The 72,089-nt window shown below is 41.2% G+C and overlaps 2 protein-coding genes across 3 annotated transcripts in view; one reads left to right on the forward strand and one right to left on the reverse strand.

The window, feature by feature from the left end:
* The window catches only part of LOC149321798 (macrophage colony-stimulating factor 1 receptor-like), a 53,081-nt gene extending 43,598 nt beyond the window's left edge, over nucleotides 1-9,483 (forward strand). Inside the window, exons 20-21 of the mRNA XM_089528708.1 lie at nucleotides 3,103-3,208; nucleotides 5,074-9,483. Of these exons, the coding sequence (XP_089384834.1) occupies nucleotides 3,103-3,208; nucleotides 5,074-5,208 (241 nt within the window). The 3' untranslated portion in view covers nucleotides 5,209-9,483. The remainder of the gene's footprint in view (nucleotides 1-3,102; nucleotides 3,209-5,073) is intronic.
* Nucleotides 9,484-12,515: 3,032 nt separating this feature from the next.
* Nucleotides 12,516-46,353, reverse strand: LOC149321799 (HMG domain-containing protein 3-like). Of its 2 annotated transcripts, none has more exons than XM_089528722.1 (20): nucleotides 46,285-46,353; nucleotides 43,738-43,885; nucleotides 42,916-43,090; nucleotides 41,221-41,784; nucleotides 39,220-39,318; nucleotides 37,437-37,568; nucleotides 36,007-36,434; nucleotides 35,518-35,693; nucleotides 34,943-35,040; nucleotides 33,207-33,305; nucleotides 31,939-32,088; nucleotides 27,492-27,793; nucleotides 26,558-26,685; nucleotides 25,739-25,870; nucleotides 22,270-22,454; nucleotides 21,771-21,990; nucleotides 20,583-20,716; nucleotides 18,478-18,594; nucleotides 15,562-15,771; nucleotides 12,516-14,581 (listed from the first exon to the last, which is right to left on the reverse strand). In XM_089528722.1, the coding sequence occupies exons 1-20, from the start codon at nucleotides 46,310-46,312 to the stop codon at nucleotides 14,114-14,116; spliced, it is 3,993 nt and encodes a 1,330-aa protein (XP_089384848.1). In that variant the 5' UTR covers nucleotides 46,313-46,353; the 3' UTR covers nucleotides 12,516-14,113. The 2 variants fall into 2 exon arrangements, with proteins under 2 accessions (XP_089384848.1, XP_089384858.1); XM_089528732.1 differs by lacking the exon at nucleotides 46,285-46,353 and adding an exon at nucleotides 45,684-45,999.
* Nucleotides 46,354-72,089: the final 25,736 nt, after the last annotated feature.

Here is a 72,089-nt window from a genome sequence, read left to right on the forward strand (position 1 = left end):
GTAGAACCCTTGCCTCCAAATTTCTGGTTATCATGATGAAATGTGATTTATCTGAATTGGCTTTAATCCATTATTAGATAGCATGCACTGAGGAACGTCTAAAAATAAAACAGCCATATGTGTGGGGATAATCTTCTGACTACACTTAGTGCCCCCACTCAGAAGGGAGAATGCTATGGAGTAAGATGCTGCTGATACTGTAGGAAAGAGCCACATCAGCATCCCATCCTACAAAGTTGGGTCATTTATAGTACAATTGCAGGCTTGTCTAGCTGCACACTTCAAAGAATTAAATAGAGCTTACTCCAAGTTTAGTGAGTGTAATATTTAAATCCCTGAACAGCTTGGGACCTCAACACTTGGGGGAACTCCTCTCCCCATATGTGCTCAGTCATTGGGGGGATGGCTACTCCATGTCCACCAGTGAGATCAATGCTGGGACATGGAAGAGGGTCTTCTCAGCTGTGGCACCCCAACTGTGGAATACTCTCCCACCAAATGCCCTACTGGTGCCAACACTCATGCCATTTAGGTGCCAAGGTAAATTTTGGTTTTCATTAAAGCCTTTGGGCCTCATTAATTCATCCCAAATATGAATGTACATATCAGTATGTAAAGGGATGTTGTAGCGCCTCTAAGACTAACTAAAAGAAAGAAGCTGGTAGCATGAGCCAGCCTGCATCCCACTCTGGGAGAAAGGCAGCATATGAATGAAATTAATATAATATAATATAATATGTTTTTAGGTTATTATGTTATTTTAAACTGTTTAACTTCTTTTAATGCTATTTGTAAGCTGCCCTGAGATCTTTGATATAGGTTGGGGTATAAATAGTTGGACTATGACTCTAGAGACCAGGTTTTGATTCCCTTAAGGACAGCTGATCCTCAGAAAAGGAGTTGTTTTTATGGCACACCATAAGATGCCATTCTACCTCTAATACCATTCAACAGCTACATGAAACCACATCCGGAGGCATGGAGCAGGGTGCTATCCGTATGCTGATGATACCCTAATATATCTCTCCATGTCTTCAAATACAGCCTTAGCTAAAGATAGTTTGTCTCTTATGAATGAATGCCTGGGTGAATGAGGAAAAACAAACTGAAGCTGAATCCAGACAAAGAGATGCTTACTGTCAAAGGGTCCCAACCTAGGTTTGGAGGTGTATCAACCAGTCCTGGATCTGGTTGCATTCCCCCTAAAAGATTGTGTTTGCTGCTTGGGGGTGTTTCTGGATCTGCTTTTGCAAATGACAGCTGAGATAGATGTGATGGCCAGGAGTGCTTACTATCAGCTTTGGCTGTTATGGCAGCTGCACCCCTACCTAGAGCTGGAGAACCTAATGATGGTTGTGCAGGCACTGGTAATATCGAGGCTGGATTTTTACAACATGCTGTACATTGGGTTACCTCTGTACCAAGTTGGAAAACTTCATTTAGTTCAAAACACAGCAGCCAGACTGAGACATCCAAGAGTGATCATGTTGCACCAATATTAAAATCACTCCACTGGCTGCCAACTAGTTTCCAGGCAAGGTACGAAGTCTTGGTTATTACCTTTAAAGCCCTACCAGGTTACCAATGGAATTGCCTCCTCCCATATAATTCTCCTTGTACACTCAGGTTTTCTGGTGCACATTTACTCTAGTCAGCCAGGACTAGGTTAGCAACTATCAGCTAGAGACGTTTTCTTCAACCATGCCTAGACTGTGGAATGACCAGCTGGAAGAGATTTGACATCTGAATATGCTGTCTGAATTTAAAACAGCATTGAAGACCAGTCTCTTCCAGGAGGCTTATCTAGATGATTTTTAAATGATACATTTTAAATGTGGATTGTTTTAAAATGTGTATGTCTTATTTGTCCTTTTAAACTGTCGCATGCTCTCGGTCTCAGGGGGAAGGCAATGGCAATCCTCTTCTGAACAAAGAAAACCCCATGATAGGTTTTCCTTAGAGTCTTCATAAGTCAGAAATAGTTTGAAGGCATAGAACAACAAAGAATAATAACAGTATGTATCCTCCCATTGATTGCTTATCAGTCTTTAGTCTAATCGACCAGTTCCCAACCTGTGCTCTGAGGAGCCCTTGGGGCTCTGTGGGCACTTCCCAGTGCTCTGCGGCCACTCCATGAAAATGAAAGAAATAAAATCTGAATGAAATCAAAGAATGAGAAACAAAAAGTAACACTACTGCTAAACACTTTTAACTTGTAAGACATAGGGTAGGCCTCTTAGGGGCTCCGTTATAGAAACTGATTCTACAAAGGGCTCCACAAATCAAAAAGGTTGGAAACCCTTGGACTAATCCAACATAAACCTATTATTGTTACTTATTATTGTTTTCTTTCTCGGTGGCCACACATATCCCTGCCCACATGAGAAATAGCAGGGATTTTTTTGTTTGTTTGTTTGTTTGAAAAAGGGCAGTAGAGGTCAGTTTTGAATTATTTTTATAAAAAGAAGAGGGAAGGAATGACTATCCTGTGATAGCTCAGTAACTTGTGGTTACTACATCTAGGAGAAGCTTTGATTCCAAACTGCAGAGACATGGATTGCTTGCTTAATTAAAGAGAGATCACTATTCTTAATTGCTGCTGTGCAGTAGCTTGAAAACCCTTCTCAATTAATGTTGATCAAAGAAGGAATTTTGTTCCTATTTCCATATCATCAGTAACTGAAGATGAAGGATTGGCCATGTGTAAGTACAACATTTGTTGCTTTCTGGAAGTCCATCAATTTACATTCCTTATTGCACACTGCACAGAAAAGGTATAGTTTAGCTGACCTTATGCAACATCTGAGAACTATAATGAAAGGTATCAATATAAAAGCACTGAGCAGTCAAAAGCTTTTCTTAAGCCAGCCAACCTCACCACCTCCATGTTTTGTACTACACCTTCCACCATCCTTGACTATAAATCATGTTGCATGGGACTGATGGAGGCTGCTGTAGAACACACCTGGAGATTTGGGAGAATGATCCTTGTTAGAGCAGCATCAATCTCTTGGCAGGAACCATAGTGCAGGGGATATTGAGCAGGACAATGCATCTCACTGCTAAACAGCTGATACAGTCTTTTGTCCTCCCCACCTTCAGATACAACATCATGACGGCATGCTGGAACCTGGAGCCCACTCACCGGCCTACCTTCTATCAGATCTGCACTTTCCTTCAGAAGCAGCTGGAGGGCATCAAAGAACAAGTGAGATGTTTTCCATCACTAATGGAATGGCAAAAGGCAGATAGTCTACTCAGAAGTTTCATTCTCTCTCTCTCTCTCTCTCTCACACACACACACACACATACTCCTACCTTTTCACATAACTGCATTTACATTACATGTGGTGGAAACTGCACTCCTGGCAGGTGAAAGAAGAGAATGTGTTTCTTCTTATCCCTTTTTATTGTTAGGAATATTATTGTTAGTCTTCACTCAAGTTGTAATACTGACTGCACAGATTACAGTAGTTACAGCACATAATCCCCTAAAACTCAAATGACATTTAATTAAAATTTATTTAATAAATAAATCAGTTGACTATCTACTGTCTGCCAGTTAAATTCATCAGCGTACTGTATATCACTCAATATATATGTAACCTACAAAATGAAACAGAAATCAAGAGCAGCAAGCAATAACAATTTGTGCACTTGTAATTTGGGGCAAGGGCCTTTTCAGCCAAGTGCCCTAAGGCACCAGATCCCATCTCATCTCGGAACCTGAGCAGGATCAACCATGGTTAGTAGTCAGATGAGCGACCACTGATGAATACCAAGTGCTGTAGAGGATTTCAGAGAAAGGAAAGGAAGTATTGCTTGCCTAAGAAAATTGTATGAAATTCATGAGACAAGTTGACAAGGAACTTGAAAGTATGTGCAAGCACATATACACACACACTCCCAAATCCCCATTAGGAAAAGGTCTTGGTGGTTGTCTTGCAGCAGTATGTGGGGTAAGAATAAGGCACATGGCTCAGGACTAAGGACAGTGCATCGAGGGCCTAAGCAAATTGTGGAGGGCCAGATGTACTTCTAACCAATTTAGATATTTTCACACCAAGCACACAAAAATGAAGCTAAATTCTAGGGGAAAACATAGTTTTGCTTTCAGGCATGCAGACCACAGCTCACGGTATTAAAGAAGCTGGTATTTGAAGTTTAAATGTCTTAAAAGCAGAAAAAGCTGGCTGGCTAATCTAAAAATGTACAGTATTTGGTATGGAAGTCCTCCATCTGTACTAAATACCGTAATTTATTGTTAAAAGAAGTTAACTTCTAGAAATCTTTCAACAGATATTTTTATTTTTTCAGGAGTTAAAAACAAGCTGAGGGACTGGATTTATAAGTGGGATAATGAGCAGGACTTAGCTTTAGTCAAATCTTTAAATTTTCCTACTGGTACCATTTATTGAAATCAAATAATGTAAGAGCTTAATACTTAGAAACACTTACATTTGCCCCTCTGAGAATAGCATTTACAGAATTACATTTTCAAATTATGCCAACATCTGTCTTGGATGGTAGATATAACAAAATCCCAAGAAACCTAAGATTTTGCATCTATGGGAGTGGTTGAGGTAGAGGACATCTCACACTGTTTAACTTTATTGCCAGCTTTATCAAAATCCCAGGAAGAGATTCTTGGGTCAGATCTTGGCTTCCATGCAAGGGGAGAGCTCTTATATAAAAATATGCTGGTTACTTTCAGACTGATCTGTATGTAATACATAAAACAGCCTTATTTGCTAAAGCTGCGAAAAGTCTATGTGCTACCTATCTGAAAGATATTGCTATAGATTGTGAAGAGGACTCACTAATATGTTTTTATGGATATAAATGTAAAAGTAAATGTAAAAGTTATGTCTTTTTTTTTTTTACTGGATTTTATTGTGGATTTTCTCTCCTGGAGTTGTAATGGCTTTTAGTCAAATACAACAAGTGAGTGACTGACTAAATAATTTATTGCAGCATTTTCCTCAAGATCATTTGTAAAGTACTTTAGCTTCAGAGGTTAATAATAAATTCCAGAAACTAAATTTTGGCTCCCCCCCCCTCTTTACTTTACAGGATTACAAAAACCTGCCATGCAACACAGAAGAAGAAGACAGTGGGTGTGAACCTTCCAGCTTCTGTGAAGAATCCTGTGAATCGGGAGAGAGTGAGCAACCTCTTTTGAACAGCAACAACTACCAGTTCTGTTAAAAGGGATATATGGCCCTGGCCTTCTTGTTCATTGAATTTCAACTGAGATGTAGATTTTATATACCCTTATCTTTGGTGGTCTTCCATATCAAGTGATTTAAGTCACAGGTTCTGGTCTTGTCATATACTGGTAACACAATTCAGAATCATTGCCCATGATTATACCTCCCTTCCCCAAACACTAAAACCTACAGTGGCTTTATTTCTTTTTAAAGAAAGCTAGGTTAGTTCCCACAACAACCTTGGCCTTCAGGTCTTCAGAAGAGCATCAGCTTCTGTAGCCATGCTTTTAAAAGTGAAAATGGAATTATGAGTTTAAAACTTTCCTTTCTGTGTTTCACATCTCATAGGCCAGCCCTGATAGCCATATTGTCCTTACACAAACTATTATTATTATTACTATTAAGCATGATAACTGGTAAGATTGGCTAAAAGGAAAATCATCAGCCTGCCCAATTTTGCTCTGGATCAGGGGTTTTATGGAAAAGAATGTATCACGCATCCACCATAGGCATGATTAATTCTGTAGGAAGAAAAGCACTAATACTCTATAGAAAAGGAACTTCGCAATAAGAAAGAATAGCAAAATTTATCCCTGTCTTTAGGATCAGCACTGCACAATGTGCTAAGGAAATAAAAAACTAAGAATGATTTTCAGTACTTTATTAGCTAATCTGTAGGCATAAATTGTAACTGATCTGTGATTTACTTTTGAATAGATGGTTTAGGATTACCCCGTATATTCCGTTGAGCTCAATGAGAACTTAGAGTAGGGTTGCATTGGGTACAACCCACAAAGCTTCCATGAACCTGCTCCCCATACCTGAAAAAATCAGCATAATTTTTTTCCCACTCTGGGAAGTCTCCAGGTGAGCTTCCCCACTCCAACTAGATCAGAGGGCCCCAAAACCCTGGGGGAAAAAACCCAGAACACTTCTGGCCATTTCTGATTTTGATATTTTTCATGTTTTGGAGTTTTGTCTTCCTTCTCCAGTCATAGGATTGTTTTTGGCAAGTTTCTTCAAAGGGGGGTGAGGATGCCATTGCCATCCTTTGAGGCTGAGAGAGTGTGACTTGCCCAAGGTTACCCAGTAAGTCTGTGTAGATGCCTGCAGGTCAAAACGTGGCCATGAGGCTTTTAACAGTTGCCTATACATGCCAAGGGGGCCAGCATGGTATAGTGGGTTGAGCATTGGACTAGGATACTGGGAGATCTGTGTTCAAATCGCTGCTCAGTCATGGAAATTCACTGGGTAACCTTGGGCAAATCACACTCTCTCAGCCTCAGAGGATGGCAATGACAAACTCCTGAAGAACCCTGCTAAGAAAACCCTATGATAGGGTTGCCATGAGTCAGAAACAACTTGAATTTATGGCCTTAAATATTTCACTGATCTCCAGCATTCGCCCAGAGAGTAAAAAAATAGATGCAAAGTACTTAGGCTCAGGCTTTTGGAAGGAAAGGATGTGAGAAAATACCTATTCTAACTGGAACAATAGTCTTTTTAAACATGAAATAGCCCACCATCTTTTATTTCACTAGATGTATTATTTTGCCCATCTCATTCCTGGTATCCCAAATAGGCCAGAGGGGAATGTGAGAGGGCACGTTCCTTTTTTTCTGCCTTTCAGTTACATACGATAGTTGGATAAGGAAATCGGGGAAGGGCATGGCAGACGAGGGCAGGCAGGAAAGAGTCAATGAAGAGCTACTATACCCACTTTTGAGTCTTACAACTACCATTGGCTGTACCCACTGATTTTTTATGTACATTAATGGCCCTCCTTAGAAAAACACTTCCTCACTCTTATTCCAATAGGCTAGGATTCAGCGAATTGGACTGAACAAGGAAAAATAACTGTTTGACTCTGCAAAATGAGAGCCTAACATGAAACAATATTATAATGCCCATACCTGGATTTTTATACAGCACAGCACTGGACTTCTTGCTATGCCCTTTTTGCGGCCCCTGCCACGACAGATGGGAAAAGCAGTTTCTATATCACTTGTGAGTTTATCACATGTGAGGAATTTCTCTTAATTTCGAATGAAAAGAAAGTGGGGCCAGAACGCATTCACGTATAGTTACTAGTTTAGCGAAATTACGTGAATGCTCATTGCATTCGAACTGGCTCCCCATTGCCCAAAAATAGCATGCCATTGCCTGAATTTGCGTGTGGCAGTCTATCACACAATAATGTTAAAGCACATGATTGCATTCGGACTGACTTCCCATTGCCCGAATTTGTGTGTAGTGGGTTATCACGCAATGACGTCAAACCCCATGATTGCGTTCAGATTGCCATTGGATTATACTTCCAATTTCCCTTGTCTGATAAACTCCTTGGTCTTAACAGATCTTGGCTGCAGCTTTTGAACTGCCTCTCCAATTCACTGGAGACATTCCTAAAAAGATCATAACAGTGAGTCTTAATAGCCTCTTGACAAGAAGCTTTAAGGGAGGATTTAGACAGTTTCCTACAATGTTGAGTTGTTGTTGTTGACTGTGCCCTCAACTGTTAAGTCAAAAAGCAGGATTGGAAATACCAGTCAGACTTACTCTTGATTCATTATTTGTACTAAAGGATATTCTGAAATTAAGCTAGCAGTGTTCATGTGCATTAAATTTTAGGGAAAGGATGGGGAACTGTGGCCTTTCTACTGTTCTTGAATATCAGCTCCCTGCAGCCTTCACCACCATAGCCATTGCTGAAGGATAGTGACAATTGTGGGCTAAGAACATCATGGACGGCCATTTATTACCCTGCATTAGGATAATAAATTGGTTGATTCTCTTTGCATATAGAATGGAGATTCTTTTAGTTTTTCTCAGTTTTTAGTTGTGTTGTATTCCCCTTAATGAACTATAAGTTGGTAGATAATCATAAATCCCACACTACCACTGAAGGCTAAAGTGGTATGAAGTAATTCAGTGCTTTCCAGTGGTTATTGATCCACTATCTGCAAAAGAAAATGAGGCCCTGATAATCCAATCCAGAACAACCATCACACTAGACTACTGCACTGTATGTGAGGCTGACTTTGAAGTCTTCATGATAACCTGTTACCCACAATACCGCTGCTGGATGACTTGGGACTGGTTACGGACATGCCTTGCTAGTTCTTAACAGCTACACAAATTGCTGGTCCATTTCTGGCCTGGCTGTTACTTTTAAGGCTGTGTACATGGCTTGGTACCAGAAAGAAAGACTTCCATCAGAAGAACCTGCCTGACCCTTATATTCAGCAGCCTTCTGGCATCACCTCCAAAGATGGGAAGGAGGAATGTATGACATGCTATGAGATTATATGGAGAATATCTCTACTATAATACACACTTCATCTACAAACTGGTCACATGAAATCTATTATCTTTTCAGTAGCAAGAAATGCATCTTCCCTTTCCTCAGCAAGTTTCAGTGGCTGGTTTTTGATTGCTCTGCTAGATTTTATGACTCATGTGTTGCTGCTCTGTAGTTTTTAACAAAAATTCTTACTGTATTTGTTTTAATACATAAACTGCCCTGGACATTTTATGTTGAAGGATGTACTATTTTTTGGAGCTCAGAGAAGTAAAAAACCTCAGGCAAACTTTTATTAAGACTACTGATTTTTGATAAATATCTTTTCTTAAGTAATTTTATAGAAGAAAAAAAATACAGCCGAATACATGGGCAGTCTGATATCGACTTTCTAACATGTTTTTTACACAAGTTACTGGTTTTGAAATTCAAGCACAAGTTACTGGTTTTGAAATTCAAGCACTGTAGCAATTGTGAATCTGTGCTGCCCACAGAAGCAAGCTACTCTGAGAAAATTTTAATGTATATATTTGCAACCTTATTTTTTTTTCTACAGTGTACTTTCAAAATAAAATAAACTAGAACCAAGCAGCTTAAAAATATAAGGACCGTAATGCTTTTCACAATGTTTTACAAGTAAGTGATTTTATATGGATTTTATGTAAACTTTAATACCTGTATTGAGCAGCCACCTTTGATTGAAGTTTCATGTAACTGAAAACTCAGGAATTTTAACCACCAACTGACTATCCAATTTGATGACTAAAAATGCATTTGCACTGACATATAGGCAGGCAGCATATCTTGGGCTGGGTAAGAAACTACCTAGCTAGATTTGTAGCTATCACCACTCAAGTTAATGTTAGGTCATGTTTAAATAGTTATAACTGCTTTGCGCTGAACATCCCAAGTGTAAAAATGATTTAGTTTGCATTTAGCTTTCTTGAAAAATAAATCAATTTGATTAGGCAATGGAACTTGTATTGTATTTGTAAACTCTCCACTTTTTCTTTTGGATCTGTCCATTATTGTTTTCCCTAAGAAAAAAAATATTATTTCTTGTATTAGGAAATGTTAATAAAGCTTTATAGCAGATCTAATCAGCCCTAACAACACCATGCTTTAGAGATTATCATAGTTGCTTAAGAACTGTGAGAACACAGACTTGTTAGCACATGCAAAACTCCAAGAACTACCCAATCCTACATGTTCCACTAGCTCCAGACTGGGCTCAGGGCTCTAAATGCAACCATGAAAGCATAATTCAGTTTTGTATTCTGCTTTCCTGATATCAGTCCTATCTTGCAACAGCAGCTCTTAAAACCTGGAAGTCTGGATAATCAACAGTTATTCTTGGATAAAATGGGGCTCCACTCTATCTGCCTGGAGTTATGTACCACATTTGTCCTGCATCATCATCACCACCACCACCAATTTGACCAAAGACTGAACAAGACTACAGATTACTGCAACAGATGCCTTTCAAGGGGGGGGGGGGAGGGGGGTTGGTTGATCAGAATACTGTTCCTCTGATGTAGGGTGGGAGGCTCACTATGTAACAAATTTCAGTTAAGAAAATCTAACTGGACAAATGGGTTGGTGCCACAGGATTACAGAGATCATGAGACAAACTCAACAACAGAAGCCTGCATTGTGCAAAGGGAGTGACAGCAGAGGAGAAATTTCTTGTATTTTCCAGCTTCTCTTCTAAAACTGGATTTACATAGGATCTTTGGACCTCATGGCGAGTGAGTGAGTGAGATCAGAAAAATCCACTCGGATATTTAAGCTGAGATATTTCATTAAACAGGTGGATCATAGGTCTCCATGCTAGTAAAATGTGGGCTGGACAATGCAACTGTTAGATGGATTTATAATTGGTTAAACCCAAAGGGTGCTCAGCAATGACTCCTCTTCATCTTGGGGAGAAGTGACCAGTGAGCTGCAACAGGGTTCTGCCCTGTGCCCAGTGCTGTTCAACATCATTATCAATGACTTGGATGAAGGAATAGGGGGCATTCCATTTGCAGATGACACCAAATTAGGAGTAGCAGCTAATACAGCAGAGGAGAGTATCAAAGTCCAAAATTATCTTAATAGATTAGAAAGCTGGGGGAAAACTAACAAAATGAATTTCAACACAGAGATATGTAAGGTATGACACCTAGGGAGAAAAAAAAAATCAAAAATAGGATGGGGTACATCTGACTTGACAGGGATCTAGGAGTCCTAGTAGACCACAAGTTGAATATGAGTCAACAGTATGATGCAACAGCTAAAAAAGCCAATGCAATTCTAGGTTGTGTCAACAGAAGTATAGTGTCTAGATTGAGGCAAGTAATAGTTCCACTCTGTTCTGCTTTGGTCAGATCTCACCTAGAACACTGTCTAGTTCTGGGCACCACAATTCAAAAAGGATATTGACAAGCTGGAGTATGTCCAGAGGAGGGCAACCAAAATGGTGGCCTGAAAAGCATGCCTTGTGAGGAGAGACTTAGGGAGCTGGGTATGTTTAACCTGCAGAAGAGATGGTTAAGAAGTTATACAATAGTCATGTTTAAATACTTGAAAGGATGTCATATTGAGGATGGAACAAGCTTGTTTTCTGTTGTTCCAGAGAACAGGACCCGGAGCGATGGATGCAATCTATAGAAGAAGAGATTCCACTTAAACATTAAGAGGATCTTCCTGATAGTAAGGGCTGTTTGACAGTGGAACACACTCCCTCAGAGGGTGGTGGACTTTCCTTTGGAGAGTCCTTTTTAAACACAGGCTGGTAACAAAAAAGGCATGGTGCTGGAGAGGAGTTTGTATTGTTTTAAAGGAGGGTTCTGGGAGTGGCAATTCTTTTTCCCCCAACTGTGGGGAAGCAGAGGTCCACAGGGCCCTATGTGGTCCATACTTTCTCTATAGCATTTGAAACTAAAATGTCCAACAAGAACTTCAGATGAGATCTATAATGACTGCACAGCAGTAGAAAGCGAGAGAACTCTTTTTGCCTAATAAAGTATCCAAACATTCTTGTTTTCACAGACATTTAAATTAATGTTAAAATAAATTAATTAAGGAGCCCTGGTGGTGCAGTGGTTAAATGCCTGTACTGCAGCCATTCACTCAAAACCACAAGGTTGCGAGTTCAAGACCAGCAAAAGGGCCCAAGCTCGACTCAGGCTTGCATCCTTCCGATGTGGTGGAAATATTCCTTGTTGAAATAAAAAACTATAGAAAGATGGAGTCACCTTTGTCAGCCAGAGAGATGGTTTTTGAAATAAAGGCTTGGAGTTTAGAAAAACTAGAGCAAAGGAATAATGAGTGCGTCTTGACCTGGATGGAAGCTGGCACCAGTAAAAAGACATAACATAAACTACTGCGATAAGGACATTCAGAAGCAAGGTTAGGAGGAAAGCCACTGAATTCCTACAGGAGGGGGTAAGGAGTGATGATGCAGTTTTAATGTATGCATGTATTTCTGTTCTGATTGTAAGAATTCTGTATGTTTAAATTGTAATTAGCCAATCAGGTGTATTGAAGAAGCTTCTTTGTCTTGAATAATATAAAAAGAGCCATTTTGTCTTGTTCGGGGTCTCAGCTTTTGGAACTTGAATTCCACTGAGTTCATTGTTTTCCTTTGTCGACAATTGGAAATAAACTTATGGATTTTCAATTACTAGGTCCTCTTGCCAATCCTATTGCTCTGCCAATCCTAGAAATTTAAGTTTCCTGAAATTTCTGTTACACCGAGGTCGCTAAAATGAGTACCCAGACTGTTGGGGGCAAATTAGCTTACTTGCTAATTAGCTTACTTGCTGTTCACCGCTATGATCTTTGGAATAGCGGTATATAAATAAAACAAATTATAATTAAATTAATGTTAGGATTGCACCAACCTACAGGAACACCCCAGCACATATCCTGGAAACCACAATTTTTAGTAATCAAAGAAAGAAGTATTTTCCACTGGTTTAAAAAATCTTGAATGCTAGCAAACAAGGAAAACTCAAAGGTTGAATATTTTCACTCTCCAACACTGGAAGAGAAAATTTATTAAAGTTTATCACTGAATGAAAAAGTGTGATTCATAAATTAGCTTTTAACAGCAAATCATAATCTTTGCTCAGAAGTTTTGTATGGTTCCTTTTTTTGACAGCACACTACACACCAGAATCCTTCACAGAAGGAAGTTTATCAAATCCACACCACAAATCTGAATAAAAATACAGAGGAAACTCTTCCCTATATTCCTTAACCACCTCTTTTTAGATGTAGCAGAAATAATTGTTCAGATTTATGGATGGCCAAAAGCAAGTGGAAATCAGGAGACAATGCAAGCAGTTTACACTTCAGGGGTCAATACATTACACAGGAGGAATAATGCTGATTTCATCAGGAAAAATATTAAGGAAGTATGACAAAATGAAACTCCCCCAAGTCAGTTATGTAATGCTGCACTTGGGGAACATGTAGTGGTTTGCACAGGCCCTGACAGGGAAGTATTACAGAGTCTCTCAAACAAATTTTATGATGTAAGTAATCAGAAAAGCTTCTCCTTTTGGACTGTGTTCACTGGCTCCAATTACTGCAAAATTATGTCTGTAGACAAAGGAATAGACAATAATCTATTATGTCCATGGATAGGATATAAACTAAAGTGCCTGAAATTCTTCTCCTGATCAAGAGTCTAGATCAGTGGTGGCGAATTTATGGCACGCGTGCTAGAGGTGGCGCTCAGAGCCCTCTCTATGGGCACATGTGCCGTCACCCCAGCATAGAGTTTGTTAGAGTTTGTTATTGGAAAGTCGGAGGGACGCGGCACTTCGCGATAAATAAGTGGGTTTGGGGTTGCAATTTGGGCACTCTGTCTCTAAAAGGTTCGCCATCACTGGTCTAGATGTTTAATTCAAAGTGTACAAATCCCTGAAGAATCTTTGTAACAATTATGCTAGCCTGGGCATTTATAGCTTTCTAGTCCAACCATTACCTTAATACAGACAGCCATTAAGAACAGCTTTCTCTGGTTTTCAACCACTAAATAAAGGTATAGTGTCTCTTCAGGTTGAGGCAGAATGAGGCATAAGAACAGACATGCTCTCACCCCTTCAATACTGATGGGACATGAAGGTCAGCCTGAAAGTTCTTTTCTGAATAGAAGAGTAGCAGCTGGGGTCCAAATATTCTTTGGTCTATTATGGCTTCCCCTTCTGGATAAAATTTTGGGAGATTCATAAAAGTCTTACACTCTAATTTTCTCTTATGCTCCTTTTTCTACTTAGGAATTCAAAACCACAAAATGCACACACTTCCAAAAGATGGTCTTCTATTAATCCATTTGCTTTCTCTGTCCAGCCATTTGAGGTAACCAAAAACTCTCTTCTCCCTCAGAACACACCATCTTGGCTAGGCTGGGAACCTCCCAGCTCCTTGGGAGGAGAAACCCATCCTTTTATAGTAAGCTATCTGCAAATCAAAAACTCAATCTAGACTTCAGTAGAGTGGTCAATTTAAGCTGTCAAAGCTGCTCAGGATCAGAGCAGCAAACTGTCGGGAGCATCTGCAGCCTAGCTTGTGCATATCTCTGGGTACAAGATAGCTACAACACAGCATATTATGCCACACCATTTTCTCCTTGGTTCTCTTCATCTTCATCCATTTCTGTCTTGATTTGGGCAACACCAAGACGGTACAGTGTATCCCGGATGACAACTTCCCCAGGCTGGCAGCTCTGAACAATCTCATGAATCTGCCTATTCACAATCTCACGACTGGAGAGGAAATCCATCAGGCGATTATAGAGATAATAGTGGGTTGCACTGTCAAAGGTAATAGGTCTCTGGCGGACATTGCTTGTCTTGCTGTCACTGATGGCTGTAATGATAGCACTGTAGTGTTCTAGTTCCCGGCACAAGGAAAGGGAACGGTGGCGACCTGTTGGGTCACTCTGACTGATCTCCTCTATTCCAGTGTGAACAATGCGGCGAGAGGCTGATTTGGTAACTGGATGCTGAATAGCATGCTCAGTGCTGGTCATGTCCACATGGTAGTGCCTGTCAAGAAGTTCTGGGCAGGACACATACTGTGGAAGGAAAAATGGAAGAAAAAAAATGACTTCCATATCAGAAGATCTTTTGCATTCTTATCAATTTGCACAGTTCTGAGACCTCATCAATATGGATCATGTACTCCCTGTCTAAATGAAAACAAATTACCTTTGCAAACACAGACCAGACAATGACATTTCTCAAAGTATGTTGCTTACTGCAATACTTGGAGCATAACAAATGAGAATAGGTACTAACAAGAAGCAGAACAAGACTGCAAAGGTAACTCAGTAATACTAGTTCAAAAAGCAAAAATACCTCACTATCTTAAAAATAACAATATGTGTTTACTCACGTACATATACGTTACTACTAAGCTACTTTACTACCAGTAATACTCCTTACTATCTTTCAACAAACAGTGAACACCATTTTGACAAGCCTTTGACGAGTGATTGTACAAGGCCCATCATCCCTAACTATGAGCTGCATTTTATATTTGTTATTTTGGTGCTGTTTATACACACACAGAGAGAGATTATGCTTTTAATTGTTGTTTGTAATAGCTAGATTACTTCAGTCTTTGTATTTTGGGAATTTTTTCCTGTGGGTTTTGTTGTTTGTTTGTTTTTTTATCTATTGTAAACTGGCTTGGGTCTGAAAGACGAGGGTAAAGCAGTATATTAATAAATAGAAGTGGTAGTAGTGGTGGTGCTGGTGATGGTAGCAGAAGTTGTTCTACAGAGCATGCAGTTCTAAAGTAAACTGCTCAAAACTGGAAGTTGTCAAAGCTACAGTAAGCAAAATAAATATCTGAAAGATATAGCGGAGATTAGAAAATGAGTTGTGCTTCAGGTAAACAGAAAAACAATCTTGTGGCAATTGAGAAGGGGCTCTCTGCCCTTATACCCTTCTCTTAATTGTTTCTTGAGAAGGAGGAGGAGGAGAAGAAGAGAATCCAACACTGATTTTCTCACTAGCTTTAAAAACGATGCAGCAGTGCAAGGCAACTAACCCTTAAAGGCTCTGTTGGATCAGAGAAGCAACCCTGGTTCTTCCCCCACATCTGAGCAGTCAAGTCAGGATAGCAGATATCTGCACACAGTGCCACGGAAGTGGCAGAGTCTACCACATAGACTGGTGGCCAGTGGCGTGAGGAAGCTAGGAGGTCCACATGGTCCCGGGAGCTTTCTGCTCGGACAATGTATTTTGAGCCACACACAACCTGCAAAGATAAAAGTTGCAACAGGTTTAGTGCAACATAATGGAAGAACAAGCACCCAGAACTCAGAACAAACTCAGAGTAAAACTTCCATCTTAAGTTTCTCCAACACCATTTGGACAACTTCAGTTTCTTCAAAAATGGCATACAGTAAATGCTACTTTGCATCCCTGTTTTAAGGGAATAGGAGGGATATAAAGATAACAACAAAACAGTAACTAAACAAATAATAATTTCCAGATATTCTCTACAGTCATCATCAATAAAAGATTGTGGGCTATTCCAGCCAAAGAATCAAGTAAACTTCTCAGACCCATCATTCTCATTTACTCATTTACCTCAAAAGCCAGGAAATACCACTTTCCACGTAATATACTGTTAGAATAAATAGTAATGTATATCAGTAGTAATAGTAATGTATATCAATTTAATGTAAACTTCACATTCCCTGACTAAATGGGAACAGGACTGAAGGACAAGAACCAAGGGAAGAGTCAATTGATGAAAAAAACATCAAGGTAATCAAAGTCAAAGGGAAAAAACTGCAGACTTCCAAATGTTTCTGCCTACAAATCCCATCAGCCCTAGCTAGCACAACCAATGGAGAGGGATTATAGGCATGGAAGACTAAAAACAGTTGCCCACCTGGTTTAAGCAAATAGATGCGATAAGCACCTATGAAAGGAAAAGGAAAATGCTACCCATGCATTTAAACTAGCAGCTCTTAACCTAGCTCTATGAACCTTGTACAGGATCTATGGAGAGGTACCCATGAACAACATTTTAAGGTAAATCTTTAATCTTTTCAAGTGTTCATTGCATTTTTCCCCATTCCTGATTAGAATGTAAAGGAAATTCATTTCCAAAGCAATATGCAAATTATATATTATATATTGCATAAATTATATGCAAAATGATGTGCATATATTTTTATGAGTATGCAGGGAGAAGGGTGTGCACAGTTTTCACCAAGATTATTAAAGGGGCCCACAACCACAAAAAAGTTAAAAACCACTGATTGAATGTATGAATCAAAATTGACATGCACTCAATGGCACAGCAAAAGCACTGATTCCTAGGAACTATATCATAGGACAATAGTCCTGCAGATCCTTGGTTTGTGTGTGTGTTATCCTTCCACCTCTGTTCTACTGCTAAAGCCTCAACCAGAAACCTCACTGAAATCCCAATTTGCAAAGGGAGATAAAAACTATAAATTTATAGTTTTCCACTGGTGAGAACCATCACTGCCCACAGACCTTGATACTAGAACAGTCAGATGATGAAAAGCTTAGGCTTGGCTTTCAGATCAAATTCACTGTAAGCTCAATTCTGGTTTTAGTGAGGTTACAGGCTAAAGTGTAGGTGTAGACCCTAGATCAATTTAAAAACTCCCTTTTTAGTTTTTAAATCCTAGACTAAGTTTTAGGAACGTACGAATATAGTGAGTGAAAACTTTGCATTTGTACAAGGCCAGGAACTGCCTCTTTCCTCTCCCTACCTGGTAATTTATTGCCCACTCCCAGAGGATTCAACTGTTTACCAGAAATCAGTGAAAGAATGTGGGCAGGATAATCAACATTCCCCTTTTCTGCCCTTACAATCCTGCCTTTCCAAGTGAACAAGCCCAATAAACCAAAATGTTTTGCAGGTAGATGGCTGGTTGGGTTGTGCGGGCTTTCCAGTGAAGTGCACAGAATGACTGTCTGTCTGCTACACAGAAGTCATGACTGTGTGTTCAGTGCAATCAGTTTCTGACTCTCAGAGAACAGATATAGTCCCTTGAGACCTAGGTGTCTGAAGAAGCTGGAAGATGCAGAGAGACTTATGGACAAGGCCTTAAGGGACATGAAAACCAGGCTGCACGTCCAAAGCAATCTGATGATACAAGCCAGATAATGACCATGCCCCTCTGAGGTAAAGATAAACCCTTCAAGGAATATTTCTTTGGGGCAATGAATATCCTTTCATTCTGAAGATATTAAAGAGAAAAAATCTAAAAAGTCTTAAATGTCTGTGTTCTAGAATAGTTTGTAAGGAAATGTGCCAGAATGGAAGCAACCTTGGACTTCATATTTACTGCTATCCAGGACTTAGTGTGAAATAGCATCACAGTGCTATCAAAATGAAAATGTTTCCCTCTGGATATAAATGAACAGCTGCCAAAGAAGTCCAACAGAGTCTATTTGCTGAGGAGCAACAGGTGGGAGTACACTATTGCCCTCTTGTCAAGCTTGGAAGCTTCCCAAGGTAGATATGTTTGGCTACTGTAGGTAAAAAGCATACTGGATTATGACTTTGGTTTGACATAATAGGGGGTTATATTCTGTGCTATGCTATGCTATGCTATAAAGACAGTGATGATTTAATATGGACCAATAGGATCATTTTCATCTGCAGGGCAGTCATCTACTCTAGATTGGGATGGGTAAAGTGCTGCCTTGGGGCATGATGCAGGTATCCAAGGCTGCTTCTGCAGACCTCAACCCCTCCATACTCCCTGGATTGCAGCAAATTCATCTTTTAAACAGGTTGCAGCCCACCCACCCATCCCTGCTCTAAAGCCAAAAGTGTCCTTCCCACCATTTTCAGGTGGAGGACCTGCAGCCTATGCAGGTCCCAAGGACAGAAAACAGGGCCCCAGACCTACTGCAGTTGCCCACTCCTGCTCTCAAGAAACATCCTAGGGTCATTTTTCATTGACCTCACCTGGTGTGGACACACTTTGTAGATTTTTCCTCCTGTGAAATGTGCTGGGGGTTGCTTAATCTGTGTCCCATTCTGGACAAAATCATAGAGAGCCAGAAGAGAGAGGCAGAGCTGCTCCTAGGAAACATACCAAACAAAGAAGAAACCACAGCATGTCAACAAAATTAAAATACCTTACTTACTTGTAAAGAACTGCATTTCCTAGAAAATCACAGGATGGACACTCATAACTTAAAATGTGTCACAGTTGTAATTTGCCTACTACCCAAACTTCCAATTTTATTTTTGACAAGTAGGCAACCTGGACAAACTCTCATTGCTGAATGGATTTTTCTTAAACAGACTTTCACTCAGTTTTTATCCTGCATTTGTTTGCTGTTTCAGAATGCATGTCTCACATATTATGGAAGTTTAAAAAAAAAACTATGGTAAAACAATAGTTTTTCCTCCTCAGAAACCTCAAGTATATTTTTTAAAAAAGTGAATTAAGATTAGAAATTGTTGGAACAAACTGAAATACTCTTTTTTGTACTGAAGATCAAGGTGGAACCTCATCTAGAAGGGAAATCAGGTTGGCCAGATCCTTTTGAGTTTCCAACAGGCAGCTGAAACTATTACATTCAGCCCTCGCCATAGGAAGACTTGCCTTCCGCGGCTTTGAGCTTACGTGGAAGGCAAGCCCTGGCAGAAATAATGGGGCATGTACCCATGCCGTGCGCCCTGCGTGCCCCTGCAAGCATGTGCCCCATTACTTTCTATGGGGCTTGAGCATACACGCTTTTCCCATACCTGGGGGTGGGGGGGGCGGAACAGATCCCCCAAAAATGGGGAGGGCGGACTGTATTTGATCAAATCTTCAGCTTTCAAATTTGTTGTACAGTCAGCCCTCCAGATCCATGGATTTTTTATCCATGGATTCAAGATCCATGGCTTGAAAATGTTTTTAAAATATACAAACCTTGATTTTGCCATTTTATATAAGGGACACCATTTTACTACGGCATTGTATTTAATGGGACATGAGCATCTACATTCTGGTATCCACAAGGGGCTCTGGAATAAAACCCTAGCTCATACCAAGGGCCCAATGTACTCTATAATTTTTTGTGGGTTTTTTGAGCTATGAGGCTGTGTTCTAGAATTGTTTATTCCTGACGTTTCATCAGCAGCTGTGGCTGGCATCTTCAGAGAATGCTGGCATGGAATAAAGTGGGGAATATATACTGCTGGATAAGAAGTGATTTACATGTTAATCTGTGTATTGTTCTGTTGTTGAATGGCAAGGCCTCAGTGTGTCTATTTAATTAATGATCCATTGTCTGCTGGGAAACCCCCCTCACCCTGGGTAGTTTTCATCTGCATTTACTGGGTCTTGATTTTGGTGTTTTTCAGGACTGGCAGCCCAACTTTGTTTACTTTAAGGGTTTCTTCTTTCCTGTTGAAGTTGTCCAGTTCTTTATGGATTTCAATAGCTTCCTTGTGCATTCTGACCTGATAATTGTTAGCATGGTTCCGAATTTCAGTGTTTTCAAAAAGCATTTTATGCCCAGGATGGTTTATAACATGTTCTGTTACTGCTGATTTTTCTGGCTGACCCAAGTCTGCAGTGTCTCTCATGTTCCTTGATTTGAACATCACATTTCTGGTCCCTATGTAGACTTTTAAGCAGCTACACAGTATGCGGTAAACTCCTGTGGCCGTGAGAGGGTCTTTCCTGTCCTTCACTGAGTGCAGCATTTGCAGGATTTTCTTGGTCGGTTTGTAGACCCTTTAGAGGTTCTGTTTCCTCACCAGTTTCCACTGTTTGACAGTTCAACACACTCCCTCAGAGTGTAGTGGAGTCTCCTTCCTTGGAGGTCTTTAAGCAGAGGCTAGATGGCCATCTATTGGGGATGCTTTGATTGGATTTCCTGTATGGAAGGGGGTTGGACTGGATGGCCCGTGTGATCTCTTCCAACTCTATGATTCTATGATTCTCTCCTAAATAGAATGAACTGATGGAGAGTGAAGTGAAAGCATACAGTAAATGAACAGCAAGAGGTCAAGCAAGCGCTACTTACATCATAAGCCAGGACTTGCAATGTGCTTACAGAAATGCTCATTACCTTGGACTCTCCTGCCTCCCAAGGAATGCTACACTGGGTCAAGAAATTCTGTAGTTCTTCCTCACTGTAAGAACCAATCTGTTCCATTTTACAGATTTCATCCTGAATCAGCCTCACTAGAACACTAGCATTACCTAAAGAGAAAGAGTCAGTTGTTAGTAGCTGCATATAGCACGGAAATATTGAAATCATTTCCACAACTGAGAGGAATGGTCCTGGGGGGAGGGGTGTGTGGTTGATTTTTGTTGCTTACAATTAATTTTAAATAATGTTACTTTTTTGATATTCAATGGTGTTTTAAAATAATATGATTAAGTATGTTTTCATTTTTTTATTAATCAAGATTTTAGCTTTTCTTCTTTTAGTCTTTTTAAAAATATATATTTATATTATGCAAATAATACACACACAGACAGAAAGTCCATAATATCAAATAAACAAATTTTCTTTTCCCCTTCTTTTAGTCTTTTTGTAAGCCAACTTGGATCACATGCTGGAAAGGCAGAATACTTGAATAAATGAAAACTAACAGAGAAACAAAAACCCAATAACCTGCAGCTATTAAATTAAGCCACCTTGGATCTCGTTTAGGGAGAAAAATGGGATGTAAGTGAAAAAACTAAATAAATAAAATAATAAATTTTATCCATCTCCAGCAGAAGTTGACAGTATGAGGTTCAGAGCATAAGAACATCAACTAAAACAACAGCAGGAATTGTGTGGCTCTCAAGACACTGGTGGACTACAAATCCCAAAATTCTGTGCCACTGACTAGGATTACTGGAGCTGCAGTGTAGCAGCACTTGGAGAACCATATAATCCCCAACTGTTTCCTGAAATGACAACCCTAAACTGGTGCTTCATAAACCTTTAATATTAAACCTTTAAATATTCCTGATCCATAAACTGTCCAAGGAGAGTTTACTCTTCTCAGCCCTAGAATATCCCTTGCAGAGGGAGCAGTGGTGAGCATGCATGAGTGGGCAACACACAACATAATGAACATCTAAACTTACTGCTTTCATAAATGTTCATGTATAGCTGGGAACATCTTATTCAACCCTCAAGATTCCACAACACAATGCAAAATTTTCTGCCTTTTCAATATTCCTAGTATCCCTTTTGAACCTAGCTAAGCTACTAACCAACTAGACAAACAAGATCACAATTGCCAGAAAGAGAAACTACCTGGAACTGTATGTGCTTCGAGGTTTTTCTCTCTTTCCGTGTTGACAACCACACTGCCCCTCATCAGTGGTGGGAAGAAAGGAGCTATGATAGAGGCATCAAACTTTGTGATAGGGATGCTGGAAGGGAATGCCACCTGCTCAACCACTTCTGTCTCCATGGTGGACCAAAAATCTTCCACATTAACCTCACTTGATGCCAAGAATTCTGGCCAGGTAAACTACCATTGGAAAAAGATGGAAAGGGAAGTGTCAAGCACTTTTCAAACAATTACACATTCTGTTCCATCCTACAGGCTGCAAATGATTATTCTCATTGCTTTTAGGAAAAGGGTATCATTCCTTATCTAAAATTCCAAAATCCACAGATGCTCAAGTGTGCGCCACCATTAGGGACAACCTCCATTGTCCCCCAGTGGTGGCACGTTTATTATGGGAATGAACCCAGTATACAATAGCCCTGCCGGCAAAATGCAGCTGGATGGCATATGATAGTCTACCTCAATGTTTTTCAATGATAGAACATTTTCCACATTTCTCTGAGCTATTTCAACTTTTGGCGCAATGCCACAGATTCCACATATCATATCATTGTAGTCTCGGACAGTGAGGCACTCGAAGGCCCAATAGCCATTACACAGCAGCTCCTCAAGCTGACTCAACTCCTCTAGGCTCAGGTTTCTCTCTACAAAAAGAAAAAGAGAAAGGTGCTTACAGTTTAACCCTTGTAGGCTATACCAGCACAGAATCCATCACAATCAAATACCTCACACAGCCAAAGCCATCTGAAATGCACTGATCACATTAGTTAAAGATTGAGACTAGATGATAGAAAATTCAGGATAAATAAAATGTTGTCTTTGCTTCAAGACATAATTCTGAAATATGTTTTCCAGAATTAGAACCATATGTCTCTGTGTCTCAGTTAAAATCTGTAGAGTCTAATCTTAGGTTTCTTTGAGCCTTCCACCTCCCAAGTTACAGTTTGCAGCCATTAAGCAAAGACTTTCAGTCCTAATCTTCTAGCTGTTCGCCTTATATCAACAAGTCACCCTATGTACTAACTCACTCGTATGGCTGAACTAAAATAAAATGTATGCTTGCAAATCTAGGTGCAAATTGGAGGATCCACATTATCCACTTGGTTTGAGTTCCAACTTTGGAAGAAAGTGGGATATAAATAAATATAATAAGAAGAAGTTGTTGTTCAACCAAATATTCAGGTAACTGTTAAAATAGTTTTATTTTCCTTGCACTACCACACTGACGTATAATATCTGTCTGTCTGAAATAGTTCCACAACTGTGAAAACTAGACACTTGGAATTTGGCAAACTTACTAAAGGAACCCTGAGGGTGTGCATTTTAGTACTAAGGTGTTTTGGTTTTTTTTAAGGATTAATTTCAAATAATTAAAAGCTGTCTGTGGCCTGGAGTAGCGTATTGAGTCAGCCACTAGGTGGTAGACATCTCACAAGAGAGTTCCTGAAGAGGAGGAAGCCCTGGAATTTGGTCCAAATACTACAGATTCTCAACTGTATATATCCTACTACTATGTAACCTTGGCTTTTCTTCACCTGAAGCACACACATGTATACACGTGAGAGACAGAAGCATGCAGATGTACATTTTAAAAATTGAATTACAACTGTCTGCCTGGAATTGGAGAATTAAAACACGCCAACACTTAACAAAGAGAAACTCCTGGTGCCTGTTAAAAACAAGGGAGATACCTCTTTGCTCCTAGTTTATTTTCATCTGGTCCAGGAGGACAGGACTTTGACTGACTCCCACTACAAAGGCTGCACAGAAACCATAACTTCTGAGAGCTTCTTCAGGGATTGTGGCTAAAGCAAGATTTAGCTCTAAAACTTAGGGTGAATTGTTTGTTAGTACAGTAATGCCTCCATTTTTGCAGGCTCTTATTCTGGAAAGAATATATATATTCATCATTTCCTACTAGCCATTGAAAGCCTCATTTTCCATTAATATGCCCAGCACCTTTTTAAAGCGTTCTGGAACACACACATACCTGCAAAAATGGTAATTCGCACATATTCAAGCCCAATTGGTTTGAATGGCTGTGTGCTCCCATGCACCATTTTAACCCTCCCTGCTTGCCGGTCCCCAAAGGACCAAGACTGTGGACTCAAGAGTCCACAAAAATGGAGGGAGGACTGTAGACTGTTTAATTGTAGTGTGTGCTAATTAATTTGGTATATTAATTCCTGTACTTTTTAAATTCTGAATTATGATGAGTGTGAGACTAGGACTCTGGGAACCCAGGGTTCAAATTCCTTCTTGGCCATGGAAACCAACTGAATGACTTTGGACAGATCTGAGCCTCAGAGGAAGGCAATGGCAAACCCCCTCTGAACAAATCTTGCCCCCCACAACAAAAAATGAAAAGGGGTGGGGGGAGATAGAGTTGCATTAGGGCATGGCTTGGGGTATGGTTTGCAAACAGTGGGGCAGGACCCTCGGGGGGGGGGGCATGAGAATTGCTCAAGGGAGACTTGGAAGCCCTGGTTCCTCCTCCTCCACTCACCAAAGTTTATCTGCCCTAGAGAGGAAGAGGAAGACAAGGAGGGTACCTGGTGTCCCTGACTGAGGGAGGAGGCGGTGGCAAACTATTTCCTTATAAACTGTTAAAATATAAATATACATGAGGAAATGAAAATATGAACACTAAACAAACAAAAATATGTTATTCATATACTATGTCAACGGTGCGGCACCCACATACAGTTATAAAGAGGGTCACAAGGGTAAAAAGTTTGAGCTTTAGGGTCACAATAAATTGAAAACAAATTAAAGATACAAAAGTCCCAAAATTACCTGGAAATGTTGTCATTTTACATTAGGTAACTTTTTTGTTATTATTGTAAGCAACTTTGGTTAGACTATTTACAAAGGAAAAGAAACTTATGAAGGTATTAATAATGATGCCGAGCACAGGCAAGTTATTTTAGATGCCTCAAGCAGAAACCCCAATGTTGTGGAATCTCCATTGCTTAGAAGCTATATCTGTTGACTAGCTGATGTCTTGCAGCTATTGAAGGAACAGAAGCTCCATAAGGTGAAAAGGTAAGAAAGAAAAAGGGTCATGGCAATGCACAAAATACTTTCAGCTGCAAACAATGCACTCCAGCACTACAAGAAAGGGTCCAGGGAAGCCAAAACTTATGTTTCCTGGCTATATAGCAACTTTAAAGAGGTATTCCCGAATGGAAAATTAGCAGCACATTTGTATGCTGATAAATATATTTATGAACCAGTTCACAATTTGCATAATGAGCAAGTTATCTATATAATAAATACATTTGATTGCCTGAATTTTGGAAACTAAAATATAGTAACCCAGAACTGGGAGGAATAGATAGTAATCATTTTCCCGGTGAAGGGAAGATTTAGGAGACAGAAAGCCAGTTCTGAAGTTGGGGGGGGGGGGGGACCAGCAAGAAGAGTTGGGGAGGACAAAGATAAATCGCATTGGGGTGAGGAGAATAAACTGATTTCAAACCCAAGGAAAGCTAGTAAAGACTGAATAAGCATGAGGGTGGAAAGAGAGAAAGATCAGCACAAAAGAAAAATAATTGGTGATGAAAGTAATAAATGAAAGCTGGGAACTGTTTTGATACAGTTACAGCTGCTGGATAAATATCTAAATAATGAGAAAACTTGCTTCCATTGAACAACATGCATGGATGTTACATTCTTAACAGAGTTGGTTGGAAAAAGCAGTTTCATTAAATCCATTAATAGCATAATTCTCCTTTTTTAGAGCTGGGGAACACCCATATCCCAGGTTCTAAATCCCTCATTATTAACTATGCTAACTAGGCCTGATGGTAAATTGCAGTGCAATACTGTCTGAAGAACCTCTAGTTACCCACCAGTTTTTCAGGAACAAACCTTGCCTGTGTGAAAACGCACAGTAAAGGAGAAAAAAAAAGGCTAATATCAATACCAGTTTGTTTCTGCACAGATTCCAAGATGTTGTTGATGGCCACTTTAGGATCTTCACCAAGTTTAATATGATTTCTTATAGTGAAGAGAAGATCGAGACTCACCAAAAGCTTGTTACCCACATTAAACAAACCTGTAGTTGAAAAACAAAACAGTTCTTACACAGATTTTGAAAAAAGTATTCACGAGCAGAGTTCAAAATGGAAGTCTCTAGACTTTTATTGACATACAGATACATACAGAGGTAATAAAACAAATCAGATTAGAGCAAAAGCAGATAGATTTAACATGTACACCTCGGTTTTTCATTTCTCTCCCATTTGAAGGCTAAACCTACTGGTGCCTGTTAAAAACAAGGGAGAGATACCTCTTTGCTCCTAGTTTATTTCCATCTGGTCCAGGAGGACAGGACTTTGACTGACTCCCACTACAAAGGCTGCACAGAAACCATAACTTCTGAGAGCTTCTTCAGGGATTGTGGCTAAAGCAAGATCTAGCTCTGAAACCTAGGGTGAATTGTTTGTTAGTACAGTCGTGCCTCCATTTTCGCGGGCTCTAATTCTTGAAAGCATATATATTCATCATTTCCTACGAGCCATTGAAAGCTTCATTTTTCATTAATATGCCCAGCACCTTTTTAAAGCATTCCAGAACACACACACACACACACGGAAATTCACACATATTCAAGCCCAATTGGTTTGAATGGCTGTGTGCTACCATGTACCATTTTAACCCTCCCTGCTTGCCGGTCCCCAAAGGACCGAGACTGAGGAAGGCTAAACCTCCTAAAACCTAGTTCATTAATAGACTCTCTTACCAGTGTAGATATCAGTGAAGCTATGGAGAGCCAAGCACTGCACATTCACACACACCTTGAGCTGAGCAGTGACCACCTGCAACCGATTTGCTGTCAACAACCAGCACTCCTGAGGGCCTGCAAGAGAACTATAACAGTGGAGGGGGGAGAAGTTACTTATTGGCCACTTATTTAGGAAATGCAAGGAACATTATACATTCATCAGGCAGAACAAGGATCAAAGAAGGTTTGAAAGTAGCCACTACTGAAAACCCATGCACAGCAAAGAATACTAATTCTCTCAAGTTTTCCTGAGCAAGCCTCTAAATAAGACATCTTGATAATGTATTTGAAGGACAGAGAAGGACATAAATCTAAACTGATGCAATCAGATACTAATGCAATCTTCCACATCTCTCTCAAGAATAAGTATCAGAATAAGTATGCTTTATACCTTTAGTATACTTGATTACCTGTACTGAATATTTTGTTTTATTCTGTATTCACTGTTTGTGTGTGTGTTTTATTGTAGTTTGTATTGTATAACAAAGAAGTATTAATAGACCCATCTTCTTGAGATTCTGAGCATCTTCTTGAGATTCTATAATTGACATCTATGGTACTAGTGGATAAAACAGCATAGGAACACAGCAGCTCCTATCTGCTTCTGGTAGTTTCACTGACCAACAGTGAGCTACAAATAACTTAAATAAATATGCCATAATTATTTGTTTGCTAGAATTCTAGAAGCATGGACGGGTCTTGATAGCAAAGATAAATTGTAACCAAAGAAATATTAATAACACAAGGCATGGAGAGCACGTGGTCCTTCAGATGCTTTTGAGCTACAATGCCCATCAGCTTTGAAAGCTGTAGCCCAACAACTTCCAGAGGGCCACAAATTGCTCACTTTCTCAATAATGCCTTACAGCAATCGATATAATCTTTAACTTACTTTGGTCCTCCTTTGAATAAGGGACTGTTACAGAGAAGGCACTGGGATGAAGGAAATTCATAGTAGTTTGACCAAGAGGTTTGCTCAATGGTGACTGTCTCCTCATTCATGTTGGACAGGATAAGCCTGGAGCTATTGAGTTCATTAATCAGAGCAAAAACATCAGACATCTCTGATTCATTCTCTGGGATCTGTATAACTTTGCGCAGAAGTTGCAGAGTGGATTGACGTTGGATCTCTTTTTGAGACTGGATTAGTGGTTCACTGGTGTTCAATACAAGTGCAGGGCTAGAGGTGACCTCCTGCAAAGAAAGTTATCATGTTACCAGTCAAAACAACTGTGAGTTTAAATCTAAATCAGAATTTACTGTTTGAAATGTAAATTAGCTGATGTCTTATTGATGATCAAAGTAGTGTTTAGGCAGGACTATTCAAATGAGCCCTGGTTCGTACAGTCAAGGCAGGGGCAAGAGAAAACCACACTGGAGCAACAAATCACATACACCATGAAAGTCTTCTGATCACACCTTTGGGTAAAATGATCTGGCAAACAGGTGCCCCTGGTAACTCAATTGGAGGAGTAAAGGGATATATGCTCCTATTTCACTAGGCATCTGCCACACTGCACTAACGAAATGTATTAAATGTGAATGAAGTGCTGACCAAATCTTAACAGACCTATTTCAGCTGGTAACCAGTTCCATGGAATTACATAATCACTATGTAATCACTATGTAAACTGTTTCAATAGAAATGCTAACAAACCAGCCAGGGACTACAGAATTCAGAATCCCCATGATGACTACATGTCCACATGTCTCTATACTCCAAAGATATGAGAAGTGCAGAGACAATGAAAAATGTTCCTTCAGCCAGCCAAAGAGATAGGCACCTACAAAACTCAAATGTAGAAAAACCAACACACAGAGGTCTCATTCTGGGTTATATGTGTAGATCTGCTTCAGACTATTCACAGCTTCCTGCTAAAACTGCAGTGTGCCCCTCAGGGAAGGGGAAACTAAGGAGAGAGGAACTACAGTAATACAGCTGCCTGTTCTATTCCTTAAAGTATCATTGTAGCCAGGTGGAGGCAAGCACTGGGAGGGTTGATGGAGAGAAGCCAGGAGCTGGAGGGCGGGAGGACCCAGGAGTGTTGTGGGAAGGAGAAGCACCGCCCAGGGGAGGGGAATAAAAGCGGAGCGACAGGTGGACGAGAGGAGGGGCCGGGTTCACGGAAGACTGGGATGTGCTGAGGCGGTCGGGAAAGGGTGAGGAGAGGTACAGAGGAGCCCAGGACGGGTAGGCTACCTGGTGACTCTGCAACGGCGTCACTCTTTGTTAAGGGCAGGAGCCTGCATGGAGGTGGTTTTATCCAACCCCAAGAAAGAAGGGGACTTTAGATATCCTCACAAGGGGGAGTGGAGACGCCAGGAGTCAGGGCCTTTATCTGGCGAGTGGTGGGACCCGAGGTGCGAGCAGTGGGAGCAAGGCCCAAGGCCAGAGGGGAAGGAAAAAAACAAAGTGGAACCCTCCAAGAAGTGCTGCGGAGGCGGGCGTGGAGGAACGGGGGACCCGGAAGTCTGAAGGGAACCGCACGTAAGTAACTCCACCAGAAGACTGAGTTTGTTTCTGTTACTACGCGTTGCTTCTTTGTTTCAGTAAAGTTTGCAGCATTACTAAGGCCTTGGCATTTCTTTTGTTCGCTCCCCGGCTACAAGAGCCCACGTGTGAGATACGATGTCTCAGGGAACACATGCCCCACCCACAATCATCAGAGCCAATATGGTACAGTGGTTTGAGTGTTGTACTACAACTCTGGGAGACCAGAGTTTGATTCCCGGCTTGGCCATGGAAACCCACTGGGTGACCTGGGGCAAGTCCCACTCTCTCAGCTTCAGGAAGGGAATGGCAAACCCCTCTGAACAAATCATGCCAAGGAAACCCCATGATAGATTCGCCTTGGGGTTACCGTAAGTCGGAAACATCTTGAAGGCACACAACAATAACAAATCATCAGAGTAACGCAAGACTCTGTCCCAGAGAAGCAGCAACAGCCCCATTTCAGTAGCAACTGAATCCAGCCCAGAGAAGTGTGCTAACCATTCTAAATGTCACCGAACAACTGATACAATCACAAGTGTCGAGGAAGTAAAAAGCAAAACACTCCTCAGGACAACAAAATAAAACATGCCAATTTACTTGAACAAAACAAGCTGCCCTCTTAATGTCCCAAAGCACATTCCTGTCTCAGCTGAGAGGCGTAATTTGCATTCCTATCTCAGTTGAAAGATGTAATTTAACAAATACAAAACAAAAAAAATCACTGACAGGTTCATGTCCCTGGTTTCCTGCTAGGTCTCTGAAAGTTCAAGGGAAAACCAGTTCTTCTCTTCAGCAGAGAAAGAGAGATTTGGAAGGGAGGGGAGCAAGAAACAAATCCTGGCCCCTCAACATTTCAGATCTTGACGGAAGGACAGCAGAGTTCCCAGACTATACCTCTACCTTGGGGCTATGAAGGGACAGGCTTCATATGAAAGGAAAGAATAGGGGAATTTGAGGACAGAATAGGGGAATTTCAGTAAAGAATAAATAAAGAGATAGTAATATTATTAATCTAAATGAATTTAAGTCTCCAGGACGAGATGAACTACATCCAAGGGTATTAAAAGAATTAGCAAATGTAATATCGGAGCCATAGGCAATAATCTTTGAAAATTCCTGGAGAACAGGAGAAGTCCCAGCAGACTAGAGGAGGGCAAACATTGTCCCCATCTTCAAAAAGGGAAAAAAAGAGGATCCCAACAATTATTGTCTAGTTAGTCTGACATCAATATCAGGAAAGATTCTTGAGCAGATCATTAAACAGAGAGTCTGTCAACATCTAGATGGCAATGCCATAATCACAAAAAGTCAACATGGGTTTCAGTGAAACAAGTCATGCCAGACAAATCTGATCTCTTTCTTTGATAAAATTACCAGCTTGGTAGATGAAGGGAATGCTGCGGATATAGTATATCTTGATTTCAGTGGGCCCTCCTTATACGTGGATTTGCCATGCGCAGATTTGAGCATCCGTGGACGGCAAAGCCATATATCAGTGATGGCGAATGTTTTAGAGACTGAGTGCCCGAACTGCAACCCCAAACCCAATTATTTATCGCAAAGTGCCACGTCCCTGTGGCTTTCTAGTAACAAACTCTGGAGAACTTTGTGCTAGGGTGACGGCGTGTGTGCCCACAGAGAGGGCTCTGAGTGCCACCTCTGGCACTCATGCCACAGTTCGCCACCACTGCCATATATTGTCCTCAATGATGGTGCGCATATATGCGCGCCACCATTGGGGACAAAAGTCCCTCCCCTCCTCTCCTCTCTTCCTCTTCTCCTCCCTTCTTCTTTCCCTTGCTTCTTCCTTCCTTCCCTGCCTCACTCCTTTGTTTCTTCCCTCCCGAGTCCCTGCTTATCTCCTGTTGCCGCCACTGCAAGAAAGGCCAGGTGGCGGTGTTGGAGGCCTTGAAGGACTCTGGCACTGCTGCTCCACCCCCTCCTCACTGACACTGAGGAAGGGACAGGTGGCGGTGCTGGAGGCCTCCAACACCGCCACCTGGCCTTTCCCATGGCGGCGATAGCAGGAGGTAAGCTTTGAATTGGGAGGGAGGGAAGGAACGAGGGAGGGAGGGAGGGAGGCAGGGAAGGAAGGAAAAGAAGAAGGGAGGAGAGGAGGGGGGTGAGAGACTTTTGTCCCCAATGGCGTCATTGGGGATAATGGGACTTGAACATACGCAGATTTTGGTATGCGCGGGGGTGGTGGTGGTCCAGAACTGATCCCCCACATATACCAAGGGCCTACCGTATACAGAATTATGTCTTGTATAAAATTCATTGTATGAACTTTATTTTCAATAAATAAAAAAAATTTTTTTAAAGGAATACATCTGCAAGAAGGGAGGCACTGGGGATGGAGCATATGATTCCAGGATGCACTCCCAAATGATTCACCATGTTGAAGCAGCATAAGGGCAAAGTTATAGTGGACAACACTAGTCAGCTGTGAGTGCCACATCTTAAACTTTCTGGACATCACTATGTTTCAATAAATTAATATGTTAGAATGCACTCACTATATAACAGGCCACTGATGTCCCTCTGATGGTAACAGGACCCAAGTAAGGACTTACCCTCCAAGCAATGGTAGGCCCACATGGCAGAAAACAATCTGTCAAATAATCAGGCCCCAAGTCATATGATCCCAAATTATGTAACACTATCATATGTAAAATATATAACATGGAGGAGAACTAGCCACTGTATGCAGCCCATACACATATACCCTCCTAGTTTTCTACCTTTGCTTTACCTCCAAATTCTATATATTCAAAACCACAATAGGAAATAGAATGCAAATATGTCAATCTTGATTACAAGGAATTTTTTTAAAGTCTCAGCTCACCAGGGATTTTGCTGTTTTCTCAGCTCTGTCTTTGGCAAGATTGTAGCCACAACTGGGACATATCCTTGGTTTGTGCCGATTAGTGTATATGTAACTGCAAGAAGGGTTCTTACATTTCCCTCTGCCACGCGATGTTGCCAATCCTAAATCCTACACAGAAAGAGAGACCAATCAATTATCCACTGTTTTTTTAAAAAACATGTAGCACCTAAACATGTTGACCTAACAAGCCACATTATCATCTGTTCTCCCAATATATAGGAGGATCAGGAAGCTAAAACCATGACATTTGTTGCCATGTTGGCTACTTGCTAAAATGCTTCCAGATTAACCCTAAATACCACAAGCAATTAATCAGAAGACACTTATGAAAACCCAACAGGAGTACTGGATGCTGGCTTTAATGAAGGGCAAAATGGAGAAATGGAAGCACTCAAATTCCATTAGGAAGCCAAGGAAAACCAAGTTCATAAGGGATTAGTGTCAAATCAAATAACACCTGTTCATTTTCCATTTCACTGCATTACTATCAGCCACCAGCAGGCAAGAAATGAAACCCACACATGCCCCGTGGCTAGAAGCTGTGCTGTTTCTGAGTAAATCAAGTTGTAAGAGCTTAGCAGAGAAAACTATGTCAAGACATAATCCAAGAAGAAAGAGAAAGCAGAAGCTGACCTAGAAACTAAGTCATAGGAGGTTGTGCGAATCAAAGCATGGGTAATGACACAGTGATGCAGTTAAGGTCAGTGACCCAGAGGAGTTTCCAGGTCATGCCAGTTAACCAGTTTATACAGTCTGCCCTTCTTATACATGGATTTTTTATACACGGATTCAAGCATCCACGGTTTTAAAATGTTCAAAAAAGTATAAATTTCAAATATCAAACCTTGATTTTCCATTTTTTATAAAGGACACAATTTTGCTATGTCATTATATTTCATGGGACTTGAGCATCCATGGATTTTGTTATCCACGGGGGATCTTGGAACCAAACCCCAGCGTATAACAAGGGTCCACTGTATAGCCTGAATAAGCCTTAGTTCTTTGACACTTCTAAAACAAAGAGCATGTAAAATTTCATAAAGTGCTTGAACATTAAACCTGACATGCCATAGTTCATGCACAACTATTTATTAAACAAAAAAGGGCTCCATGCCTTCCAGGAGCATATGAAAGTCTGTGCTTATGCTCCTTTATAAGTAATCACAAAAAACCAAGACAACTCATGTATTGTATTTTTGGGAGTTATCTAATGACCGAAGACTTACCAAGGTTACAGTGCAGCTATACTTATAAGAAGGAAATATATCTGGTTTGACCTCCACCACTTTGACGTGAGATGTTGAACTGTTTGTGTTGCCATGGAGCTTTAGATTGATAGTAAGGAAGCAAGAGAGAAACACTGTCAGATGCACTGTAAGAACTTTTACCAGCCTACCGTCTTTCCCTGAAAGGCATTAGATTCTCTTTCCATATGTGTCACTGGGCCTCTGGTCTCTTTGCAACATCTCACTGTTTATTAATAATTAATAATAATAAACTTGATGTAACTTCATAATAAATAATAAAAATATGCATATTAATATTCCATGTTAATATAGATGGCAACAGCTTACTGTTCATTAACATTCCATGATAATATAGATAGAACAGCACATTGTCTAAACACCACTTCACATTGTGAATCAGCTTGTAAATCAACAAATGGAGTAGCAAGCTCAGGGCTTGCAGCTAGAAGGATACATTAATTCTGGGAGTACTGGTCCTGTGAATAGTAATACTGTATGTTCCCAAAACCAATTAGTGTTGGCATTTATAAATATTTATATTTATTATTAGATTATATTATATTAAACTAAGCCTAGAGCCCGAACAGACAGGTCAAAATAAAGCTGCTTCAGGCCACTTTGGAAGTGTGCTGTTTAAATGAAGCATGTGTCCTAAGAGGGTGGAAGCCACACCAAAGCCATGTTCCAGTCCTAAGGAGTGGAGTGCAGCTTTGGCACAGCCTCTGGCTTCTTAAGATGTGTGTGTCAATTAAAAAGCATATGTCCAAAGTGACCCGAAGCAGCTTTATTTTGGCCTGTCTGTTCGGGCCCCTAATCTTTCTTCTTATTCCTGAGCGCTCTGTGAACTAACACCTGCCAAGTGCATATTTGAATTGGAATAAGCCCTCCTCACTTGAACCACAAAGCAAATATGGATGGATTATCTGCATGGAGTCTATTCACTTATAAAATCTGCATATGGATCTCTGTGTTCACACTATGAATGGGTGAAATGTAGTATACAAGTCCAAGCTTTGTTCCTCTACTTCAATCAATGTAGAAGCTAAAACAAAGTGTGACTTGGTCTTAAGAGACACAGATGTTCACTAGTCACAGAACAGACTAGAGGCACACAAGATTAGTCTCAGAGAAAGTTTGACATAATGGACAGGTGACATAAATGTAAGATTCAGACTAGAAATGGGGAAAGACAAAGGACTGAAGTCACTGGATGACCTTGAAAGACAGTATAAAATGGAGGGAGAGGTAGAATCATAGTTGGAAGAGACCACAAGGACCAACCAGTCCAACCCCCTGCCATACAGGAACTCTCAATCAAAGCATCCCAGACAGATGGCCATCCAGCCTCTGTTTAAAGACCTCTAAGGAATGTGTTCCACTGTCAAACAGCCCTTACTGTCAGGAAGTTCTTCCTAATGTTTAGGTGCAAGCCCCATATACTCCCATAAATGGATAAAAACCTACAATTTATTAATTGTAAAATTAAAAGTATAACATGGTGTTACATAGACAAAGAAGAGAATGTGACAAACATTTTCAACTTCTTGACTCTGAGGTCCTTTATGAATACCACAGATCTGACATCAGTAGGCTTAGAGAATTATACATGCAGTGTAAGCCACACTAAAAAGGTTCCTATCAATTCCACAGCATGACTACAAGGCAATCCCCCCCCCCCGAAAAGGAACAATCATTATACAAAATCCACAGATTACCTTGTGCTCTTCAGTGCTGGAGGGCTGAAGGGGAGTCTGACCCAGTTGCTTCAAAGTATTAGGCTTCAGTCCTGAGATCCTTACACAGGAATTTTGCTCTTGAATAACAGACACAGAGAAGGTTTAAAATTTTAACAATACATGTATTTATAGTAAATGACCTAGCAAATACAATGTAGGACATATTGTATCAAGACCTTTTATTGTACCAAGATATTTTCAATCTCAAGAGATCAAGTCCAATTATAGACCCACTTTTCTTAAAAGGGCAGGAGAAATTGATAGTTTTGGAAACAAGACTGGGTAACAGTGTCCTTCAAATGCTACCAGACTACAACAAATAGCATCCCTCACTACAGACTAGAGCTCATGGAACTAAAAGATATATCTGCACATATTTGCTTAAAGCTGACATGGATAAGAAGGCAAGCTCCAGGCCTTGCTTTTATCAAGTTTCCCAAAATGGCAGTAAGAGTCACACAGGGTCAACGTAATTCTTAATTAAACAAGTTAGGGCCTACCATTTAGAAAATACAATTTTCCCCAACAAACATGAACTGGAAGGCTTATTTTACCATTGTTTGTATATAGCTGCCTGCTAGAGGGCTGCTCTGTACTGATTTCTCTTGCTACGCTGGCAGGAGCAGGCAGAATTGCCCTCATGGGTCTTGCAGCAGCCAGCAAGGATGGCTTGGATCTTGATTTGATCTTCTGCTCCTGCCCTTTGGATGCAGTACCAAAAGCATCAACCCTGAAAAGAAAAGAAGTGCAGCTGATCATCCCTTAGTCCAATGACTGTAACAACATGCTGCAGGGGCAAGTTGCCACCCTGAAATCCTACTATGCTGTTTGTCAATATGAAACAATGAAAAATAGCCTGCTTTGACTTGCACACATAGATACAAACCTGTTAAGAACTTCACTGAAATGCACAGAATGCAAAAACAATCTGAGAATTCACAGTTTGGGAGTCTATTCCATTTTGATCCAAGTTATAATTTGCACTGCAAGATGCTTCCAGTTCTATTTCAAAGCTATCAGTTGCTCACACATAAGTGACTTACCCCACTGGATGTTTCATGGTAGAAGCTGGATTTGGAAGGCAATTGGCACTATCCATTGCTTCAGTGGGTGGTTGCATTTCCAAGGCCCCATCCTCCCTCTGTTCTAAGGGAGGGTCCACTTGTGCAACGCCCTCCTGAAGCTGAGTAACTGCAGCAGCACGTCTTTGCTCTTCTGGCTGCACATTGTTTGCAAGGATGTGTGCCTCAGAGATGATCACTTCTTCCCACTCAGCCTCCTGGACCTGCCCCACAGCAGGGATTGCGTTCAGAAGCTGAGTGACTGCTTCAGAGCTTTCCAGTGTAGATTTAGAGGCACTGTCTTGAACCACAGTCTGTCCCAAGGCTAAGGGCTGCTGATCTCTCTTGGGCCCCAGTGTTTTTACAGGCATACCTGAGCTTGGTTCAGATTTGCCTTTTGGCTGTTTCTCCTGAAGGGAGAGGGGAACAACCAAAAACCTGGACGTCAATACCACATATGCTTCATGTTCAAGCTTGGCTGACAGATCTCAAGAGTGAAATGAATAAATAGATGAGTAATATCTGAGGAGCAAAAGCTAACACAGCAAATCAAGTTACTGCTCCCTCATAATGCCATCTTATATTTAGCACCATTTCCCATGTTCCTTTTCACTACTAACAATCTGAAAACACATACAGAGAAGCAGCCAGATGAACAATCTGTCAGAAGTGTGAATTATTACATATCAGTCTGAGGTTACAAGAAATATAAGTCCCAATTTGATTTGAAACTAGTACTTTGAGTTTAGTTTGTCTTATGGATTTAGAGTATTTTGAAAGCCAGTCTATTAGACCAAAAGGCAGGACAAAACATAAAATAATAAAAATAACTTGCAACACTTAAAGATAACAGAAAGGCCAATCTCAGCTGACTGCAGTGATAAAATAATGGTTCCTTTCTTTTAAATAGTTCGTTGTTACATGAAGATAGCAAACATACAGTGGCCCTTTCCTATCCACAGGGCTTTGGTTCCACCCCAAACCTCACGCAAGGGAAAAAACATGGGAGCTCAAGGCCATATTAGTCAATGGGCAGCATCATGCAGACATTCAACTCAGTGCACCTGCAGGTGCATGCTGCCACTGGCTAATATGGGATGGAGCAATTTGCGGGAGTTCCAGGCCACTGCTGTGGACTCACTATATGTTCAATTTTTTAGTACAGCAGACAGCTGATCAGAAAGGAACCTCACCTTTTTTAGGTGAGGAACCTTTTGTGTTCTGATTTTTTCTGTTTGGCGACTTTAAAGACAGTGTTCACCCTTCTGCCTTCTTTGCTAAGCACAAAGGTTCACGGTTTCTACCAACACCACATACTGTTGTTTGTTGGCAAGCAAACACAAACACAAACACACACACACACACACACATATATATATAGAGAGAGAGTTTTAAAATCATTTTTAACATACTTTTGGGATCCATTTTCCTCCCAAAAAGTTGCCACATATGGGGCACTTGGGTGGCTTGTGTCTGGTCACATAAGTAAATGTACAACCAGGGTTGGAGCAATTTCCATGCCCTCGGCGGGTGTAGGTAGTTGTCTGAAAGAAAGGGAATTCATTATTTTACAGACTAACATCAGAGCAGGGCATTTCCATCCTGTCATTAAGTCGATGACTGCCCTATGTCTAAGAATTTTCCTTATCCACAAAAGTTACAGGATTCCATATTTGAGCTTTGCCACATAAAGAAAGAAATTGTGAGCTGGCAAGATATTTAGCTATAAAAAGGAGTAAGACATTGGTTACTAATTCATGGAGAAAGAAAATCTGGAATAGACAATATATTTGTTCAGTACATGAAACAGTCAATCAAACAGGTATAAAATCAAGGTAATGCTAAGGACAAGGGAAGAGGAAACTGCAATCAGTAATACAGAGTCATGTTCACTATTTCATTTGTAACTCAGTTTCACATAAGTCAAAATAGGCAGGTTTTCGGCCAGCTTCAAGGCAGGGCATTTAGATGACACATGCCTTGAAGCCAGACAGAAAGTATACCCAAACTGCACTATGGGGAAAAAGCTGGACTAAAAAGAAGCTACACGGGTGCAGCTAAGTGTCCTGTTTCTACATCACATGTGGTGTTGGGGAGCTTCCCAGTACTAGCCACAGCACCGCAAGGGAAGAAGCACATGCCAATAGTGTTCCTGGGTGAGCACTGGAGTCAGAGTAGCACTGGCTCAGCCTGTACTATCCTGTCCCTTCTGCTCAGCAATTAAATGGTCAGATAAAAAGCAAAACCATGAGTTAGCCTTGCTAGACAACTTGAAAACATAAGCAAAAAAGTTGCCAACAGAGAACCAAAGAACAGCAAGACAAAATCACTTGTTCAACGATATGAGTAAACTAATTACTGTCCCTTTTTATTTGTAAAAAAATTAGAAATACACAAATTTTATTGTGCAGATATAGTGCAAGAGCTTTAGTTAACTATCATTAGCACCACCCACTTACAAATATATGAAACAGAAGTACCAACTAATTCATAAACTACAAATATTTGCTTATTTCATGAAATAGGATAGACTGCTTCATAAATGCTTTATTCATAAATGCTTCTTCCTAGAAAACAAACAGGAGAAAGAATTACAATGCAATCCTTCCACCTTCCTTTTAGATTGCCCCTTAGTGTCAAGAGATGGCACTATGTTGGCTGAGCTCACCTAGTATCACCTAAGGCCTGCCAGGTCACCACAGTCACAGGGTAACAGGAGTTTATGACAGCTGGTAATTTTACCCAGCTATGCCCAGCTGTTACAGAATATTTGCCTGGATGTATAGCCAAAGGCACTTTTGACTGAACGCAACACGAGTAGGCCACTAGCAGTGGGACAGGCATTTTGATACCCAGCTGCTATAAAATAACCACACCTCTCAAGGTCTTCTTCTGAAAGTTGGCCTAACATTTCCATGCAGACATTTACACTTGTAATAATGAGTGACTCTGTTCTGGAGCATATACGTCACATACACCCAGACGTTCCAAGTTCAAAACTGTAGCATCTTAGGGGCTTTACGTAATAGGGCTGAGAAAGCCTGAAAACCCTGGAGAACAGGTGCAAATCAAGACAAATAATTAATCTAGTAGACCAGTAGTCTGTTTGGCATTAGTCAGCTTCTTAGTATATCGTACACATAATTAATATAATACTTTTCCAAAAAGGATGGCATCAGCATTTTCTCTACTGACCAGTTTGATTGATGATGGATTTTCCAAAATAGAATGTGCTGGCAAAGGAAGCATAATGAACTGTGTAGTGGGAGTTGAAGAATTACTTTCTTCTCTGTCCTATAAAAAGAAAAGAAACAAACATAATAAGGTTGCTAGAAATTGCTATGTTCCAGTCATTCCCACTTCTCTCCCCAAACCCTGATACACACACAAACATAACCATCTATAAAATTCACAATACACATTACTCAAAGAAAACAAGGCAGCAGTAGTCAACAGATGCAGCCATTTTTGTCAACAAGAAAGCTATAAGGCAGGAGACATTTTGTTTCATTGGATCCAATACAATGATGAATTAGGAGAACAAGACACCAAGCCTATAAATAAATACCACTGTAACATTTCCTCATATTTATTTGCCATTAAGCACATGTAGGAACAAACCCTAAGGCTGGCTTCCTGTTAGTGGCATATGCACATGTTCAGTTTCCCTTATCCCTGTACATGTTGTTTTTTTTCTGGATGCTGTTAGTATTCCCCTTTGCCTTCTACAGAGACCAAAGGTCCCTTGACTTAGGATACTTACCTCTGAAGCCACCCTGCATGGCTATTCCATCCCTCATGGGGACAAGGCAGGGTCAGAGAAACATCTTGCTATATCCCCAGAGCCAGATTTAATATCTACATGAAACCGCTGGGAGAGATCACCCGGAGACATGGGGCGCGGGGTTATCAGTACGCTGATGACACCCAGATCATTTTCTCTATGTCTCCGACTGATGCAGTGACTGAGGATGGCGTCTCTCCTCTCGTGGCCTGTCTGGAGTCAGTAATGGGCTGGATGAGGGAAAACCGACTCAAGCTGAATCCAGAGAAAACGGAGGTACTCGTGATAGGTTCCCCTGGTCCAGGAACGACGGTGGTTCCACCTGTCCTGAACGGGGTCACGCTCTCTGTGAAGGACTCCGTGCGCAGTCTGGGGGTGCTTCTTGACTCGTCCCTTCACCTGACTGCTCAGGTGAATGCGACGGTCAAGAGCACCTGTTATCAGCTTCGGCTGATTCGCCAGCTGCGCCCATACCTGGCCCAGAGGGACCTTGAAACTGTGGTACATGCCCTGGTAACCTCGAGACTGGATTTCTGCAATGGACTCTACATGGGACAGCCCTTATACCAAACCCGGAAGCTTCAAATGGTGCAGAACATGGCAGCTAGGCTGGTCACTGGCACGTCCAGGGCCAGCCATATAACACCGGTTTTAAAAAACCTCCATTGGCTGCCCATTCGCTTCCGGGCGCAATATAAGGTGTTGGTGATGACCTATAAAGTCCTAAATGGCTTGGGCCCAGGATACCTAAAGGACCGCCTCTCCCCGTACATTCCGCCTCGCACCCTCAGAACATCTGGGCAGCAACTCCTTAGGATTCCCGGGGCGAGGTTATCCTCCACCTCTAGGAGGTCTTTTTCCATCACCGCCCCGGCCCTTTGGAATACGCTGCCCATAGAGCTCCGCTCAGTTACCTCCCTGGCCCAATTCAAACGGGATTTGAAGACCTACCTGTTCCAAATAGCATTCCCCGATTAAGTCCCTATAGGCCCCCCGCCGCACAGACCGCACAGGCAATGGTTTGGCTAACCCGGGGGCTTTTGTTTTTGTTTTTTTGTTTTGTTTTTATCTGTAGTGTGATTTATGTAATTTTTGATATGGTTTTAGCTTGTATATTGTGTATTTTTAACTGCTGTAAACCGCCCTGATCTTACGGAAGGGCGGTATACAAATAAAATGTTTATTATTTATTATTATTATTACAGTGTTGTACCCTCCAGAGAATCCTGGACGATTTTAGCACTGAAGTAATCATTTTGTGTATGGCTATGGTGACATAGCCAGATGTTTCTCTGAACCCTCCCACTTCTCATGACACAAAGGCTGTATGGTGTGGGAAGAGGGTATAAGGCTCAGCATAGCATAGGTCTGTATGGCAGTAAGCATAAAATCAAAAGTAAAAGCTTACTTACTCTTCTGGTCACCACTGTTACCACGGAGATACCATCTGAAGTCTGAGGTTGTGTCATAGCAATGGCCCCACTGGATGTATCCATACTGTTAACCACAGTCTCTTCAATAACCACACTAGCTCCTTCATAGGGGTAGCCATCACTTACTTCCAAAGGGGTCTCATCCAGAAGGATATCTCCAGCTATCTTATGTGAAGCTGGTCTGACATAATGAGACAAGATCTCTGATGCAACAACTTCTTCTATTGAGTCTGATTGAACAAATGAGACTGGGTCCTCTGAAAGACCTTCAATGGCAATGCATTGCTCAGAAACACCAATGTGGCCAGAGTCCACAGAGATTATATTCTGCACAGTACCATGGGAAACACTTGTCACATTAGTAGCAGTCGTTAGTCCTTCCGATGTTGTTTGGCCTTGGGTCATGCAGAGTTCCAAATGCTGCTTGCTCCTCTCCTCTTGGAGACTGTCTTTAGGAATAATGATATAATCTGAACGAGGGAGGATTTTACGAAAACCAGGAATGTCTGGAACCACAGCAGTCAGGGAAGATAACTTTGAGTTCTATGGAAAAGGATAGATGGGACAAGAAGGACGTAAGTCTAGCTGTTATTTGGACACATTCTTGGTATATCAACTTTTAAAGGCAAAATGTTATTAATAACTTCTCCTTTTTTGGCAAAGCTTTCAGACCTCTCCTGCCTTCAACTCCACTTGCTCTTTCTTAGTGAGCCTGAGGAATCACTTCCCTCCAAGTCCAGGACTGTACACCTTTTGTAACACTTACAACTTGAACATGCAACTGTGTGCTCTTTCATGCAGTGAACACAACATGCAAAATCCAGGATACAAAATGGACACCTTTCAAGTTATTATCATAGTGTGTTACAAGTCAAAGTAGACTTTACCTTTATGCCTATACCTATAAAACAGAGAGGCAGAAAGCATGTTAATCCAAAAGTGTTTGGACAGATATTTTAAGACACTGTCTGCCATTAAATTTAGTGCCAAAATGAACAGAAGTATCTCATGAACACCAGACCACTGGAAAGAAAGGAATATAATGCTACTCTTTATTGACTTCTAAAGTATTCAAAAACTTACACATTTTGCAAGTATAAGTATTATGAGCCGATTATAATAATGATATCCTTTATTTGTGGATTTTAGATTTTTTTTCATCCCTATGGATCAACACAGCTTCTTTCTTTTTTATAATTCCTATAAACACATTTTATAGCAGAAGGCTTTGCAATGAGGCATATATATTTTTCAACAGGCTTTACAATGAGGTATACATATTTCCTACATTTAAAAGCTGTAGATGGCAAGGTGCAAAGTTTAAAGCAGTCATTTGGTCTATTTACCCTATTATCCATTTGTTGATTAGTGATAAACCCCTGACCCTGATGCAGTGAACTGGACCTGAAGAAACAGTTGAAGGTTCTAGTATTTCCATCAGATTTTTCCATCTTCAATCAGATGACCACAACCCAAAAGTAAAAATTCAAAGAAACAAAGCTATTTCTTCTTTGAAGGAAACTCATCCTACTGTTTTTCAAAGCTCCTCCTTACCCCCATTTTAAAAACAGTAGGGGATAAGCAACAGAGTTAAGCATTATGTGATTTCCTTTGGATTTTTAATATGGACAAAAAAAATATTTACATGCTTGCAAATGTCAGAATTTTTTTTACCGGGTCTAGACCTTCTTTCTCTAACTTTGCCTTCTCCAAATAGTAGCTTTTCTCAGCCACACTGAGCAACCTCCAGCTCTCACTGATTTTCTTGTTAATTTCAGATTGAGGAAGATGTGGGAGCTCTTGCTGAACTTTCAGGTATATGTCATAATAATATAGCAGGTATGCAGATCTGCAGAAGAAAGAACAAAGCAAACATCATTTTCTCATTTAAACTGGCAGTGCCAGTTTAGGTCCACTAGAATATGTTCAGTGGTACTCAGTAGGCACAGGATTGCAGCTAACTAAATTATGGAAACAAAGTTTTCTATTGGGCTTCTGACAAACAATATTCTGAATATTAGAAGGGTGTTTGTGTGCTGTGGCTTAAAAAAAGTCCTGCAGTGTTTTGCCAACTCAGCCTGATTATGATAACTCTGTGATGACTGCCAAAAACCTTTAACAAATAATTTCTATTCTATTCACAGCACTACAAACTTGTTGTGGAAAAGTGGGAGGAACTGGAAGGCTGCAAGACAGAAGGGCTGTAGGCATCTCTTTTGGACCTGAATTGCAGGGGAATTAAGGGTTATGAACAGGGATTTCTGCAACAGCTTGGCTGAATCCCAAAATTCTGTAACATTGACAGTTAAAGCTGTGACAAACTGCATTATTTCTGCAGTGCATATGCAGCCTTGGTTAGTATTTGCTTCTTCACTTAACACAACTGACTTTACAGGAATATGAACTATAGGTAAAAGAAAACATATTAAGGAACAGCCATCTCAAAAGGGAAACTGTTCAGTTTGCAAAACTATTAAGGAGAGAGAAATCACATACCTGGGTTTTTTAGTTTTCTCCCCTTGATCTCCAGGACTTCTGTATTTCTTCTTCTTTTTAGAAGGGACTGGAGATGCATAGCTGTATGCATTTTCTATTTCCTCCATTACTACGGTTACTTCAGTGCCATCATATAGTGCCTCCATTGCTAGATAGAAAACCCAAGCAGTTATACTCTCCTCTAAACATTATGAATCTGAAATCACACATATTGGTGCATATCAAATACACCTCCATATTACATCATACTGTTTCAAAAGACAATATAGAAATTAAATGCAAATCTTAAAATAGGAGCGCTGGTGGCGCAGTGGTGAAATGCCTGTACTACAGCCACTCACTCAAAACCACAAGGTTGCGAGTTCAAGACCAGCAAAAGGGCTCAAGCTTGACTCAGGCTTGACTCAGGCTTGCATCCTTTTGAGGTCACTAAAATGAGTACCCAGACTGTTGGGGGCAAATTAACTTACAGTTGTAAACTGCTTAGACACTGCTTAGGCAGTATGAAGCGGTATATAAATGAAACTTGTTTGTTTGTTTTTAAGTTGTCTTATCCTGAAGGGACTGTATCTAAATGTTTCCTGCATCTGGATTAAAATAAGAAACTGTAAAAGTGGATGCCCAGTTCTAGGTAGCTTAAACTGATGGTCTGAGGCTTTCTGTAAAAGATGCCCAGGATTACTTGACACATAATTTCCTATGCTGATATGTCTTATGTGCCAAAATCTACATTAAACTATGAGTATTATCAGCTTTATAAACTGCACGTATGCCAAATACACACGTATTCTGATTGGCTTCTGTACAGGGGATATCAGAAGGGCATGGAAGCCTCAAGAGGCTGCAGCTCTGCCACAGGGACACAGCCGTGAGTTATGAGCAAAACAAATCATCCAGTGGCATACATCTGTGTAGAAAATATACTCAGATGTTTATCACAAAAACTACAATTGCTCATTCCTTAACAGCAAAACATGAACCCTCAACGTGAAAGCTACGCTTATCGGTCTGTAGCACCCCACAATTCTGATGGCCAAGCAGATTATTCCATAATTCTGTTTCCTTGACAGTTTCAATTTTACTCCCACTTGAAAAAAGGACACTTGTTCATAATGATAACTTCAGTGTATAAATAAATGGCAATATTTTCTGTGTCTGTGTGTGCTGGTGCATGCACTCTTGCCTGGGTGCATATGACAGCAAAAAAAATTTAGCTACAAGGTTAACTGACTTACCTTAGAATTATTAAAACAGCAAACACTCCCCCCCCAAAAAAAAGAGGGGGATCAAATGTTGAAGCAGCTTAAAGTAACCTATGGGGTAATTTAACCCCCCTCCTTTTTAAAGCAGCCTTCATGAGCTTTTTAAGGATCATCTTTCTTACACTTACAGCATCCCAAAATGTTCATATTGATGGCTTTGATGTAACATTTGATCCCCCCCCCTTCCCCCTTTTCTCTGGCCCTTTGCGGTTAGTGTTGTTGCATTGTTTTTAATACTGTTTTTAAACTGATTTTATTGGAATGTTTTTATATGCTGTTGTCCGCCGCTTTGATCAGGTTTTGGAAAAGCGGGATACAAATAAACTATATTATTATTAAAACTATATTAAATGAATTTCAATGTCTAGGAAAACTTGTGTGTTGGTGAATGCAAACTTACCTGTGTGCGTATGACAACAAGCAAAAAATGTTAGTTGCAAGTGTCAATCTAAAGGATGTGTTCACACCAAATCAAGAGGGACTGACTTACCTGAGAGTTAATAGGGCTGCACCCCAAAGGAAGAGGGGGATCCAAGTATGAAGCAGCTTAGAGTGAAATAACAAACAAACCTTCTCCCCTTTCTTCATAAAGGCTCCAGGGCCTTTTTAACTATCATCTTTCTTACACTTACAACCTGCCCCCAAATGGATGTGCTCACATTAAATCAAGGGGGACTGGCTTACCTGAGAGTTTGCAGGGCCCTACAAACATCACAAAAAGAGGGGGGTCCAAAGCACTGAAGCAGCTCAAGGGGCAGACTTAGAACCAAAAGAAAGACCCCAACCCACCTCCCCCCTTCTTTCTTCCAACAGGGGCTTCTCAAGAACCATCTGACACTTACACCCCAAAATGGATGCGGATTATTTAGAAATGTGGTCTTACTGCAATTTGTATGTTATTGTTGTTCCTGTTCTTATAATCTGCCTTGATTCCTTCGGGAAAAGGCGGAATATAAATAAGTTCTAGGATTGTTGTTTTTGTCGGTCACACTTAGCCTAAAAACACAGGCACCAAAGAAGAAGAAGGGGGTGTAAGTGGTGGAGGCGCGGAAGGGGGCAGGTTAGAAAACAATCTCGCCCCCTCCCCTCCCTCCCTCCCTTCCTTCCTTCCTTCCTTCCCTGGAGACCCACCCCGAAATCCTCCTCTCCCGGACCTGGGCAGACGCCTCCAGAGGCTTTAAGGGGGAAGAGCTGGGGGCTGCACCAACCTCCCGCCCCCCAACAAGGGCAGCCTCTCTGCAGCCGCCCCTGCTCCAGCCTTGGCTCCTGCGAGCCGGGGACTCACTTGCGGACGCGGGGCCAGCCGCTCGCATCTTTCCTCCGCGGGCGCCGCATCCCGAGGACCAGGGCCTCTCAAGGCGGCCGGAACGATCGTGCCTCGCCTCCTGTATCCGGGGCTGCGCCTTAAAACCGGGCACCAAGGCGGAAGTGCTCCCTCGGCCGAAGTCCTTCCTAGAGGTCACGAACGTTCGGACGGCGAGTCTGAAAACCAACCATAGAGTTGAGCGAACGGCGGGAGGGAGGAGACCAGGGCTGTCTAGGAGGGAGGTTTGACCATAGAGTTGGAAATGATTCCCAAACGCTGTTCTTCCAGGGGGTTTTGGACTTCATCTCCCAGAGGCCTCATCCGCCTTGGACTGTGGTTTGGGATTCTGGGAGTCGAAGTACAAAACACTTGAAAGGCCAGCGTTTGGGAGCCGGATGGTTGGCTCTTGGGGATTAGGAGGAGGTTCTGAATGGATTTTAAGTGTGGAGAGGCGGCGTGGCCTAGTGCTTTGAGTCTTGGGCTGCGATTCTGGAGATCAGGGTCCGAGTCCCAGCTCGGCTATAGTTTATTGTATTTCATTTTTGTCCCGCCTTTCTCCCAATTGAGACCCAAGGCGGCTCACAACACATATATAGATTTAAAAACACATGAAAACAACAGTTTAAAAACAGTTTAAATAGTCCAATTAAAACAGTAAAACATTTTAAAACATACAAAATTTAAAACCTGCAATCTTAACTTTGGGTGACCTTGGGCATTAAGTCACACTCTCTCAGCCTCCTCAGGGGAAGGCAATGGCAATCCTCCTCTGAACAAATCTTGCCAAGAAACCCCCATGATAGGTTCTCCTTAGGGTCACCATAATAAGTTGGAAACCACTTGAAGGCAGGCAACAACAACACTGGTCCCAGCAAGGGCAGGGTGACCAGAGGCCCTCCTTTTCCAGGACATGTCTTACGCTGAAACATAAAATGTCCTCCATTTTGAGCATGACTAAGAAGTATGGGTTTATGTTTATATGAGTGTTTTAGCTTTTATTTGGTCATGTTCCACATTTTTCTTAGATGTCCTGCATTTTGTGCTCCCTCCTTGTCCTCCTTTGTGATCATGACTTCTGGCCATTGCAAAGGGACCTTAACCCATGGCCAGCCACCAGAGCAGAAAGCGAGGAGAGAGTTTAGAAAGCAGTGGATGGCAAGGGCTCTTTTCTTTGCCTGCCTGCAACAGAACCTACAGAAATGGGGAGGAAGGAAGGGGGATTCCTGGAGGGAGTCCAAGCAGAGACATTTTGGCCCCTTTACCCATTCCCCTTTCTCTCCTTCCTCCCATGCTGTGGAGGACAGTCCTCCCTCCAAAGGGCTCCAGAGGACAGGCCTCCATTTGGAGGTGGCCTCTACTTGAAGGACTATCCAGTCCAAGTCTGATTTCATGAGAAGGAACCCAGAGAAGGTTGATCAAGATGGTCTGGAAACCAAGCCCTATGAGGAGTGATGCCGACAGGTTAAGATTTTAAGGAATTGTTATAAGGACAGGCTGGGATGTTGTACCATTTCCAAAAAACCTTGGAACAGCTTTATCTTTTTAAAATGTTTTATTCTTTTAATAACTACATTCGTCCCTTCCCTTAAGTGGGGGATCCGTTCCGGCCTCCCCCCCCCCCCCGCATAAGGGAAAGAAGCGGATGCTCAAGCCTCATTCAAGTGAATGGGTCTCATGTTCATGGTGGCGTACAGCATGCGCGCCACGGCCGTTCATGCCTTTGCCTTTTCCGGCGTGCAGCGCTGCTCCTTTTGGCACGGCTTCCAGCTTATGACGCAGGCGTACTATCTGTTTTAATAATGTAACAATTTAATTCCTTTTTAAGGTACTTTTTTCTATGTTTTTAATTGTACTGTTTTTTATTGTTGTGAAGCCACTCTGAGTCCCAGTTCTAGGAAAAGAACAGGATACAAGTAAATATAGTAATAATAATAGGGCACTGGATATGTTTAGCCTGAATAAGAGAAAGTATCCAATGAGATATCAATAAAGCCAGCCACAATTAAATGACAGAGGGTGTGATGTGAAGCGTATATGACAGTGTTAAATGTGGGATGGGTTACTTAGCTTGCTGAAATCCCATAGCAGATTATCTGTGTGTGCAATAATTGGTGACAAGCTGTTAGTTTTGTGTCAATCATGAATGGGTTGTTTCTAACCCATTCAGTTCTGAACAACACTTGTGGCAGTTCTGTTGTCTGATCCAGAGTAGTTCATATCCATTTAATTCAAAGTCTAAACTAATTGAATTCATCAAATTGACCTGTATATTAGGGGGAAAAGCTGAAAGCAAAAATGTCTCCATCATCTTGAAAGGTGCACCCTCCTGAAGGCTGTTCACAGTCTAAGTCCACATATTGTTGATTACATATGAAATAGTGGGTTTTTAACTAACATGTGTTGTCATTTTTAACTCTCCTGCAGGCATGCACCAGTAGCAGGGAATAATGAACACAGCGGTACGTACATTTTTGTTCTTCTTTAGTGACAGATCTGAAAGGCAGTGGGAACATAATACTATTTTAAGATTTCCATTACTACCCCACACCTCAGAGCAAAGAGAGTAGTGACAACTGCCTTCAATGACATAAAATATTTGTTAAATTATAATTTCAAAGTTTTATATCAAATGCTATAGCTCACGTGAGGGTAGTTTAATCATAGGCACACTGCCTCTTTTGCAGAGTTTTATGTGGGGTAAAAAAATTATTATCTTACATTTGTACATCCCTTGCTACCCCTTCCATTTTTTTCTCTACAAAAAAATCCCTTCAGGAGGAAAATCTATTAAGGTTATGCAATGACTTTGTTGATAGCATGAGGACCCATCTGTAGGAAGACCCTCAGTTTTCTTTCCTCTTTGGACAATGATGTCACCCATTTCCCAATATGTATGCATTCACAGAATCATCAAATTGTAGGGTTAAAATGCATACCAAGGACACCTAGACCAACCCCAATTGATAACAGAATACACAGCTAAAGTATCTCATGAGAGGTGGTCATCCAACCTCTTTTTATAAGTGTGCAGTGCAGGACTGTCCTCCACTTTCTAATGAAATCTGAAGTTTTAAAAGAGCATTTATTTTATTTATTGCATTTTTATGCTGCTTTTCACCTAAGACCCAAGGTGGCTCACAAACAATAAAACAGACTTGGATAAAATGTAATAATAAAATTAACACAAATAAAATATCAGTATTTTAAAATCATATATTGAACAATGTAAAATCATTCAGAAATGACACAAATTAAAACTAGAGTACCACACGCACACAGAGGTTTGCTGCCAACACTTAATCATTAAACACCTGTTTAAACAAAGAGGTTTTTGTCTGCCAGTGAAAGGAATGCAGGGAGGGGGATGAGCCTAGCCTCCCATGGAAGGTAATTCCACAGGATAGGAACAGTCAGTGAGAAGGCTGTCAGTGGCTGCTCCTACGCTTTGTAGTCAAGAATGTAAGAATGTAATAAGGTACTTCCTAATGTTTTGTGGGAATTTTGCTTCTTTTAATCCTCTGAAGCAGTAGAAAACAAGCTATCTCATTCCCTTCAGTTATTTAAAGAAGGCTGTCGTATCACCTATCTGACTTTTCTTCCCCAAATTAAACATGTGCATGACATTCTTGCAAACAAGCTTATAAAATGTGGGCTAGACAAGGCAACTGTTACGTGGATTTGTAATTGGTTGACTGGCCGAAGCCAAAGGGTGCTCAACAATGGCTCCTTTTCATCCTGGAGAGAAGTGACCAGTGGGGTCCCACAGGGCTCTGTCCTGGGCCCAGTACTGTTCAACATCTTTATCAATGACTTGGATGAAAAAATTGGGGGAATACTTATCAAATTTGCTGATGACACCAAATTAGGAGGAATAGCTAATACTCCAGAGGACAGGATCAAAATTCAAAATGACCTGAATAGACTAGAGAACTGGGCCACAGCTAACAAAATGAAATTCAACACGGAGAAATGTAAGGTACTGCACTTGGGGCGGAAAAATGAAATGCACAGATATAGGATGGGGGATACCTGGCTGAATGAAACATGTGAAAGGGATCTAGGAGTCCAAGTAGACCACAAGTTGAACATGAGTCAACAGTGCGATGCGGCAGCTAACAAAGCCAATGCAATTTTAGGCTGCATCAATAGAAGTATAGTGTCTAGATCAAGGGAAGTAATAGTGCCACTCTATTCTACTCTGGTCAGGCCCCACCTGGAATATTGTGTTCAGTTCTGGGTGCCACAATTCAAAAAGGACATTGAGAAACTGGAGCATGTCCAAAGGAGCGCGACTAAAATGGTGAAGGGTCTGGAAACCATGTCCTATGAGGAATGCCTTAGGGAGCTGGGTATGTTTAGCCTGGAGAAAAGAAGGTTAAGAGGTGATATGATAGCCCTGTTTAAATATTTGAAGGGATGTCATATTGAGGAGGGAGCAAGCTTGTTTTCTGCTGCTCCAGAGACTAGGACCCGGAGCAATGGATGCAAGCTGCAGGAAAAGAGATTCCACCTCAACATTAGGAGGAACTTCCTGACAGTAGGGGCTCTTCGACAGTGGAACACACTCCCTCAAAGTGTAGTGGAGTCTCCCTCCTTGGAGGTCTTCAAACGGAGGTTGGATAGCCATCTGTCAGGGATGCTTTGATTTGGATTTCCTGCATGGCAGGGGGTTGGACTGGATGGCCCTTGCGGTCTCTTCCAACTCTATGATTCTGTGTCCCCCAACAGTTCTTCTTGATTTCCAGTCCTTTTATCATAGAATTAGAGAACTGAAAGGGACTCTAAGGGCCATCCAGTCCAAGCAGAAAAAAACAATCAAAACACCCCTGAGAGATGGCCATCCAGCCTCTGTTGGGAGTGTTTTGATTGTATCTTAGGTACCATCCTCCGAACCTTTCCATCTTGTCTATATTCTTCTTAAACAGTGGTGTCCAGAACTGGACATAGTACTCCAGGTGATATCTGATCAAAGCAGAAAAATGTACTGTTTTAGTGTTCTGTTTTGCCAATCATTGCTGATATAGAAGGTACACAAAAGTATACAACCTGGCTCTTGGTGTTCTTTAGCCCTGACATTCCACAGTTTCACCTAGATGGAAACAAATCTGTGTACCTGCCTTATCTCCCACTATATGTTGAATCCAGGAAATTCCCATTTTGTATACAGCACTGCTCCTTGCCTTCATGTGCCACATCACTTCCAAATATCTCCCCATGCACTTGAATGTTTTGAAGGAAAGATCAATCATGGGTCCTACCTTTTACTTGGTACTTACTTCTGTATAGAATCAACCTCAGTAAATAAGGGGGAGGGATTGATAGAACTGACCCTTAATCTCTGGATCAGGCAGTGCCATTCACATTCAGTGATACTGCAGATGTAGAGGATTTAGTTTAGGTTGTTTCACTATCTGATCTCAAAGATCTGCTAAAAGAGTAGTCTGCCAGGAAAATTTCTGTGGTGGCTAAGAACTGCCAGCAGAAGAGCCCTTACCGCACACTAAAGGGGGTTGGAGAATGTAGGAGCTGAGTTACACCTTCTGAACTTTCTGCAAGCAAAGGACAGAGGAGCTGTTAGACCAGGATGGCAAGTATAGTCCTAAGTAACTTCCAACATTCCTAGCAAGATAGGGTTGGATTTATTACAATTTTAGCTGTCCTAATACTGGCTCACATGGTTCTTGGCAAAATGGCAAAAATAACTTGCTCAGCACATTATGCTGGAAAGCACAGAAGATTGTTCCTCACATATTCCCATCAACAAACTACAGAACAAGAGAGACATGCAGCAGACTGTTGCTGCCCATAACCTTCTCTTCTGGTTCCAGCTTTGTTCTCTTCCACAAAAGTCCATTCCCCACCATCAACACTTGACCGACTGGGTTCAGTCTTCATTCAGCAGAACAGCGTATTTTTTGACCTATATTTAATCCTTGCTCAGACTTTGGGATCTACCTAAGTAACGCTGAAAGCCCACCCCATTTAGTTCTACTTCTGTCACAATAGTCATTTCCTAAGTTTGCTTTCAGCAAGAGCAATAATTCTGTGTTTGAAAAAATACACCTTGAGATTTTTTCATTTATTATGTTTGGCATGACAGGAAACAAATCATATACTGTAATTCAGTCTGATAATTATATAGGGGGGTCTCTGGATTCACAAGTTCCAGATCTACAAATTCAACTGACCATGGATCGTCATGGCCCATATTATTTAATGTCAGTGATGGGAACACAGACATGCTAAAGCGTACATGTTCATGTCACTGCCATTTAATAAGATGGGTTGTGATCATCTGTGTTTTTTCATGTTAAACGGGGTCCCAACATTGAATCCACACAGATCCGAAGGGCCCATAGTACTGCGAAAAGGGACAGCACAATAGAATTTTGTTCCTTTTGAATTAGAACCCATTGATTACTAATTATATTTCTTAGATATGCCCATATACTGTATATATAGGGTTGCCATACATCAGGACCTCCAAACCGGGACAAATGTAGGACACTTTTTTTTCTTTTTTTTTAGCAGATCCAAGCCTCTCCCTCCCAGATTCACTTTCCTTCCCCCCAACCCCTTCAGGGGAGAGGAAATCCCCAGAAAGGAGAAGCCTGGGCAGCGGAGGACAAGCCTAGACCGAGGACGCAGGCTCCTCAGAGGGGCTTGTGTGCTCGGCCCAGGCCTGTCCTCCGAAGCCACTCTCCTCTTCCCGGACCTCCTCTTTCCTCCAAAGGGCTCTTTGGAGCTCTTTGAAGGGAAGGGAAGGGAGGCAGGAGAGGAGAGACCTGGGCACTAGCCCGGTCCTGCTCTTCCCAGACCTCCCCTTTCCTCCAAAGGGCTCTTTTGGGAGCCCTTTGAAGGGAAGGGAAGGGAGCAGGGAAGGCGAGGACTCGACGGCTGTGGAGGACAGCCCCAGGCCTCTCCTTGGCAGCTTCATTTTCCTCAAGCCAAAGGGAGAAGCCTGACCCAAGCAGGGAAGGTAAGTAGGGAACTAGGGAGGGAGGGAGGGAGGGAGGAGGCAAGGTGAGGGACTTTTGTCCCCAATCCGATGTCCCATGCTTCTTCACCGAGCCTCTACTGTACACAGAAAGTGCACTTTGGGGGGGGGGGGACTTTTGAAAATGGGCACCCTCCTCCTCCTCCTCCTGTTTCCCCCCCCCCTCCTCCTCGCCATGCACTAAGAAAGGGCGCTTTTCCCTCCCCCTGGCTGGCCCAGAGTCTCACTCCTCCTCCTCCTCTTCCTCCAAGGGTCCACCTCCTCCTTGAGGTAGAGTGGGGCTGGAAACAGCTCCCCCCCCCCCCCCAGCTGCTGTGCCATTGGCCAGCCAGCCTCAAGGGGACAAGTGTTCCCTTTAGGCGCAATGGCTGCCGGCCGGGCCCAAGCCCAGGATTTAGAGTGAACCGGACCGTGACCATGCCAAACCGCAAAAAACGTTACAAGCACGGGCACAGCCAGGTTATGGCATCCCTATGTATATACAAATGTGCTTTCATGCACAGTCACACTGTATGTATGCATGTATGTGTGTAAATATGTACTGTATAAGGAAAACATAATACTGGTGCAGGACCATAGACATTATGTTATGGCTCCCGTTCAGAATTTTAACATGAGCATATACTTTGGTCTTAAATTCAATGAGCTGTTGAGCTGGACCAAAATGTTTTAGTATAAATTGTTGTCGTTTGTAAAGTGGCTTTAACTCTTGCTTTTATAGTTGTTTTAACTGTTGCTATGTTTAAATTCTTTTATCTCATACAAATTAAGCTTTTACTCTGGAAACTTTTTTAAAAATTAGGTTATGCACCATCCCAAGATCCTGTGATAAAGGGAGAAACAGGAGTGTTTTAATAATAACTCCATCACACTTCAGAATATCCATTTCTCTCTCCTTAATATTCAATCCAGTTCAAAGAAAAATCTTACATGCTTCCTTCCATGCATATGTCTCCAACCTTGTATTTAAGGCAAGTATTAAAGTCGCTGGGTCATATTACATTATGAATTTGAATGATGAATTATGAAGATTAATTATGAATTTTCCTAGCCAGCCTGACTGATGTACGCTTCTTTTCAGTGAGCCGTGATATAATTAGTTCCAAATTCTAATTTCCTTGAATACAGTTTTGTAATTTCCTTTTCTACTGTTTTCAGAAATTATGTTGTTCTTTTCTTTGTCGCAGTGTATAAGGGCCTTTATAATTGTAATCAATGTTTCACTGAAAACACCGAAGATAAATGTCTGAATAGAAAGCCTGATAGGAAGGTATTGCTATTTTTAAAATGGCACTAGCTTAACAGGTTAAAAAAATAATGAGATGGTTATTATTTCCTGTCAGATTTTGTTGTGTTTAGAAAGGATTAACAAAGGCAAACATGATAATCCATCAGGAATGCTAACATTTTCAACATTTTCATTAAAAACATGACATATTGCAGACAAAGAATATCTAAAAGCATTTTGTGCTAGATGTTTAGGTAAAAAAACAAACGTTAGCATACATTTAGATACAAATCTTGTGTTTATAGTGTGGTGTATTTTAAAGTACTCGTTTGGAATCCTGTTAACCTTATATGACTTTCTTTGTGTTTTTTGGATGCTTACTTGTCTCCTTTAAACAGTAACAAAGATTCAAGCCAACTAAATGCTTTTATTCTTAAAGCAACAGGGATTAAGAAGTTTCTTCCTTTCAGAATGGACAGGAGGCCTTTATACTGTACATGTATTCATTCAGACCACTATTTATATTGTAAAAGTATTCATTCAAATCTTTATACAGTCACATCCTGTACTCAGGCTGCAAAGACTAACATTCCAATCATTTACTTGGAAATACTACTCATTTCCACAAGGAAGGAAATGTATTTATAACCAAGGTCCATTAACTCTAAAAAAAGCAATGCAATTTGTAACATTAAAATTAATGGAAGCTATGCCCCCACTTTAATACCCCATTACCCTAATATAGCTTTGCCTTCATAAGGTCATATCAATTTACTCTTAAGACTTTATCAGGACTCTTAATCAAAATTGCAGGGCAGCCACCCTATGCAAAAAAGTAAAATCAAATGGTTTAACAGTTTTTAACAGACCATCATCAACCAAACTAATTTTGTTAGGGGCACAGTTGCCCCTGTGTTTTTGCGGGGATCCATTCCGGATCACCACCACGCAGCGAAAACGAAAATAGCCAATATTCAAGCCTCATTGGCTTGAATGGTGGTGCACACCTGGGGGCACCTGCAGGTTTATGTTGCAGGCACTCCCCATTTTGTCCTTCTCCATTTGCCACCCGCAAACAGGCAAGGGACGCAGATTCCAAGTACGTGAAAATGGAAGGACAACTGTACTGCTATCCTCTGCATGAGATATTTATTGAGAAGTCCCCTTGTATGAATAGTAACCTACTGCATCCACACTGCAGAAATAATCCAGTTTCACACCATTTTAACTGGGATTTGTAGTTTGTTGTAGTGCCAGAGGTCACAGACAAAGAAGGCTAAGTGTCTCACAAAACTACAAATCCCAGAATCCCATAGCACTGAGCCATGGCAATTAAAGTACAGTGGTGCCTCGGGTTACGAAATTAATTCGTTCCGCTGTCAATTTCGTAACCCGAAAGGCTTTCGCAAGCCGAATTCCCATAGGCGCTAATGGGGAAAAGCCGCGATTCCGTGTGAAATCGCGCAGAAAAGCACCAAAAGTTTTTTCGTAACCCGAAAAAACTTTCTTAACCCGGAACAATAATTTCCTATGGGTTTTTTTCGTATCCTGAAAATTTCGTAACCTGGGTATTTCGTATCCCGAGGTACCACTGTAGTGTCAAACTGGATACGACTGCAGCGCAGATGCAGCCAAAGCAAGTTTGTTCATTGGGTATAGTGGAAATGAGGTACAATTTTTGGCCCCAAAGGGCCAAATTAATCAGGACTGGCATCTCAGGAGTGGGCAGGGCTGCTTCCCAAATTGGGTGGTTGGTGGCATGTACATACACACACTGTTTAGAGAAATGGTCCTCAGGACTGATTGCCTCTGAACAGGTGGACATAGCATTAATTTTACATTAATTTAATTGTTGCTGTTGTGTATCTCCAAGCTATTTTTGACTTATTGAGATCATAAGGCAAACCTATCATGGGGTTTTCTTGTCAGGTTTCAGAGGCTTGTTATTGTGAGATACAGATTTTCTAAGTACCAAATCAAATTAATCAGGACAAAACAAGTGAAGCAGCAATTTCCAATTTATTAATTACAATCTTGCAAGAAGGGGTGTCTCAGGCAAGTAGGCACACCCTCTGAGGTTTTATACAGTATTTATATGACATTTTCAGTTACAATATTTCTATCTCATTTTTTTATTGGCTAGATCTAAATGTGATCAATTTTAAGACCACCTTTTCATGTATGTAAAAACTCCACTCATAACACATCTCATCATACATCTCATGATCATTTAAATTAGTCATTATAGATTCATAGGTGTGTTCTAATATTCATAACCCCCATTAGGCATGCACAAAAGGGGATATCTCTTGACTTTTAGTAACCCAACCAAAAAAATAGTGTTCTTGACATTTAATGAGGATGGAGCTCTCTTATCAGTTGGCTCCAAAAACTGTTTTGCCTCCTTCTTTGTAAAGTTGTCCTAGACTTCCAGGTGCAGTCTTTGATGCGTCTTTTGTCTAGTTTAATTGCTATTTTAATGCAAGTCTACTTCATTATTTATTTATTTAAACAGAACACTTAGCCATTTTGATAATTTTAACAGAGACAAAAAATACTATTTAAAATAACTAAGTCCAGCATATTTTATAAGTGTATTTTATTTATTATCAAAGATATAACCCCCTTTATTCTTATAAAACAATATATTTAATAAATGACAGTGTTATAAAAAGCTTATCTAAAAACTCTTTCTTTTACTAACTTATATATTTTTATAAAATTCCCTTTCAGTTAAAGGACCTCAGCTGACCTTCTCTCAATCCTTTTAGAATAGATATATTGATTATAATAGTATACATGTATATATGTGGTTCCATATTATCTATATATATAATCTAATTATACCATACGATTATATAGTCTTACCTGATTTCTACTCTATTCATGTGTTTCTAACTCTTATTAAATCTTATGTGTTTGATTCAAATCCATTTCTCTCAGTTATGGCATCCTCTGAAGGTGGGAGAGTGTCATTTGCCCAAGGTCTCCCAGTGTTTTTTTTTTTTTTTTTTTTTTTGGGGGGGGGGGGTATTTTTAATGCTCAAGCAGGGAGTCTAATCCTGATCTCCAGTGTCATAGTCCATCAAAGCAGTACACCACACTGGCTCTCAAAGTCAGTTAAGAGTGTGTGTGTGTGTGTGTGTTTTCTCAGAAGAGCTGGATGAGTGGATAAAGGGCAGATTGCTGCCTGAATGACAAAGTAATTCTAAAAGAGGGCATTTATTCCCACATTAATGTCAGGCCAGGCTCATTCTCTCTTCTCTCCCAGTCTTCCTCACAGGCATAATCATTGTCATGTTTCAGTCATTCTAGCATTCAGGGCTGAGTTATGTCACTTTACCTTTTAATAGTAATACTATTCATACAGTAGTTAGCATAACTGCATGCTGTGTAATTGATTACAGTGCAGAAATCAATTTTAAATATCTGCAGTTCCAAAATGTGATGTCAGTCATAGGACTTTATCACACGGACAAAAATGACAGGAGCATAGTGGGATTCTCCCGTCAATGGACCTCATCACATGGGGAAATTGGACAAAATCGGGGGTTTAAACAGCGATTATCCCATGCAAAATGTGATAATCGCTATTAAGATTTTCACATGATATTACCATTAAACAGGCAACAAACAGGCAATAAACAGTGACAAATCATTCACAGGGAAATCCTGAAAATAGTTTGTTGCTGTTTATTGCCTGTTTAATAGCGATGTATATAAAAATCTTAACTGCGATATCACATTTTGCACAGGATCATAGCTGTTTAAACCCTCAATTTCGCCCGATTTCCTCCATGTGATAAGATCCATAATCATGCAATAGAGTAAAGATTTTCACATGGTGCTGTGTGGTATCGCAATTATACTGCGATTATTGCGTGAATAAAAAGGAATTCCAGTGCCGCTTTTTATTTAAGAATTTTCCCGCGAATAAAAAGCAGCTCTAATATTCCTCTTTATTCACACAATAATCTCAAGATAATTGACAGTAGAACTGGGCAGAATAGTGACTGCATGTTTTGCCTCATATGTTGGCTTCTGCAAGAGCTAGAGCTTTTAAAAATTAAATAAATAATGTTTTCCCTCCTCTCCTCAAGGTGGGGTACAGCATATTAAGATACTATCACAATTAAAAAGAAAACACATAAAACCAACAGTTAAATACTATACTATACTGTAAAATCATTAAAGTACACTCATATGAATACATTATTTAAAATATACAAATTAAAAAGTCATGTTTTAAAATTGACTAGGTCCAGTGATACCAGGGAACAGATACGATCATAACAAAGGATAGCAAAGGAAGGGAGCAAAATTGCTTATTTTGTCCTTTAGAAGTCACTGTATTTTTTTCTCTCCTGCATATAAATTCTGAAACCTTGAAATCCTTAATATAATTGTTATTAAAACAATTTTAATGGTAGATGCACAGTTGGATGTACTGTTGCAAATTAAAATGGCAAAACGTTTTAGCAGGAAGCAAACAGACATAACTTCTTACATTTTTCAAAGGCACTTAAGGAATATCTGTATTGACATCTAACATAACCTTTAAGAATTGTAACCATTTCATTTATTCTTGCATGTTGTCTATCCAAGTTATGATAAATTTTGAAAATAAAACAACAGCCTATTATCTTGAAATTTCTTTCCCTTGGGTACTCAATATGGCCAGGAGTAGACGAGAACAAACATATTTCACAATAAGTCAACATAATTAGCTTTGAGGAGATTAAGTAACACATTGCTCAAATCTGCTTCTGCATTTAGATAAGAGACAACTTATTGCTTCTTTGATGTGCCGAGTGTCTCTTCTGCTCTTCTGTTTTTGCCAGTTAGGAATATCTGTGGAAAATAAAGAAAGGCTGTACAAAGGATTTCACACAAAAAACAGATAGGTTAAACAGACTTAGACACTTCACAGAGAAACATGAGACGCATTTATGTGCAATAATGGATAACAAATGCAATCTGATTACCTTTTCATATAGTTACGAGAAATGAATTATTACGTATGTTACTTCCATGTTTTCTCCTACCAGGTAAATCACAGCTTCACCAGAGAATCATGAGAACATGCAGGAAAGGATTACGAAAACCTTCCTGCAGTGCTGTGGTCCCACCTGGATTGCCCACATAGCAGAGCCAACCCAAGACGTTTGAATCAATTTCAGGCACTGACACGTCTTAAGATGGCACTTCACTCCCATGGTAAAAAGAAGCAGTGTTTGTGGTTACAAGAGAGAGGAGGAAAAAAACAGTCATAGACCCCATAAGAAAAAATGTTGCCCACTGACCAGGGATCTTGTGTTTGTTGTTGTTGTTCTGTGTCTTCAAGTCAGTTCTGATTTATGGCAAACCTATCACAGGGTTTTCTTTGTTTAGAGGGGAGGTTTGCCTTTGCCTTCCGCTGAGACTGTAAGTTTCCATGGTGGAGCAGGGATTCAAATTCTGGTCTCCAAGACACAGTCTAACACTCAAATCACTCCACCACACTGGCTCTCAATCTTGCATTGCACTTCTGTTATTCCCATTCCAACCTCCCATGATGTTCACCATGAATCTGGTACTAGCTTAGATGATAGACAGGAAGACTGGGAGGTGCAGAAGCTTCATGCTGATAAAAGTCTGATGACATTTGTGAATACTGTACCCAGGGGCAGGGGCAGGGGCGGGTCGTGATGGTGGAGGTGGTCTGTGAAAGGCTGAGTAGTCAGCCTTGAAAATACTTACAAAACTTATATAGCAAAACGTCCCCTTCCTCCTGCCTAAACTATGTTTTAAATGGCATAGCACACCTTCTTTTCCTCCACAAACTGTACAGTCTGTCTTCTTGAAATGTGTTAATGAGTTAGAGACCCATAGTGGCAATTTCTCATCTGCGTAAATCTTTTTCTCAGTGTGGGGTACAGAAACAAGCCTCACTGAACTCGGTAATAGGACAGAGATCAGTGCCTTGTGAAATTGAACTGTCCTTTGAAAGAATGGCAAGTTTTCACTGGAAATAATGTGCTTTGGCACAGCGGTATGTCTGGAGATCCTGTATCATGCTTAAGAAATACCTTGCCATGAATGTAACAGTTTTCTGTAAAACAAACCAGATGTTTCTAGTGTCATAGATATTAATATTATTATTGAACAGAATCATTACTACTAGGCTAGCAGTGGGAGTATGGCAAAATCACTGCAACACTTTTACAGGGAATTAAGAATTACAGTCAGCCCTCAATATCCACAGATTCTGCATTGACTGATTCAACCATCCTGAAAATGTTCTTTTAAAAATAATTCAAAAAATAATACTTGACTTTGCCATTTTATGTAAGGGACACCATGTTACCATGCCACTGTATATAATGGGACTTGAATATCCACAAATGTTGGTACCCACGGGGGGGGGGGGGGTCAGTTACCAAACCCCAGCGGATACCAAGGGCCCAATGTGCACAAGAACCCTGATGTAGACACGTGAGACTCCAACTGCCACTCACTTAGGCTAATGCAGATGTTATATTTGAAATGGAGGTGTTATTGTCAGCCAACACCCTTTGGATAACATCCAGGTCGCCATATGGCCTCCAGTGTCAGTTCTAGCATTATTAGATGCATGTGCACTAAGATCACTTAACTGCCAAGAAAACTCTGCCCCACTGCAGAGGTGAAGCTGTGTGCACAACATATTTTTGTGTCCCCCTTGGGCATGGAAAATAATATCCCTTCTCTATGCCAATACAATATAGGTGTATCATAATATTGTTGAGTTAGGAGGAATCAAATGGTTCATCACCTCATTCAGCACTTGTCACAGACAAAACACCTTTGCCAGTTAGCCATCTAATGTCCATTCAAAAAATTTACAATGCAGGAGAGTCCACCACATTCTGAGACAGTCTGTTGGACACCCCTTACCATCATAAAGCTTTCCTTAATACTTACATGGAATCTTTCTTCTCAGGCCTTCATTTCCAATGTCTTTATCATCTTAGTTGTCCTTCTATGGACATATTGATATCCTTCTTAAATTTTGGTATCCAGAACTGGGCACCACATTCTAATCAAAACAAAATAAAGTGATGCTGTTACTTCCATTGAGCTGAACAGTATAGTTCTGTTGATGATTTGTCTTGGTTTTTCTGAACAGAAGCTCTAAGATTACATTTGCAACTTCCTCTAACATATTTGGGTTCAGTTCATCTGGTCATTGATATTTGGTTCAGTTCATCTGGTCATTTAAAGTTGCGAAGTGATTCTGTAGTACTTATTTGCTTATTTTGGACTGAACCCCCCTCCCAAAACATTGTTTATTCTGTTCCATGCTATCTTATTCTGTTCTGTTAATTCAGTTTTCACAAGATGGAATAGTTTCAGAGAAGACAGGCAGAGTTAAGCATGATGGTTCATTTCACCTAATGAATCTTGCCAGTCTTTCTGTTACTGCTTGGATCCCCACATCAGGAAGACAGCACATCTCTTGAAATCCTCTCATGATGACATGTCTCTGCCTCTGTCTCATTGCTCTTTAGCAGTGCATCACCTACCACCACCAACTCCTTCCCACCCCAACCCCAAGATGTGACAGGAATATTTCCATCTACTAAAGCCCCCCAGGCTCTGATGTGTTCTCTGAGTCCATGGACTTTATAACACCAGGCTGCTAAGATGCCACAGTTGTGTTAGTGTAGGAAATACAAACTTACTGGCTTGGGGACAGTCATTTTCACACAACTCTTCAAAAAGTGTCATGATGTTGCTATAGTCCCAGGCTCTGTCTTCTGCATGTCGACCTTCATAACCCTGCCATTCTACCCTGTGTCCTTCTCTGCATGTCTTTTGGTCTACCCTTTTAACTGTTTTTATTTCCAATTGCTTACTCACACCAATTGGTTAAGTAAAAAACAGAAAAACAACTTGCTTTGGAATAGCGGGGGAGAGGAGCATAATCATGCCAACTTGCACATGACTGCCTGCATATCAGAACTGCAACGGGAGGAATGTGAATCAATTGTGTAAAAGCAGTGTGGCTGGGAGTGTATGATGGACAGGTCTTGTCCATCAATGAAAAGAAGTATGCCAAGAATTGATGGAAGATGAAGCGGCTGCAGGACAGATCATCATGTGATAAGGTGTGGCCTACTATTCTGTGGTAATTCCATTTTAGCAGCCTTGTGTGATAAAGTCCTGTGACTGCTCATTCTGTGCCCCAGAATCACTATTTAAGGGAAAACCTGGAATCAATTTTGTAACTCACATAGAGCATAATTTCTGATAGTCCTCTTCCTGTGCACTAAATTCTGCCTGCATTTGGTAATTTTCCTCATCCCCAAAAGCATTTCCAGAATGTCTACTTTAATCTCTCCCAAAACTCTTTATTTTCCCAAAGTCAATGTATGGGTAGGAAGGTCTCAAGCTGCTTTACCTACTGTCCCAACAAAGCATTCATCACATGTCCCTTCCAGTTTTCATTTTCAGCTTGTTTTTAGTTGAAAACCACCATAAAGGGAAGTGGGGAGAGGATTCCAAAAGTGGAGAAACTAAACTCTGCATTGACAGGGTTCTTTAGGGTCATATCTGGGCAAAAGATTGTCTGAAAAATCAACTATTTAAAAAAAAATTGGGAAGGTGGTGCCAGAGGCTTCAGGAGATGTAAGCAACAACAAATGCAGCAGACCTGGGGTGCAAATGAGGCAGGGCCTGGTACCTGAGAAAATCATATGCCTTTCATATTTCATCACTTCCATTCTGAAAAATAAAAAAAGCTCCCAGTTCCTGGGTTATTATTCTGAGCAAGCTAATCCTGAAGTGTACATCTTCTTTTCCTTTTTGCCTGGAGCATTTCACAACCCTTGCCTCTACTTGCCCCCACTTTTATTCTGCACTTGCACTCCTGCCAATTGGACATCAGAGCTGAGTTACCTTATCACCTTCTGCAGCTGGGAATTAATTCAAAGAATTATTAAAATGCCCCGCATTCTCTCTTTTGCTCGCACAGCAAAGAGCATCAGAACACTGAAAAAAATTGATTACCAGTACCATAGCAGATGCCACCATAAATGCAATATTTAACAACAATTTATTGTCCCTTAGGATAGGCTGGGAAGAGGACAAAAACAAAGGATGAGGTGGGGAACACGTCCGTTAAATGCATACAATCCTCCTATTTTCAAATGCAGCATTCATGGACACTTGAAACCAGCTAATGTAAAAGTACATAGAAATAGTACCAAGGTGACTAAAACTGTCTTGGGATCTTGTAGCACCTTCGAGACTAACTGAAAGAGAGAAGTTGGTAGCATGAGCTTTCAAAGACTCAAGTTTACGAAAGCTCATATTACCAATATCTCTCTTTCAGTTAGTCTCAAAGATGCAGGTGACCTGATGACTTCCTTTTCCAGGACATGTCCTACATTTCAGCCTTCTGTCCAGGAGGAATTCCAAAATGTCGTCCATTCTGAGCATGACTAGAAAACATGTATATTTGTATTAATGTTCTTAGCTTTTCTTTTGTAATGTCCTACAATTTTCTTGAATGTCCTATATTCTGTGGTGGGTTGTCCTCCTTTGCAGGTATGATATATGTTCACCCTGTAAAGGTGCTACAAGAACAAGATCCCTTTTTACACTGATTTTCCTGATAACGCAGCTATGTCTTTGAATTCTAAAACTTCTTGTAACTAAAACTATCTTTTGAGTTCCACTTAGGAGAAAATTAGGGCATAAATAAAATAAAATCAATCAGTATGTGGATTTATCCTCCCTTCACCCCAGCTACCCTAAGTTTATTTGTTTCATTTATTATATATATATATATATATATATAAAATTTTAATAAGCATGTGAACTTACATATACACAACACACCCCATTTAACATCAGTCTCCTTCCCACACTACCCACTCCCCCCTTTCAAAAATACAAACATATAAACAGTACATAACAAATAAAAATGAAACAAAACAAGACTTCCTACCTATTCTTTAATTGGTTTCTTAACTGTAATAGCTCTTTACTTCTCCTCTGGCTATATTCTATTATTTCTTTTTAGTCAAATATTTGCCAATTTTCTATCCCACATTCCTTCATTATAACTTAGTACAAAAATTAATAACAGTATTAATATTAATACTATTACTAATAATAGTGAATCCTTATTTATCTAACTATAAAATCCACTGACACTAATATCTCCTTTCAATTTTTTAATATAGTCTATAAATGAACTACTGATTGGGGAAAAACTTTTGTTTATTTTCTTCTCACTAAACCTGTTAATCTGTCTAATTGAGCCATTTCCATCACTTTCTCCAGCCACTCCATATACGTTGGGATTTCATTGGTTTTCCATTTTCTTGCCAACACTAACCTCACAGTCTTATATGTGACCAGCGTGGGATTCAAGGATGCTCACAAAAGGAATCAATTAAAATCCAGCCATAAAATTTTTAAAAGTGATTAAAATCATCTCATTACAACAGTATAAAATTATTTAAAAGGCATACAGAAGTTTTAAGAAACAAAGCACACAACCCAATAAGAAGTTTCCCTACAAGTCATTACTTATTAAAAGCCTGTTTAAACAAAAAGTATTTGCATGCAGGTGGAAGGAGAGCAAAGAGGGGGCCAGGTTAGTGTCCCCCCAAAAGGAATCTCCAAGGCTGGGAGCAACCACTAAAAAGAATCATTCTCGTTTTCTCACCAAGTGACCTTGTGATGGTTGTGTGACCAAGAGAAAGCCTTCCCCTGTAGATCATAACATTCTGACAGGTTCATATAGGGAGATATAGGAGATTATCAGACGGGGGATGAGACATCCTTGTCCTGACCTTCCTGCACAATCGCGAGAAGAACTTTCAGATGATGTCATGATGATCCAGTCATTGTCCCACCAAGGAACTGCAAGTGACAGCAATTGGGCAAAAGCCTTTCAAATGACGTCACACTGTTCCTGTCATTGTCCCATCAGTGAAGTGGAATTACACTTTCCTTGTCCTTCATTTTGCATTAACAAAAGAACCTGTTAATGCAATTCCACTTCACTGACAGGTTTGTAACAGGATCAGCCCAACATGTGAGAATGTCTTTCACATGATTGCTGTCACGGATGGGATAAGGATGGACTTCGCTCCCATCCCCTGTCTGATAATCTCCATGGTGTCTTTCAGATAGGCTGGAGCCCAACTGTATGTGGTTTTATAGGTCTGAACCAATATTTTGAATTCTGCCCAGAAATGAAGTGGTAGTCAATCAAACTGCTCTAACAAGGGAATTACATGCTCTTTAACTGGCCCCAGGCAGCATTCTGGCCACAGCATTTTCAACCACTGATGTTTTTGAACAGCCAACACAATTCCTGGCCACTGCTGAAACCTGGACATCCAGGTTCAGAGATGAGTCCAGGAAAACACTCAAGCTGAAAGGCAGAGATTTCAGGGGGAGTGTAATCCCATCCAGCACAAGCAGAGTCCCTGTTGCCTGATCTGCCAGACAACTGATCAGGAGCACCTCTGTCTTGTTTGGATTAAGTTTCAATTTGTTTATCTTCATCTGGTCCATTATTGACAACAGACATTGGTTCGGCACCAAGACAGCTTCCTTGGAATCAGATGGAATGGACAGGCAGATTTGGGTGTCATGAGCATATTGGTGATGCTGAACCCCAAAACTCCAGATGAACTTAGCATAGGTTCAGGCCTTCTGAGTACTTGCATTAAATAACAGGTAGCCGGTGAAGTAGAGATGTAATTCTTTGCAGAGCTTGGAAGTATCTCATTGGCTAGTTTAAGTTAGTAACTCACTAGAAAGTTAGATTTCATCTAAATTTCTAGATTCCCCAATTAACGCTGAAATTACTTGAGATGGCCTTCTCCAGCCTGACAGTTTTCAGATATTCTGGATTCCCACCATTCTGCAGCAACCATCCTATCCTATTATGATTTCTGTAGAGGATATGATGAAAATTAAGTTTGGAAGAAGTCCACTCTAAAGGGATAAAAAGAGACTCCTTCAAGAAGTTTGCAATAGAATATGTTTTCCTAAAGTCAACAATAACAACCTCCATGCCATTTCCCAGCAGACAGGGTCCTAACATCCTGTTTTCTGGGTTTAGCTCCTCCTATTTGCTCCTGTAGGCAGGGACAATAAAGAAAAGACCAGCCCCTATATAGGGAGGAGCTAGCCCCCCTGAGCCTCAGTCTTGTTCCTGCCTATGCTCTTAGCAGGATGCGTCTCTTCGAGCCAGCAAGGTTTTTCCTTTCTCCGAAAGCGGTTTGAGAGTTTTCTTGGCCTTCCCTTCTTCTCCTCTCTCCTGCTTTCCCCCCTTCTTTGGTGGTGGCTATGGCAGAGGACCCCAAGAGCACTGGCTAAGGGTCATCCTTAGCTCAGGCTTCCCTAGCTCAGGGTCTGCCAGCTCAACAGAGGGAGCTGGTTTCAGAGGGAGACCCATTGGGATGTGTTTGCTGTTGCTCTGCAGCTTCTTCACTACTGCCACTTCAGTCCTTTCTTCTCTTCGTTTCTCTTGCTGCCTTGGGAGCATGAAGAAGGACTTAATATGGCAAGGGCTCCCAGGATTGGAGAAGGTCTTCGCTTTGCCAATGACTCTCCTCCTCCTCCAGAGCTGCCTCCTATCTTGGTGGGAGCACAGGAGATTTCTGCATACAACATTGCAGCACATGGGAGCCGTGGGAACAGATGGTGAGGGGTTTCCCCTCCATGTCTCTGTTTCTCCACATCACCTCTGCCCAGCCTGTTTAAGGCCAGGGATCAGTGAGGAAACTGGCCAGAAGTCATGGAAACTTCCCTTCTCGTCATCCCTGCTCAGCCCATTTGGGCCAGAGTTCAGAGGACAGGCTAGCCAAAAGCCATGGCAAAGGATTTCTCTGCATCACCTCTGCACAGCCTGAAACAGGGCCAAGGTCAGAGAGGCAAGCCAGCCAGAAGACACAGGAGAAGGGTGAGTACCAGGGGCCCTCTCTCTCCAGCCACCAAATAACCTTTGCCAGATCTAATGCCCTCGCTCAGGGCAGGCATTGCCATGAGGCCTCTACCATGGCCATTGCAGTCACTATGCCTAGCATAAGGTTTGGGACTCTGCCAGGAGGGTAGATGGGGGCATAAACCCTTGGTCTCCCCCTTCCTTCCCATCTCTGGCCCCAATAGCACCCAGGACCCAACAGGTGTGGGGGATCCTTTTGCAGACTGGGAAACACATGGTGGTGTTGCCAGGGCTCCTGCACTTTCATTTTGAATTCTTATAATGAGATGGTCTATAAGGAGGCAGAGGACTCTTCCTCTATGTTGTACAGCCGCATGGCTTGGCCCAGCCGCATGACTTGGCCCAGCAGGAGCTTAAGCTTCCAACTCTAAAATGGTCTTTTTGGCTGCCACAGAGCATCCCACACAAAAAACTCAAAATGGCTTCATGGCCTCCCCAGAGAGAGCATGGCCTCTGCCACCCACTTCTAAACAGAGGCTGGAGGGCCATCTATCGGTTATGCTTTGATTGAGAGTTCCTGCATGGCAGAATGGGGTTGGACTGGATGACTCTTGGGGTCTCTTCCAACCCAAGGATACTATGAGAGAGCACATGGATACAAATCCTCCTGTGTTCCCTCCCAAAAAATTACAACAACAAAAAGGGGCAAACTTGTGGATATCATGGGTGGAGAGTTCCCTTCACTCCCAATTGTGTTTGGCTGCCCCAAACGATGGCACTCTTGAGAGAGCAGCTTGAGCGCTTGGCCTCTCCTTTCCATCAGAGATTATCCTTTCTCAGGATCCAGACATACCTCGGGTAAATGGGGGGCCATGTCCCACAGCAGCCCCTCTGCCCTTCCCAGGTACCTATGCAAGTGGGAAGGGAGTTGAGGACCAAGTCAGCTTCTATAATGCAGCCAGGTTACTATAAAGCCTGCCTGAGAAAATAAGGGCTAAGCTTGTAAACCCCAGTTTGAAGTTGGGTCTGTTTCAAACATAAATAAAACAATGCCCTGTGAATATCAGGGCTACACTACAGGCCATATGCAGCTATCTACCCATGATTAGCAATGGTCTTTGGTCACTGCTAACCCAGGAGCAGTTTCCTCAGTGCCTGGAAGAAGCTACTGCCCAGGCAGCCTCCTTTGATGGGGCAAATAAAGGAGGGGAGAGCCCTGACAGCAACAGGTCTGGGGGCTCAGATTTACAAGAGATACTAGTTACCTTTTTCTGGTGTTCATTTTATCACTGTTAGCCCATGAAGTTTGAGTTGTGCTGTTTCTGCTCACCCCCCTCTCCTTTTTCCAGGCCAGAGAAGATGCCTGGAAACTAATTCAACAAGGGAAGGGGCTAGCCATAAGCCAACATGATGATTATTCTTCCTTCCTCATGGGCCTCCATCTCTGTCTCCATTGGAGCCAGAGCCTTTTTGCCTTAGCTGGAACAACCTAAGACATAAGATGAACACATGGTTCTACCTCCTTTGTTATCAGCCATAGCACTTCTCATTGAGAGCATAAGCTTTAACAATACAGATTCATTTAAATGCTAATAAACAGGGTGACTCAAGCAAGAAGAAGGCCTCTGGTCACTCAGCAGACCTCTAATGCTTACATGCATTGAGGATCTTTGGTAAAAACAACTCATATGAAGTGATAGATATATTAGATTAAGGTGACCAACCAAGCTCCACTTTATTGTCATAAGGGTTATGTTCCGGTTATAAAACACAGGGAACCTCAGTCAGCTAGCCTCAGGAGAGCTGGCTCCCCTCTCCTTCCCTTCTTTCATAGGAGAGATGTCTATTAAAGGGAAGAAACTAAAAAATACAGTTTCTTCCATGAGATGGTTCTCGCTAATACAGGGGGTTAAGAAAAATTCTTATCAAAAACAAACAGACAAACAGCCTTCTCTCCATGGGGAGGAGACCCCCCCTTCCTCCATGAGTGTTTTAAAACAATATAATCAGGTTTTTCTGCTAAGGGGTTGCTTCAAATCCCATTCAGACATCCTGCAGAGCCCTGAAGAGTCTGCCACAAAGATCACAATTACCTCTTACCTTGGCTAGATAGTTGCATTTTAAATAAGAATGCCTGCTGATGGACCTGCCATTTAGCTGCTGCCTGGCCTGGGAGACCTATTGTAACAAGGTCTATCATACATATGATGAGTTGGGCTCAAGGCCATGAAGGTTCATGCTGCCAATCTCTTTCTTTTAGTGGTCTCAGGGTAATACAAAATTCCTTTGCATATTGTTGGGCATGCTTTGATTGTGATTTCCTGCATGGCAGGGGGTTGGACTTGATGGCCCATGTGGTCTCATCCAACTCCATGATTCTATGATTTTATTGTTATAAGTGTCCAGGACTGCGGCCAGCACTCATAGACACGCTGATAAGAGTGGCTTAGTCAGACAAGTGGAAACAAAACACAGACCAAGGAGTAAGCGTGAGAGCGGTCCGAGAAGTCAAGCTGAGTACAGAATTCCAGAAGTCCAAACGTTCCGAGAGTCAAGCCGAAGTCAGGATACCAAGAAACAACGTTGGTCAAACAGTCTGAGGTCAAAACAGCCAAGAGATAACGAAGTCCGGTCCGAGGTCAAGGTAACAAAGAATCCAGATACTAGGAGCTAGTGCTAGCAGCAATCACACCAAGAGATCATGCAATAAACTAGCAACCAGCATTAGTCTCTCTCCCACTTAAGTAAGGGAAACTCTCCCTCGTGCCACCTGAGGCTGGTTGGCTAATTGCCTCTCGGCAATCCTCTGTGATCTGCGCCTGCAAGCACTCTCGGCCCTTCTCTCTTTGTAGGAAGGCACCTGCAGGCAAGCTTCATCTCCAGAATCACCACTAGTCTGTGGTAGCAAAGAAGGCCTCTCTTCAGCACTAGGACCTGGTTGGACCTCCTCCTCTGGGGCTGGAGGATCACAGCTGGGACCTGGCAGGGTAGGAACAGCACCTGGCATTGCCTCAATCAGCCCTTGCTCTGGCGGAGACTCATCCTCCTCCTCATCCTTGGCTGGCCATGACAATAAGTTAGCTGATGTATGGGTGAGTGTCTTATCCCTGACTGGGTTTCATGCCAAGGTCTGGCCCAAATAACACCATTGTCCACTGCCTTCTGAGGCTGGGAAAATGACTTCCTAGTGCCTATGCCTTGTTTTTCTGCTAGCACAGCTTGATATATATATATATATATATATATATATATATATATATATATATTTTCCAAAAAACAAACAGTGATTTTACTATTTCATACAGGAGACTCTATTTTACTATGCCATTATATTTTCTGTGACTTCAACTTCCATGGATCTGGTATCCATGCAAAGTCCTGAATCCAACTCCAGTACATATCGAGGGCCCACTATACTATTTAAAATTTAGGTTTGTGTTCCTTTGACAGATCCTTTTTGTGGAGAAAATCCTCTCCTCAAAATTAGATACCAGAGGGCTATCTTTGCCAAGCCCTCTGTTCCCATTTTGTGACTCCTTAATCAGCAGTTCATTCCGCCGGGAGACCCCTCATCCTTCATACAGATTGATGATAGTCTGCTACATGGAGTTGGGGTGATTTTTGAAGCCTCTAGACAAGTTCATCCTCAGATGAAATCACACTTAATTCTAACCACATGCCCTGATAACACAGAGTGCATCTATGCTTCTGCATGGACTCACCAATGTCTGCAAGATAAAGGTTAATCCAGTGTCTTCTTTGCCTAACCATGGGATTACTCTTATTTTACACAGGTTCACAGATGTTCCAGTAAAGAACTGCACATTGTTTTGAAATTTTAATTGGAGGTCAGACATTAACATTCCTCTTTCAGAGTGGTAAGTCTTAATTACTACAAGTGAAATCACCTTAATATCACCTTCGTTGCTATAACCAGTTGACAAGATGATCAGTGATAGGCTAGAAGCTGCCATAGGTCCATATTAGATCAGGTTCTATTCTGACTGATCACATAATCCACCGCTTAGACAAGTTCTCATCAACTGCTTCAGGTTTTCAGTGGCTGACCTGCTATAGTCCATCCAAGATGACATTAATAAGGGACTTGACCCAACATGGTTATAAGGCAGGTGTCTGCCATCACGTCGGTTCTGCTCCATATGAGAGCAGCTAGAATGGCGGCCATCCTCACATTAATAGGCTGTTGAGGGGAGTTTCCAACAGGGCCAGGCCACCAGACACCGTTTCCAACTTGAGGTGTGAACACAGTCTTAAAGGTGCTGACGGTTGGGCCGAGCAAGTCCCTTCGGGAGGCCTTCCTCAAACACCTCTCCCTCAAGGTCCTCTTCCTCACGGCCATTACCTCCGCCAGATGGGTGTCAGAGCTGGGGCTTGTGTATTTTTAGGCCAGTCTCGGTGTGCCTTCGTCCAGATCCTACCTTCGTGCCTAGGGTGTCACAGGAAATTCTCCTGCCTTCATTCTGCCCCGATCCTAAGAAGGACTTGGAAAAGACCTGGCACACATTGGATGTGCGCAGAGCCCTCAAAATCTACATCAAGAGGACTTCAACCTTAAGGTCATCTGAGATGTTGTTCGTTTCCTTTCTTCCAGGCTCTTTGGGGTG

The sequence above is a fragment of the Sceloporus occidentalis genome, unplaced genomic scaffold (genome assembly GCF_023333645.1).
Source record: "Sceloporus occidentalis isolate IW3139 unplaced genomic scaffold, rSceOcc1.0.p SCAF_1, whole genome shotgun sequence".
NCBI classification, from domain to species: domain Eukaryota; kingdom Metazoa; phylum Chordata; class Lepidosauria; order Squamata; family Phrynosomatidae; genus Sceloporus; species Sceloporus occidentalis.

Coding starts and splice junctions, on each gene's coding strand:
- LOC149321799 (XM_089528722.1), bottom strand. CDS start 46,312: ATGCGAGCGGCTGGCCCCGCGTCCGCAA. Junction 15,772..18,477: donor ACAAAGTGTGTCCACACCAG/GTGAGGTCAATG, acceptor TTATCTTTGCAG/GTTGTGTGTGGCTCAAAATA. Junction 14,582..15,561: donor ATCCAACAGAGCCTTTAAGG/GTTAGTTGCCTT, acceptor TTCCTTCCACAG/TATGTGTCCTGCCCAGAACT.